The sequence below is a fragment of the Indicator indicator genome, chromosome 11 (genome assembly GCF_027791375.1).
Source record: "Indicator indicator isolate 239-I01 chromosome 11, UM_Iind_1.1, whole genome shotgun sequence".
Classification (NCBI taxonomy): Eukaryota; Metazoa; Chordata; class Aves; order Piciformes; family Indicatoridae; genus Indicator; species Indicator indicator.
In genome coordinates this window covers 4,495,862-4,566,674 of record NC_072020.1, presented here as the reverse complement: position 1 = coordinate 4,566,674, position 70,813 = coordinate 4,495,862, and the positions used below count along the sequence as shown (strand labels likewise).

The 70,813-nt window shown below is 43.4% G+C and overlaps 1 protein-coding gene across 6 annotated transcripts; it reads left to right on the top strand.

Moving 5' to 3' along the window:
• Positions 1 to 13,859: 13,859 nt before the first annotated feature.
• On the top strand, positions 13,860 to 69,909 carry TRAK1 (trafficking kinesin protein 1). Of its 6 annotated transcripts, none has more exons than XM_054385151.1 (15): positions 13,860 to 13,969; positions 36,885 to 36,961; positions 40,083 to 40,199; positions 41,795 to 41,895; positions 42,947 to 43,055; positions 44,787 to 44,865; positions 45,303 to 45,433; positions 46,412 to 46,486; positions 47,463 to 47,600; positions 49,271 to 49,347; positions 51,284 to 51,520; positions 52,461 to 52,777; positions 56,866 to 57,021; positions 64,588 to 64,690; positions 69,111 to 69,909. In XM_054385151.1, exons 2-15 carry the CDS (start codon positions 36,911 to 36,913, stop codon positions 69,907 to 69,909), a joined length of 2,490 nt encoding a protein of 829 aa, XP_054241126.1. In that variant the 5' UTR covers positions 13,860 to 13,969; positions 36,885 to 36,910. The 6 variants fall into 6 exon arrangements, with proteins under 6 accessions (XP_054241126.1, XP_054241125.1, XP_054241128.1 ...); XM_054385150.1 differs by having other exon boundaries at positions 56,866 to 57,081; XM_054385153.1 differs by lacking the exon at positions 69,111 to 69,909 and adding an exon at positions 66,170 to 66,242 and having other exon boundaries at positions 56,866 to 57,081.
• Positions 69,910 to 70,813: the final 904 nt, after the last annotated feature.

The following is a 70,813-nucleotide window of genomic DNA, read 5'->3' as shown; positions in this document are numbered from 1 at the left end:
GAGGGGAACTGATTCTGTGGTACCTTAGTGGGGTGAATGTTAAGCTGAGTGAAGGAGGGGAGGTGAGACTCCCTTCAAAACAACCTTCTGGTGCCACTGGCAATGTTAGGCTGTGGCCAAAAGTGCTTTTAATGAGGCCTTTGTGAGAGATGAAGTGATGAGTGAGTAAAGGTGGTCAGGTATGTCAGATGTGGAATGTCAGAGTGCCCAGAAAAGTGACAAGATCCTGGTCTCCCCAGAGCCACTTGACGTTCCACTCAAGCCCCACTTTGGTTATCAGCGTTACTTCATTTGTTTGTGCTGTTTCACTGCTGGCTTCCTGTAGTTGCTGAGGCAGGACACAGGGAGGAGGGGAGAGGGCTAGAGAAAAGCTGCAGGAAGCTGGTTTTGCTTTCAGGTACTTACTCCTAGATATGCCCTTGTTCATAACCGACTTATCTAACAGTTTCCCAAAACAAATGTGATTCACAGATGGGTGGGAGCCTTTTTATTCAGTTGGTCTGTGCATTTCCCGTCTGGTTGCTTGCTTATAGCTTAAACTCCTTTCTGTCTTCAGTGCAGAGGAGGAAAGAAAGATTTGCACTTGGATTCCAATTTCATCTGAACAACTGATTTCTAGTAGCAGTCATCTCCCTGTTGTTATTCCTTAAGAACCACTTCAAGGGCCCATATTAAGAGTAATCAGTAGAAGTGACCAGATGATTGGTTTTGGTATGTGCTGTGATAGCAGAGGGATGATGGATGCTCTGCAGGGGAACCCTAAGGTTTCCTCTTAAAGCACTTGAGCAGGGCTCTCTTGCTGCAGCTGCTCCAGTAGAGGGCCATTTGAATGAGAGTGGTGTGGTATCAGAAATCTGTCACTTGACTTAATCTGTCCCTGTAGCTGTTAGCATCATTACAGAATACAGTTTCTGAGCCTCTGAGTGTGTGAGTTGCTTCCAGGTGAAGTGATCTATGCAGAAATCCAAACCTGTAACTGAGGAAAACGTACTGGAATGTCATTTCCTGTATGAGCATTTTTTTTTTCTTTTTTTCCCAGAGTTCATGTTGCCCATCCATTTTCCAGCTGTGGATGTCTGATTTCAGTGTAAACACCAAGTTACAAAGTGGCATGGTGCATGCCACCAGTTACTGCAGTGCCTTTAGCCCCTTACCCAAAAGCTCTGCTGAAGTTTTTGGAGGAAGATGCTCTTCTTTATTCCTTCTCTAGCCAATTTAATCTTGCTGGGGGCATCTGGATCTGTCTTTGAGGGACTTTGTTGCCTTTTTGAGACTGAAGCACTTGGGAGCAGCAATAAGCGGACACCCCTTTAACTTGCTGCACCCTGAGTTTTGTTTCATGTCTGTTCCCTAAAGGGAGCCAAGGTGCTAGCTGGCAGTGAAGGGGTGAGCTGTGTGAAGTGGCCCAGTGCAGAAGGAAGCCTTGCAGGGTTATAGGATAAACTCCCAGCAATTTCTGAATTGTTTATCAGTCACTTTGAAATTATTATTAAATTACTTATTAAGTATCAGTAAATCGACCAGTGATGTGCACTCTGACATGAGAGGAAGCCAGCTGGTGAATGAGCCAAGGTGGATGGGCAGTGCTTACTTCAAGATGCATTAGGACAAAAATAATGGCTGTTTAATTAGCCATTGGTAAATAACAGTGTGCAAGGAATAGCACTCTCCTACTTGACATGGTGCAAGGTGCAGAGAGTGGCAGCTGCAATGTGAAAAGCGTTTGGATTTTAGTATTTGCTGAATTTGTCAGGTGAAGATGTTCAGGGAAGGTAGAATTATCTCTTCTGATTTATGATGTTTGGAATGGCTTGAATCAAACATTTGTTTCTTTTGGGTTTTGCAGACTTCTTGAAGCCAACTTTAACAAAGAGGAGGAGCTGTGTTTCTGCCAGCCAGCCCCAGTCTCCAGTGCTGGTCCCCCTGATGGCACTTTGTACAACCCTGTGAAACCTGCCAAGCTGGACGCCACAGCTTTGCACGACTGCACTTTGGCCGCCACTGTGCCTCCCTCGGAGCTGTCGAGCCATGCAGTCCTAACCTGTGAGACAGGCATTCACGAAGAGCACTATGTGAGTGAAGCAGTGGAAGATGATGTGCCAGACTACAGGGAGTACAGAGATGCCTGCACCATTACGGGTAAGCAGTCAAAGCTTTTGGCTTGGCAAAGCTGTGGGGATATGTGGTTCTGGTTCTGTTCTTCAGCTGTTGGTGAGGTGTCTGGTTTGTGGACAGTGCTGCTGCTTTTGGGCACATTTCTTTTTCTCTTGTTCAAGAAGCAGTTCACCTGAGTTTCAGTGGAAGCACTCTGTAAGGTCTAAGGATCTTGCAAATAGGCTCAACTGATGAGAGCTGTGAAACTAGGATACCTCTAATTATGTGCTTGGGAAGCTGAGCAGTTTTTAAGTCTGTTTGGAAAATAAACCATCAGAAAGTCTGGGATGAGGGGAAGGAAATACTGCAGCTTAAAATATGTAAGAGCTGTCATAATGTTCAACATAATTCAGATTTTTGTCTTAGGAATTGCTTTGTGTGAGAAGGGGACGGAAGAAATGGGATTTAACATCATCTTTTGCTTTTCAAAAAACCCTTCCGTTTTTTCCATAGTAGTTCTGGGACTACAGAAGTTAACCTGTAGGAGGAGCTTCTGCACACTTGTAGGAAATGTTAAATGCCTTTTAATCATAGGTTCATACAAATGAATATGTGTGGAAGTAGAGTGCTTTAAGTAGAATGAGCTTCTTAGTGATGTGGTCAGCTGATCCAGTTGTTTTTTGGTGGCTGAATAATCAGTGGAACTCCTTTTAGTCATGGATACAGCCATGAAGTGGCAGACAGTTTCCATTCCAAATGCATGGTTTGTTGCCTGAGCTGTGAGGCTTCTTTTAGCTTACAGTGACCTTGTCAGTTCCAAGGTCTTTTGGGAATGTTTGAAGAGTCAGCTGAGTTTTCTGAAGGGAGAAGTGAGAGGGCTGAGAAAAATAGAGTAGGGCCATTCTAATTGGCTGCCAGATACTTCCTTCTGAGTTACTTGCAACCATTTCTAGAATTGTCTGTAGGTCACAGAACACCAACAGGTAGCTCTGTAGTACACCTTAGCTTAGCCTGGCTGCAGTGTGGTTACTAAGGGTTGACATTCTGAAAAAAAAAAACAAACGCCGAAAACAGAAAGAAGGGGAGAGATCCTCTGCAAGTCCATCCCAAAGCCCTTGAGAAGACAAGCAGCAGGATTAGCACTGAAGTCTCTTCCAGACAGGTATGCTTTGCTGTGAAATGAATGCTCTGTGAACAGAAGCTTCCTCTCCATTCTCCTCTCTTGTGTTTATGGTCCTAGAGCTCTTTAGCTGGCTAGTTTATAAACAGGTCACTCTTTTGACTGCCAGGTAGGTACTGGCTTGGTAGGTAGAGTAGAAATTGTACTAGAGACTCACTAGAGTGGTGAACCACTGGAATAAGTCGTCCAGGGAAGTTGAGGATGTCTCATCCTTTTGGAGTGTTGTAGGCAAAGTTGGATGGGGTTTTGAGCAACCTTATCTCTTGGAAGATGTGTTTGTCCACGGTAGGGAGGTTGGGCTGATGATCTTTAAGATCTTTACCAAATGAAACCATTCTGTGGTTCCTCGATGTTCTATGAGGCACCTATCTCGTCCCACTTCTTTTCCCTTTGAGCTTTTTTCCTGTTGCTACCATTCATCTGCCAGTGTAAAGGTGGGAATATGCATGTAGCACCATCTAGTGTTCCTTGGGCAAGACCAGGAGCTGAAGTTCTTTCAAAAGTGTCTGTCTGTCTTTACTGTAATTGTGCTGCAGACCTGGGTACTTCCCTCCAAGTGCTGATGCAAAGAGCGGTTGGAGTTGGGAGCTTCCTTCTCTAACCTTCATCCCAACCTTTGTAAAGTAGGAAGGGCTGTAGTCTTGACATGATAAAACAGAGCATCACTAAGTCACTCAGTAGTCCCAATTTTGAGCATTAGAAAAGCCTCTTAGTCTGATTGCCTTTCTTCATTGTCTATCAGCTGCTGTCAGGCAAATCCTGCCCTTCTGGAAACGGAGAGTACATTGGGGATGGAAGTCTGGAATCCCACTGGAGTGTAGATTTACTCGTGACAGATGTTTGGCTGTCGGAAGGGTTGTGTTGTTTTTGTTTCGTTCTTCCTTTTTTCCCTGAAAATGTGCATAACAGTGTCATTAGCCACCTTCAGTAAGCTAACCTTCAGCCTGCTTTCTCATGGCTGAAGACTGGTTATTTGCAGTGGTTTTGGCATGATACAGTTTGTAAATCAAGAGCTGGCTGCTTAATGTGCTGTGGAGCTTTCCTTCATCCTGCTCTGAAACAGGAGAGAATGAGTGGACTATCATTTAAATTGCCTTCATTAGTTTGCATGATTCATTTGTTCATTATACTAATTACTGTTTCTCAATGCATGTGGATGAGTCCAACCACAAATCCCTTTTTCACTCAGCTGGGAGGTATCTCTGAGAAGAGATTGCTTGACCTTGCAGGTAGTGTAACTCCTGCCTTGCTGCACTGACTGCAGTAGTGGGGAGGCATAACATCAGGGAAACTGATTTTTCTTTTCCTCTCAACCCTTACACCCTTTGTCCTAGCAACAAAGACACTTGGGTGCAGAATGTTTTCTCTGGATTTTCATCCTACCTCTGCCCTAATTCAGGCTTTACAGACTCACAGATTGCATTGGGTTGGAAGGGACCCTCAGAGATCATCCTGTCCAGCCCCTCTGCAGTGAGCAGGGACACCTCCAATAAACATCAGTTAGTGAAATGGAGCTTCTGTTCTCTTCCACCAAATGTTGCTGTTCTTCATGGCAACCTCATCCAGTCTTGATGACTGCTCCTACCAGTAACCAAAGTGTTTCTGACCATTTTTTTCTCTAGACACTTCAACAGGCACAGCTGGGACCTACAGAATTTCCATTCCTGTGGTTTTTCCAGTAATCTCTTCTCAGCATTCTCTTCTCAGCATAAGCATCCTCCATCCTGGGGATATAGAAAGTGTGTCTCAGCCTAGTTCTGTTAGTGTCTATTTAGTGTTGGACCCTGCCCATGACTTTGTTTAACCTTTCTGAATCCTGTGGCTGTGTTACCATGGGAGTTGATGGGTTTTACTAGCTGTGTGCAGTGGTACTCCTACCAGACTCCACTGGTTTCTGTCTGTACTTGTTCTAGCTCTGCAGGATTTGGTGAATATCAATTCTTCTTACGGTTTCATCCTCCTGTTTTTTGAAAACCTCCATTTTCACTCTTCAGCCTGCTTCTCTCCTCACTTCCTTAATCTCTCTTTCAAATAGAACCTTGAGAATGTGGGCTCTTACCTGGCTCCATTTCTTGCTGTCATCAGTCCTGTCCTGTGAACTTGATCTAGTTTTGGTTTCTTTTCTGTCCTCTTTCCTTTCACATCCTATAAGCAGCTTTTCCTACATTCTGAGCACTCATTCTTTCTCTGCCAGAAGTGCTGGTCCCATTAACATGAGCTGTCTCCCTCAGCATGACTGGAGCTATTCTGCAAGGCTGACTTCACTTCTGTCTAGCATGCTTTACGAAAATGATCTGTTCTCTATGCCTGCTGCATCATTGCCTCTGTTTGAATTTTTTGCCTGGCTTTTGGATTCTCAGTCAACTCTGCACAGCTTCTCCCTTTCAGGCATATCCCTGCCCTGCCTCCCACCTTCCCCTGTTCTTCCCATGAGTTGTTTCCCAGCTCTTACCCTTAGCCAATGACTTAGTATTTTTCCTGATTCCTCCTCTGCGACATGTTGTTGTGCTACCTCCTTAGTCTGTAGTCCAGGATTGTCTTTCTGTGTTTTGGTGGGGTGGGTTGGTTGGTTTTTTAACCCTCAATCAGAACTATGCTGCTATTGCTATGCTCTTTATTCAGCCTTCTTACTTATACTTCTCTTCCCAGTATGATGTCTGTTTCTTAGTGCAAGCTGTCAATTCTGGGGTCACTGTAAAGCAGCTGCAGGGATTACTGCAGACTAGTGTGACATCCAAATATTTTTCCATTTTTGTGGGAAGCACTCATTGTTCCTAAATGCATGGGGATGCCTGACAGCAATAAGTATGCAGCAGTGTCTGGGTTTGTTCTTTGGAGAAGGAACTCCAAAGAGTTGAAGTGCCTGATGGAATTTTGGGGGTGGTTTTTATTTTTTTGGGTTTTGTTCTCTTGTTGCTGTGTATTTGACTAGTCCTGGAAGACTAAAAAGCTACATTTGATTATTGGTGTGTTTAAATATGTGAAAATACATGTTTGATTATGTTTGATTACTGGTTTGTTTAAATACAGGAAAATACTTTGATTCCATATTTATCTCCCTAACATGCTGAGTGCAGCTTTACCTTTCTCCCTCAATAGACATGTTTGTGTCCATCATGAAACAAATTTTCTCTTGGAGGTCAGCACCTGTAAAGAGTGAGCTTGATAGGCATTAGTTCTTATGTTCTGCTTGTGATTCTAAAGCTTCATTGCCAGCCATTGTTCAGGGGCTGGCACATTTTGTAGCCAGGCTGAACAACAAGCAAAAGCAGGACAATTGCTTTTCAGGGGGTTCTGTGCTTGGTGATGTATCAATGGGGTTTTGAGACATTCTCAGTCTGTCTTGGCAGCTGGAAGATCCTAATGGTTAATGAATGTGTTTGTTCTTACTGCTGCTGAACAGTGTGTTGCCGGCATGCATTTGATACATGAATGGCTGTTGTTATTGGCCTAGGAGAACAGCTAGGGTGGTGGAGTTTCCTTTTATTTTCTGTTTCATGCAAAAACAAAAGCATGAGTATGGCCGTGTTTATCTACAGAGAGAAACATTTTCAAAGCTCATTGAAATTGATAGCAGAGTGTACAGTAGGGACCTAAGAGTTTAATGGCCTCTTATCACCAAGCTCTGTCTCACCTTTCATACCCAGCAAAATGCTTGTGTAGGATGAGCCAGCAATGTGCCCTTGTGGCCAAGAAGGCCAATGCCATTCTGGGGTGGATTAGAAGGGCTGTGGTTAGTAGGTTAAGAGGGGTTATCCTTCCCCTTTACTCTGTGCTGGTGAGGCCACATCTGGAACGTTGTGTCTGGTTCTGAGCCCCTCAGTTCAAGTAGGACCTCAGGGAACTGCTTGAAAGAGTCCAGCACAGAGCCACAAAGATGCTGGAGGGAGTGGAACATCTTCCCTATGAGGAGAGCCTGAGGGAGCTGGGGCTCTTGAGCTTGGAGAAGAAGAGACTGAGAGGTGACCTCATTCAAGTTTATAAATATTTAAAGGGGGGAATGCTGAGATGATGCAGTCAGGCTCTTCTTGGTGATGCCCAATGACAGGACAAGGGGCAGTGGGTGGAAACTGAGGCATAGGAAGTTCCATGTAAACATGAGGTGAAATCTTTTCTCTATGAGGGTGACAGGGCTGTGGAACAGGTTACCCAAGGGCATTGTGGAGTCTCCCTCTCTGGAGACAGTCACACAGAAATACATCCAGATGGGTTTTGATCTGGTATAGGTGCCCATGGCAGGAGGGTTGGAATGGGTGATCTTTCAAGGTCCCTTCTAGCCCCTAACATTCTGTGATTCTGTGAAACCACAGCAAAGATACTTTAACCTACTAAAAAATGACATTTCTCACATGATAACTACACTTTCCAATGGCTTTCTGTGTCAGCTTTGGCATTCCCAACTTTATCCCAATCTTTATTTAGTGTGTTTGGCTAAGCCAAGATTTTTCCTAGCTTACATCTTCAGTATGCTTTCAATTTCCAGATAGAAATAGAATTTCCTACTGAGGATGAGTTGGTAGGACTTTATGCACCCAAAAATGCTGATAGAGATTTAGCCCAGTAGCTTATATGGGAGAACAGGTCCATGGCTTGTCCACCTTACAGACAGACTTGGCCAGTGTCTGCTGTGGCAGAACTGTGGCAGTTCTGTTTCAGCTGGCAGCCTGGTCAGTGTCATGGTTTTTCCTGCACAGTTGTATTCTTTTAAAAAATGCTGGGTGGTCTGATCCTTGATACTGATTCCCCTTGGTAGCAGAGGAAGAGTTGTGATTATGGTAGGTGCAGCTTCCCCACCCTTGCACAAATCCTTGAAGACCTTTAGGGAGAACAGACTTTTTCTTTCCCACTGATGATACTGGATTTGTTCAGGGGAAAGGGGGTGAGAAGTGGGATTGGGGAAGAAAAGCAAACTCTTGAAGTGTTTTTCCTTCCTATCCCTACCCTTGCATGTGTTTGTAGGAATTGAAATTTGAAATGGCAGAAAACTGAAGCGGCACATGCTGTTATCTAGTGAATGTGATGAGAATCCCTGTCTTCATGGGCTGGGCTTCTTGTTCAGAATCCCTTTGCCATGATTCCCTGTGTCCACTTGGCTACCATAAATTCTGCCTGCCTTTCCCACAAGGTGAGAAGTCTAATTGAGATCCATGCCTGCAAAAGAGGAAGTGCTGGGTTAAGATATCAGCTGAAGCCTTTCTGTGGCAGCCCAGAATGGGAATACCCAAGGCTGACAAGGAGTCTTTTCTTTTCCCATGGAAGACTGGATTGTGTGCAATATTTTCCAAATTCAGGTCAGAAAAGCCACTATTTAATCAGCTTGGGTTGGAAGTGTGGCAGGACTTGCAATTCCAAAATCATGTCCTGCCAGTCAAGTTACAGAAGCTGCAAAGGCTGTTTGAGGAGTCTGAATTTTAAAGGCATGAGGCAGCTTTCTTGTTGAAGAGCTTTTCTTCCAGCAGTTTGGCTTCACAGCCAGCCATGAGATTTCAGGATGCTGAGGCTGTTTTCCCTTTGGGTAAGTCAGTGATTTGGGACTATGGTATACTTTCTTTTTATTGGAAATAATCTTCTTTGCCTTAGAAGCTAATCACACACTTTACATGAAAACATGTCTTGTGTGCAGTCCTGAGTTCAGCATCAGTGTGTGTAAGACTTCAGTATAATCAGCTACATTCTGGGCATGCTAGAATTGCAATTGAATAGGAATATGCTGAGCTCTGGAGGCAGCGGTTTCTTCTTCAGTAGACTACCCAAGAGCACTCCTCTTTGTGGGGTTGACATTTCCTTTTGTAGATCTGTTCATAATGGTCTTGACCACTTCATCCCATGATTGTCTAAGTGAACAGAAAGCATTTGGAAAATGAGGCTATTGGGCTGCTTCAAGCAGCCAGGAAATATCTGCTGGGAAAGCATTTGGAGAGAGATGCAACTTTATTGCTTCCATCCCTGGAATATGATTAAGCTTTAGGATGTGGTCTGCTGAGAAAGAAGAATCCTGATCTAGTCATGGCCTCTTGGCTGATTGTTGAGCTAGATAAAGTGACTTTTCTCAGAAGGGTTTCCAGAGTATTCTCATCCCAATGGAATGGGACAACTTTTCACTTCAGAAGTGTGGGTATTTTAAGTAAAACACTTGCTGCTCAAACAGTAGAAAATGCAGTGCCCTTTTGTGGGATGGGACACGTGCTTGAGAGGTTTGTGTCACAACATCTGCCAAGTGCTTACTGATCCAGTTTGAGCTGGCTGTGCATATATGCATTGCGTGAAGCCAAATCAGCAGTCAGGATTCACTGCTGTTTAGCATGAAACAGCCTCAGCAATGAACTTTAATTTCTTGCAGTACATGTGGCTGGACTTCAGCCTCCATGTGGTAGCCTTGTTCTGCAGAGAGCCTTTTTTTCTTTATCTAGCAGGGAGCCAGCTCTGGTATTGACCGTTTCAGGTATTGTATGCTTTTCTCCACAAGTAACTTACTTACTAACCTGTCATCTTCAAAGACTTCTTTTTTATTTGTATTTTTCTTTTGTTAGAGTTTTTTTTTTTAACTTTCTAGAGCTATGTGTCGAGAAGTAGTGCAGCATGTGTGTGGGCAATGGGATGGGACTGCCAACTAGGGAGAGGAATAGGTGACTCCACAAGGTAAAGCAGTAGACTTCTCTGTTCTTCCTGCTTTCTAGAGTTGCCTTGTTTCTCTCCTATTTTTGTTAACTGTGCTCTTACTTAATTCTCTTTTCCTCAATGGCCTCAGAAGGTTGTGACAACTTAGGATGTTTTAATTCTGTTGTGAGAAATGAAAGAATTTGCCTGTGAGTGACTCCTGAGACCTTTTGGTTTGGATTTTAAGGACAGAGTATTTTGACTGCACCTTTCTGGCTGCGGGCTGAGTGCTGGCTGGTGGTGCAGTGGAGTCCCCTGGAAGATTCTCAGGGTGGGTGATACAACCTGCTGAGCAAAGCTTGAGTTTTAAAGTTACCAAGCAGCCCGAAGCTTCCCTGAGGTCACAGCCGGGTGTAGGTGTCCCACTGGACACATTGCTTCTCTGAAGCAGTTGTTTCCCTTTTCTCCAAGGAGGCACTTCAGGGCTGAACAGGTGATGGCCTCCAGCAGGACCACAGCTCTGATGTGCAGTGCTCCAGGAACAATACCATCTCCAGGTAGTCTCCTTGCGGTCCTCTGTGCCTCGGCTTTTGTGTTCTGGCCTGCCTGTTCTTGAGCACGACTCTGACCACAGCTCTGGAGAGAGTTGGGTTTGTGAGGAATTGTTTTGCTGCATTTGCAGCAGGGGGTTGTGAAGGATAAAGTGGCTGACAAGTGGTTTGTGGTGTAGGGTTGGGGTCATAAGGCATGTCCTACACCAGGTGGCACCCTCTACTGCTGCCAGCTTCCACAGTGACCTGGAAGCCCTTTCAGCCTCCAGAGAAGCCTCTGCTTGAAGCCAGACTAAAGAAACCAGCAAGACTGAGGATGGTTTGCACCAGAATTCAGGCAGACTGAGATGAGAAGTTTTATGTCCCGCAGATACCAGGTGTTGAGTTTTGTGGAGTTGCTTTTCTCATAGAGATTAATTGAATATTTTAGGTTGGAAGGGACCTTAAAGATCATCTAGTTCCAAACTCCCTGCCATGGGCAGGAACACCTTCCACTAGCAGAGGTTGCTCAAGGCCTCATCCAGCCTGGCCTTGAACACCTCCAGGGAGGGGGCAGCCACAAACTCGGTGGGCAACCTGTTCCATAGAGTTTTGTTTGTTTATTTTCCCTTTGTCATGTTTCCTCCTCATTCTCCCCACACCTCCAACTCTTGCCCATCTCTTTTTTTTTTTTTTTAAAGTTCTTTTCTCTGAATTTATCACTAATATTATGAATCCTTTTTTTATTAATGGTCAATTAATTGTCCTTAAGCTTGTAGTGTTTATATTTAATTCAATAAAATGAAGGTGCCACTTAGGACAAGAGGAAATACAACACTTGTCACAGAATGTTAGGGGTTGGAAGGGACCTCCAGAGATCATGCAGTCCAACCCCCCTGCCAGAGCAGGATCACCCAGGGCAGGTCACACAGGAACGCATCCAGGTGGGGTTTGAATGTCTTCAGAGAAGGAGACTCCACAACTTTTCTGGGCAGCCTGTTCTGGCTGGACATCAGTGTTACAGTGGAGAGCTGGAATCCTCCTCCCATACTGGCAATGACCAGGCTAGCTCTGTCTGGAAGCAAATGAAGCTATATTTACAGGCAAAACTACAATCTATGATGAAATGCAATGTATATGTACAAATGTACACTATTCACAATGTTTACAAATATGTACAAGCAACAGAAAAACACAACCAAGCCCCCCCAGCCTTTCCCAGAGCAGGCAAAAGGGAAGAAAGCCAAGAGGTTTGTTAAACTTAGCTTGTCAAGGTCAGAATGCCAGCATGTTATCCTCAGCCAGAAGAGGCAGAGCAGAGCAGACAGAGAGACGGACTGCCCATACCTTGTTTTGAGTACTGACTCTTAAACATTTCTATCTCTCCAATGGAAGTGTTCAAAATAGTCATCATTTTGCTTTCTTACACCCAATAGTGCTTTATTTACATTCTTTCACTTTTCTGCTTGAACTTTGTGAGGAAAAATTGAAGAGGCAGTCTTAAAACCGTCACAATCAGTTAACTTAATCATAAAACCCAAATTATGTGTTAAGTGTTCTTAGGGACTTTATTAACTTAGTTTATCTTTAAAATTTTAGTCACAACTATGAATAGAAAGGATCTGATGGTACAGTCAGGGTCTTCTGTAAAATGCAGCTGGCTGGTGTTAGTCTGCATACCTCCTAACAAGTACCTCCTAACAAGTGCCTCCATGTCAGAGAAGGGAGGGGAGGAGAAGTGGAGATTGCATGACTGCAGCCCTGAGAATATTGCTGTAATTTCAATGATGAATTACTGTGTAGTCTGAGACAAGTGCAATTAGGGTGTCCTGGTTTTCTACACAGGCAATTGCATCAGAGCCTGCTCCTGTTTCCTGCTGGCATATGAATCTTAAAACTGCAGAAGTTCATGACAATAGCATCGGCACCAGTGGCCTTTTCAGTTACTCAGTTATGTCTTTTCCAGTTGTTAAGCCTTTTGAATGCTCAGAAACGCTGAGGATTTATTGGTTTTGTAGTAATTTGTCTTGGTTGACTTGTATTCCGTGGTAATTCTTATTTCTTTGCTGTCTGTCCTTCGTGTTCTGGTGGATTTCTTTTCCACAATAAAACTGCATTTCTTTTGTGTGAGTGCATGTGGGACCTCTTGATTTTTTTGGTTTTTCTTTTTTATCCTCTAATTGTACTGATAGCTTCTTCAGCATTCCATTTTTCCTACTTTTTATGGTGCAGCAAAGCAGTTTACTTCTCTGCGCAACATTATTTGCCTGAAACTTTCTCTCATCAGCTGTGAAGTCAGACTGTTCCTTTTGAATTATTAATTAAAAACAGAAAGACACCCAAGGTTTGAATGTTTCAAACATTGCCTTGTTACCAAGAAAACCACTTCATTCAGGCTGACATTTTTCACAAGAGGGGAATGTATTTAAATTTTGTTGTGCTTCTTTTGGATATGAACACACACACAAAAAATAATTCTTCACTGTAGAATAATACAGATTGGAAGGTGCCTCTGGAGGCCATCTGAATTCTACTCAAAGGAGGTCTTTTAAAGTTGATTTCTCTTGGCCATCCAAAGGTAGCAGATTTTCTAGCCTCACTGCACTCCCAGGTTTGACCATCCTCATGGTAAAAAAGCTTTTATGTTGCATTGGGATTTTCTGTGTTAAAACTTCTTGGATACCTCTTGTCCTAAATTTACATCTCCCAACTTTAATTGCAACTTTTTTGTGGTTGTTGGTGGCTGCCAGGATCCATTTTTAAAGCTGTGTATAAGCTGGATATACTTGTGAATGTGAGGGACTGAGATCACAAAATGCAGGTCAAGATGGTGTCAAAAAGTGCCCCCAAAGTTGCTGCAGCCAGCTTCACCAGTGTATCTTAGCTGTGAACTGGGGCACTGTTTGCTATTTTACTGGATTGCTTGAGAAAAATCTGCCAGCAGCAATGGCAGAAAATACACTGGTACAAAGCTGTTGTCAAAGACAAGTGAAGGAGATATGTAGAGATTCCAAGCTAAGAAAAACCTGGCAAGTAGAACATCAAAAATACAAAGTACTCTATGCCCTAATCCTTTCTCCATCCTCAGGTTCTAACTGCCTGGTCTGGGCCAGTGCTCATGTGCTGTCCATGTCACATTTAGTAGAGGAGTCTGTGTTTCTAGAGGTTGGGCTTGATCATACTCTTGTATTTTTCTGGTAGTAAATGTGTTATTTTGTGATGATTTCTGCAAGTGATATCTTTTAAACTGTTCACCATGTTCTTTGCCTGCAGAACCTTGCTGATAACAAGGTGAAGGGCCATCTTTGATAGCTTGTATGTACAGTACTTGGTTTGAAGTAACTAACAGAGGTTGTCCTCTTTCTCTTCCCAGATGTGTGCAATAGTACCAATCTTCCTGAAGTTGAAATCATCAGTCTACTGGAGGAGCAGCTGCCTCATTATAAGCTAAGAGCAGATACAATCTATGGTTATGACCACGACGACTGGCTGCACACACCTCTCATTTCCCCCGACGCCAATATTGACTTAACAACTGAGCAGATAGAAGAGACCTTGAAATACTTCCGTAAGTCCCCAAATCCACAACTTCTGCTCTCCTTGCCTTCTCTGAAGTATCTCTGCAATTCTGTTACAGTTGTGGGAAGTGAGAGAGCTGTTTGGCATTCATTGCTTTGGGCTTCAAGTTTGTGGTAGATAGAACACAAAGGAAAGATTTAATCAAGGACAGCAGTGGTGTTTGGATTCATGTTACTCTGGGTGGTTCTGCTGTGGGCATTGACTTAGCTGTGCAATTTAGGGAAGGCTTCTGTGATTCATCCTCTAGTTGGTGATTTATTGAATAGTTTATGATTAAATGACTCTTCTTTTTTTCTTTTTCCTTCATAGTTTCATGCGAAGATGCAGTTTTGCTGCTCTACTGAATGTGGTGCATGTTAAAATGGCCTGCAGAGCAACAAGCCAATAGGTTCCATGCAAAAGCTATGGTAGTTAGACATCAATTTTGATTTTTTTTATACAAATGCAAATATAGTATCCTCCAGTAATAATTTGTGGGAAGGCAGAAATAGTCCTGTCATGTAGAAAACAGCCTTTTGTCCTTAAGTAAATTAATTTCATCTCACGTTAAACCATTTTGTTTCAGTGAGGGAATAGTTCAACTATTCTCTATGTCAGAAAAGTCTTATATCTGTACCAGGTGAGGTAGGTGTGCTCTTACAGTCTCCAGAAGAGACCAGCTGTGTCTCATCTGTAGGAAGTACCTGTACTGTTTTGGAGCCCTGAATAGTAAAATCTCATTTTGATGAAGTCAATCAAATCCAAAGCACCCAGTTTTCTAAATACCTATTCTTCAAGCTGCTGAGAGAGTACTTGCACTGGTCTGGTTCAACTCTTCCCAGGTTAAACAAGCCACAGTGATTTCTTACTACGCAAAGTGCTACACTGCAAGATCTCTGTTCCATGTTGCAGAGGTGTTTGCTCTTATTGAATGTGCAGTCACAGGATGACTCCTGTTTGGTCTTTTAGAAGACAAAGCAGCAGTAACTGTTCAGTAAATGAAATCCCAATTTAGAAATAAGAGTACGCCAGCCTGTCCTTGAGAATCAGGCAGGCTTTTCAAATGTCCCTATTTTCCTTGTTAATGCTCTTTAATAACTTTTTTCCAAAGTTTGCAAAGTCCTGTGGTAACACCTGAGTAACAAAACACATTGCCTCAGCTGATCCTCCAGGAGGAAGGACTCCAGATGATGGTCATGGGATGGGCAACTTTATCCTGAGTGGTGGCAACTGTAGAAAATAATGAAAGGATATGGGAGTTAATTCTCTGAACATCCTGATGTGCTACTGTAGCCAAAAGAGGAAATGTGTCCCAGAGTTAATGAAATAGGAGGTAATACACTGTTGCAGCTGCCATGGAAATGCTCTATCCAGCTCCCCTGCTCAGTGTCAAAGGATCTTCCCAGAACTGGAAAAGGTTTGGAGAAGAAAGCAGAGAATGACAAAGCATAGGAAGACATGATTGATAGTGACATCCCATGTGATGATGTGCTTTGACTGCTTTATTTGCCAGCACAGATGACTTGCTGTTGCTTTGCACCCTGGCACCGTGGTTGGCTGCATCCTTGAGCATACTGCTGCAACTTTCTTGAGAGGCCATGTTTGCCAGTGGGGTAGATGGAATAATCTTTGTCAAATTCCCTTCAGTCAAGGGAAAGGGCTGGTGTCATTCATAATGACTAATTCTATAATGGCTAATGCCTAGTTTAGGCAGATCAGTTTAGTGTTGGCCTATGGCATGGATTTAGTCCAGCAAAACGGGAGGAGGAGAGGGTTCCTGAATTTTTCAAGCCAACTTTTCTGTCTAATTAAAACCCCCTTTTTGACTGCAAGCTTCAGGAGTGTTCAGTCTAGCTACCACAGTTGGCTACCAGAATTCATTATCAGTATGCATATTTTGCTCTGTGGAGAACAAATAAAAGTAGGGGTTTTTGGTATACTTTAAACATACAGAAACAGAACAAAATGTAGCAGCTGGAAGGGGATGCCAAACGAATGTGAATAAGTTTAGGTTTGGAACAGGAGAAAAAAAGTCACTTTAGTTAGATCTATTACTTGAAATCTTCCTTAACCCAAGTTTCATATGAGCTTCAAGGCAAGTAGCACAGTATTACCTCAGCCAGGTCTAGTGGTGTAGTATGGAGATTTGAATACACAGATGTTCAGTGTTTGTAGCAGCAACCCACCTGAGAAATGTAGTTCTAGGGAATTTTACATAAAAGGAATTCCATGTACAGCTGTAGGAAGAAAAAGTGGGGCTGCAGAGATGGCAGGTGGGTTCTGCAAGCATGCAGCTGCTTTGTTGGGCTGGTCAGGATTTTGTAGAATGGCTTAGGCTGGAAGGGATCTCTGAGATCATCTACTCCAACCTCCCTGCCAAGGGGAAGAGGCATCCACTACCTCCCTGGGCAGCCTATTTCAGATTCCCATCACCCTGGTACTTCTTCCTAAGACCAGTCTAGACCTACCCTCCCTCAGCTTCAAACTATTTCCCCTTGCCCTGTTGCTAGACACCCTTATGAAAGGTCCCTCTGCAGCCTTCCTGTAGGATCCTTTCAGATACTGGGAGGCAGCTCTAAGGTCTCCCTGGAGTCTTTTCTTCTCCAGGCTGAACATCCCCAGCTTCCTCAAGCCTATCCCCATAGCAGAGGTGCTCCAGCCCTTGGATCACCTTTGTGGTCTCCTCTGGACTCACTCCAACAGCTCTGTGTCCTTCTTATGCTGGGCACACCACCTTTCTAGGTCCTGCTTTATAGACCTATGCTTTGTCAGGTATTTGGAGGAATACCTGTGTGTGGATACCTGTATCGTTCTCTGTCTAGAGTTTGTGTCTCCATGCTGGGAAGATCATACACTTATCCTATATTTCCAAGTCTCTTGAGGAGTTCTGGAATCATTTAAGCACACAAGTGATTTTTTCCACAGCAAAAGAACACCTTTCTGGATGACAGCAATATGCTTCCAATTAGACCTGTAGAGAAGTATCAGTAAAACAAACAAACACCTCAGGATGCCTACCTTGAGCTGTATTTATCCTGTCTCTTTGGAAAAAAAGTGTGTGGAGGGAGATGGTGAGAAGAAAATTCTAGTACATTGATGATTTCCTTTGTTTAAAATGTTGGGAAATAAAAAGGAAAGAGTCCCTGCAGCAGTTGCAGCTGTTGGCCAGTGTTCATTCTTTATATTCTAAATGCTTGGTTAATAGCATTACCAGACTGAAATTACCTTTTGGACACAAATAATACAAGTGGAACAAATAGCTCATATGCAGAGCAATCGAGTTCATGTTGCCATAGGAACCTGTATTTTTTTCTCTGGTAGTATTTTAAACAGTATAGCCTTAATTGCATTTAATAGCAAGTGCAGTTCTTGCCTTGTGATCATGTAGAATGGAAATTCTGCAGAACCAAGCTAGGGCTCCAGCGCCTCATTACATTCTTCTGTTTCCAGATGGCACAGTGTGAGGGCAGAGTGTTCACATTTGGTAAAAACCCTTGCACTATTCAAAATATTTTTTTTTTCTAATTGTACAAGATAATTGTATGACTTTTGCATGTCCAAAGATTTTTAGTGACTTCTGCATAAAATCTTTTGTGGGTTACTAACCTGAAGTTCCTGTACTTTTACTCTATTGCTTGCATATCAGGGTTGGGTGTAACAGAAATAGAAACAGTAAAATGAAGCCAAAAATAATGGTCTTGGCCTTGGCCCTAGGTGGTTGATGCTGGCTTGGGGAAGAGAATGGACAGGCATGTAAGAGTCAAGCTGAACAAAACCAGTGGTTTACACATGGGCTGCAGCTTGCTGCCCAGCCAAGTGCATCTCAGAGAGGCAAGGCAGAGCTGTGTTTGCAGAGAGCTCTAGCACTGTGAATCCTTGAAGGTCACAGCACTCTTAAGACCATGTTCCCTTGTTCCTGTTGTCTAGGAAGTGAAAAATAAGTATTTTTTTATAATGAAAGAAGTTCAAAGAATCTTAGTCTTTGGCAATTAAACATGTTAAGTAAATAGATGGAGGACCTTGAACTACAAAGGCAGAGAATGACAGAATGGTTAGGTTTGTGAGGGACCTCTGAAAGTCATCTGGCCCAAGCCTCCTGCACAAGCAGAGTCCCTTAAAGCAGGCTGGGTCAGTGCTCAGTCACCCTCACATTTAAATAAAATATCTCTTACGCTCAGGGTGAGCTTACTGCATTTCAGTTTGTGTCCATTGCCTCTGGTCCTTTCACTGGACACCATGGGGAGGAGCCTGGCTGTGTCTTCTTTGCACCCTCCCTTCAGGTATTGACATAAAGTGCATAAGATGCCCCCCAGCCTTATCTTCTCCAGACTGAACAGTCCCTGCTCTCACAACCTTTTCTTACAGGAGATGTGCTTTGGACCCTTCATCTTTGTGGCCCTTTGCAGGAGTCTTTCTAGTATGTTCATTTCACTCTTAATACCAAGGAACTCAGAACTGGACACAGTACCCTGGGTGCAGCTTCATCAGTGCCAAGCAGAGAGGGTTCTTGTGCATATTGCCAAAAAGGTTACTACACTGGAGGAGGAATGCAGCATATTATTATTATTTTTTATATATAATTTGAAATAATATATTTGCAGACAAATGTGTATTTGAGCTAGTCCCTGGTCTGAAATTTTGGAGCTGAGTGAATACCACAGACAATTGCCATGGACAGATATGTGGCTGATGTGTGAGCAGATCTGTTGATGTGTGCTTCAGCAGCCAATGTATAAAAGGGATGTGGCAATTCCCAACCTCAGTTACTGCAGTGATAACTGTTCATACCAGTAAAGCTAAAATATCAATGTGGTCGTGAAACTGATGTATTGTCCTTTCCATAGTTTGACTATTTCTTACCAGTTTCTGTGACAGTAAAACCAAGTGGTACCAGTAGAGTAGAGTAGAGTAAGTGGTAACAAGCTAGAGAAGATGAGCAAAAGTGAGCTTAACAAAAATCTGCAGAACCATGAGTGACTGAAGTTGAGGAATTTGAGTGTTCAGATTTCCAGAGCTGGAAGCATTGAATTAAGTTTATAAAAGTGAGTTGCAAAGCAAAAGATGAGAGTTCCTTAGGAATAGTAGATGTGAGGGACTCCTTGCAAGGGGACGTTAGAGTTGCAAAAAATGTACATGGGCTCAAGAACAGACAAGATAACTCCTTCAAGAATTGCTGAAAGTAGACATTTTATCCATCTGCAGCTGGAAAAAGTCAGAGATTGGGAAGGCAGCTGAGGGAAGTGTTGATCAGTTCTCCATTACCTGCTTGTGGCTATTTTGTAGATGTAGTCTTTGACTCAACAGACTCCTACTTAGTCAGACCCAGAATGGCTGCTCCAATCTTGTGTTATTGACATAAGTGACAACTTAGTCCATCCCAATGCTTCTGCTGCTGTTCACAAAGGAATATGGTTTGCTTGAAAGCAGGGACAAAGGAGTGAAGAATGTGGTGGTTATGAACAAAATGGATCTCAATGCTTTTGGTACCTACATAGGTTCAGACATGCTCTCTGAATTGCTGTGTTTGATGATGATGATTTAAGGCCATATATGCCTTGGAGAGATTCTCTTTTAATGGCTTAAACCCAGATTTATTGGGTGCTGGATAAAACAATCTTTCATTGCTATAACATCAACCACAAACATGAAGCTGTTCTGTGTGCCAACATGCAGCATTTTTAGGAACACATTAATAAAACTTTATCCTAATCCCTTGTGTTTTTTGGCTATGATGCTTAAAAAAAAACCCAACCAAACAAACAACAAAACAACAAACCCCAAGGGTCAATAGTTCAGTTTTATCCTAACTCCTTGTGGTTTGTTTTTTTTTTTTTTACTAGGATGCTTAAAAAAAACCCAAAACCCAGAGGGTCAATGGTTCATAGACAGGGCAAAAGCAGGTGAATTTTCTTGTGAGAGGAAACGTGTTGCTGGTCTGGTTCTTCTGATTCATTCATTTTTCTTTGTCACTTGTGCAGTGGCAGGACGCAGAAAAGATTCTATTCAGTCAGCCCAGGAGAGTGTCACAAAGCAGTAAGATAGTTTGATTTTCCATGGGGAAGGCAGGCTTTTATCAGACCGTGTGGAGGAGAGTAATAATGGACTGGATTTTCATTATTGATGCCCTGCATGTCCCCAGGGAACTGTGATGGCATGATGCTGCTGTCCCGTGAGCAGTCAGCTCCTCCTGAGCAGGGGTTTTTGTTTCCACCATGGAGGAGGACTTGAGCCTGTGAAGCCAGAAGCAGCAAAAGGCGTTTTCTTCATCTCTGCGTCGCTTCTGGAGCCAGCTGGTCGCCATGGCAACACGTTAGCCTGAAAGAGCTGAGGAGAGCGGGGAGGGAAGGAGCGAGTTGGGAACAGCCAGGCAGGCGGTGGTGTGTGTCCCCACGTCAGCGCATCAGCCTTGCCATAGGATGGTTCTCTGACACCCAGCCAAGGCTCCTGGGCAGAGCTGCTGTAGGAGAGGAGCCGCCCGGGCATCTGCTGCTGCTTGCTGCAGCCTTTTGCGATTTGGTTTCTTTTGTGGTGGTGGTGGTTGTTTGGGTTTTTTTAAATTGTATTTTTATTTTATTTTTCCAAATACATCCTCCTTTTATTTCAATTGCAGCCTTGCTGAAGATGTGCAGCTCCTTTCCAGCTTGCTGTGAGCTGCCCTGTGCTGTGGTATTTGGCAGAGGCAGGCAGGCATGGCTGCATTTCACTTGACCTTAGCGGCAAACTGAAAGCTCGTCGATGTTGCTGAAGGATACTGACTATGCAGAAATTCATTGAAGCAGATTATTATGAACTGGACTGGTATTATGAAGAATGCACAGATGGTAAATACTTCTTTCTAGCCTCTTGTTGCAGAATTTGGACCTTGTAAGACCAGAGCATTGTTATTCAGTGGGGTTTAGAAGTGAAATAGCTTGGGAAAGGCAGCAGCCTGGTGTGGCAGAGATGTCTGCATCTCTGTTGCGCCTCAGCATCTCTTCTGAGCATGCTACAGGAGCCTGCTCAAGCTGCTTGGCTTTCTCTTTTGCAAAGGGAGTGGCAGAGGGACATATATGTGTGATATGAGCAGGATTTGGGCAGGGGAAGAAAGCTTTGAAATGCCAACTGTGTATAATAATGAAGCTGAATTTAAATAGACTTACTGGAAGAATTTGTGTTAGTTTGTCTGGTTTTTCTGCCAGTACCCAGATGCTGTGATACATGTCTGTTTAGACAGGACATGCTTTCTTTCTGGTTTAGTTGTCTGTCTGTGACATTTAAAACTAGCTTGTTAAAAGTGAGCAGGCTAACTTTTTGAACTGGAAGAATTGCAAACTGGTGAGCACAATCTTCTGGGCCTTTAGCTTTTATTTTTGATGTTTGCTTGGGTAGTTGTTTTTCATCAGTCTTCTGATGAGGAAGCTTAAGGAATGGCTAAAAGTATACTCTGCTCAGAATGGAAAAATCAAGATTCCTCATTGGTGGCATTCAGTGATAACCTCTGAAAGAAGAAGCAGCCTTTGGGAAAGCAGTAGCTGTATGTGGATTTTATACTGCTTGGAGGGCTTGTCTTAAATGAAGCAAGCTGAAGTTTGTCCTAAGTGAAGCAAGAAACAGAAAGGAGTGAGGAATGTAGGCCCAGGGGATGTTTTATGTATGCAGTACGCAAAGGTGTTTCACAGTACTTTGCTAACGGCAGCAGGGACATGAAGAATTAAGATGTGACAGATGTAGATGGGTTTTTGTGGCCTGGCGTGGGGTTCTGCTTATTTCTCTGCACTACCTTTTAGAACCCGAGGCAAGTTCAGAAGGACATTAAGCTTCTCCTGGGTCCAACTGTCTGTTCCTGTCCAGGTGTTCAAAGAGCAAAGGTGCATATTTATTTGAAAGTCTTGGCCACTTGAAGTTGGATTGGATCCATTATGTAACCTTTATCCTCTAGGTTTAACCCTGGTAAATGCTGTAGCATCCGATTAGCCTGCGTGATGTAACTGGCCAAGCTGGCCTGGTTTTAGAAGCTGAAGAGCAATTGTACTGTCATGAAAAGCTGTGGCTGATTTCCCCAGGTTAAATGCAGTTAGCCTTCTTTTTATTGTGCTTTTCTTATTGGTCCTTTGTCTGGTCATGCAAAGTGTGGCATGCCTGAATGTTTGAGCCAAGAGCTGCCCTGCCCATCAGTTTTGTGTTAAGGTGTGTGCCACACTGGAGAAACTATGGGAGTTCCACAGTGAGGGAATAAACAACAGGTGTTGGGCAAGCATTTAAATACCTTATGGGATCAGGGCTCAGGAGCACTGAGGTGGTTGGTTTGATTTTTGTCTGGGCTTGCTGAGCCCCAGTCAGTCTTCCATGAGCTGAGATCTACAGAGAGTCAGCCAACGTATGTGCTGGCTGACTGCTTGGAGTGTTTGGGAAGTTCTCCACTAGGAAAAAGCAGGACTTGATATCTAATAGGGAAGAATCTCTCCAGGAGGTAAGGCATAATGCTTTAAGAAAGTGTTTAGTTTTTAAATAAAAACATTATTTTTGTATGGTGGAAGGGTGGTGCTGTCAGTCTTCTCTCAGCCTCAGGGGTGAGTGGTAGTCTCAGGGGTTTGTGGAACCCAATGGGGTTTAGTTTACTTTTGCTTTTCCCATTTGAAGGGCGTGAGAGAAGGATTTGGGAGGCATAGTCCTTGGCCTTCAATACTGACTTTAAAATAGCAGCAGCATATTTTTGTCGATGGAGAAAGGTATTTTAATTGTAGTGGGAAACAAAAGGCATCTTTATAGTAAAAAAAAAAATGGAGCTTTTGCAAGACCCTGGAGCAGATGGCATTCTGTAGGAGATGCCTGGCTCTTGATTGATGGCTGGTTTGTCTGCCATATATTTGCCAGTACCAGAGCCATTTGCCTGAGATGCTTTTTTTGTTCAGTTGAGAGCGATAGGTAGTTGCAGCTCAGCTGACCTGTTTTGAATATCTATTTTAGGGCAAGATGAAGCAGAGTTACAGAGCTTATTTCTCTGCTCTATATGGAGTCCCTGAAGCTCAGTTACATGCATGCATTTAACTGTGAATCCCACCCAGTTCACCCTTTTTGGTAAAACTAACATTGGACTGTGGTGAAACTAACAGAACCTCACAAGATGCTATGCCAGAATAATTTTTCTGATGAAATTGTTCAGACATTCTTTGCCAGAGCCACTGGGATGTGGATTTGATTTTGTGAATGTGGCTTCATTTTCTTTGTTTTTTTTTTTCCCCTTTGGTTTCTTTTTCCTGATTATTTTAGCAGTATATGGGTGGTTCTTCTTCAGAGGAAAAAAAAAAAACCTCTAAAATCACAGCAGGATGTAAGATGTTAATGCTATTATTTGACTCAGCAGTGGGAGTCACTTGTCATAGAATGGCTTAGGTTGGGAGGGTCCTCAGAGCTCATCCACTCCAACTTGCCCACCATGGGCAGGGACACCTCTCAACTAGACTCAGCTGCTCAAGGCCTCATCCAGCCTGGCCTTCAACACCCCCAGGGAAGAGGCAACCACAGCCTTCCTGGGCAGCCTATTCCAGAGTCTCACCACCCTCCTACTGAAGAACTTCTTCCTACAATCCAGTCTAAAGCTACTCTCCCTCAGCTTCAAACCATTCCCCCTTGTCCTGTCTCTAGACACCCTCATGAAAAGTCTCTCTGCAGCCTTCCTGTAGGATCCCTTCAGGTATTGGAAGGCAGCTCTAAGGTCCTTCTGGAGTCTTTTCTTCTCTAGGGTGAACAAGTCCAGCTCCCTCAGCCTATCCTCACAGCAGGGTCAAGGGCTAGAATCCCCTCTCTTGCCCTGCTGGCCACACTACTCTTGATGCAGCTCAGCACACAATTTGCCTTCTGTGCTGCATGAGGCACTGCCAGCTCATGATGAGCTTCTCAGCAATTGCTCCTAAGTCTCTTTCTTCGGAACTGCTCTCAACCCACTCTGTCCCCAGCCTGTTACCTCAGATTTAGTGAATTTATGGACCAAAATAGTAACAATGTCCTCAGCTTGCACTTGGTAGGAATAATGTTTTGGGTTTTCTTTTAATCCCTTGCAAAGCAAATGAACAAATGCTTGAAAGATCTTCACAAAATCTTGGTAGTGTTGGAATAATTAATTAATCTCTTTATGCAAGGTCCTCTACAAAGTTTATTTTTAGTAGGATTAGATGAAATTAGACAATAAAATGTCAGACTCTCTTTGGATCACTGGTGTTAACTAACATTACAGCAGATTTAAAGTTCTATAAATACACTGTGCTTTTAGATACATTTTCAGCTGTAGTACTTTGTAATAACAGTGACAGTTGTCACCTTACTTGGCATTAACAAAATGCATTGTGTAGGTGGAACAGGGAGAGAGCTGGGTGTGCACTTGAGTAGGAACATGGCTATTGTCATAGCAGTCTTGAGACTGACAGAGCCAATGGTTAAAAAGGAAAAGGTGAAATATTCCACAGAACCATAGAATGCCTCAGGTTGGAAGGAAACTCAGAGCTCATCTCCTCCAACCTCCTCACTATGGGCAGGGACACCTCTCAACTAGACTCAGCTGCTCAAGGCCTCATCCAGCCTGGCCTTGAACAATCCTGGAGAGGGGGCAGCCACAATCTCCCTGGGCAGCCTATTCCAGAGTCTCACCACCCTCCTGCTGAAGAACTTCTTTCTAAGCTCCAATTAAACCCTGCACTCCCTCAGCTTCAAACCATTCCCCCTTGTCCTGTCTCTAGACACCCTCATAAAAAGTCTCTCTGCAGCCTTCCTGTAGGATCCCTTCAGCTATTAGAAGGCAGCTCTAAGGTCCCCTGGAGTCTTCTCTTTTCCAGGCTGAACACCCCCAGCTCCCTCAGCCTATCCCCACAGCAGAGGTGCTCCAGCCCGTGGATCATCTTTGTGACCCTCCTCTGGACTCACTCCAACAGCTCTGTGTCCTACTTAGGCTGGGGACAACAGAACTGGGTGCAGTATTCTAGGTGGAGTATATTTTTGTGTACCTTTATCATGAAAGATAACAGTGTAAAGGTCTAGGTTCACCTGGGTGTTTTTTTTAGAGGGAAAACAAATAGATTCTTTAAAAAAAAATGCACACAACAGAACTTGGGTGAAAAAAGAAAATGCAAACCCCTTCACAAGCTGCCAACCAACTAAGCACACAGCTAAGCAGATACCCACAGAAACGTGTGTGGATAGCTTTGTCCTCCTGCCACTTTCATGGGCCAGCAGCTTTCATCCTCACAGTGAGCAGTGCTTTCTGGAGAAATCCAGGTTGACTTTGGGTCCAATGACCTTTGTGGTGATTCCTTCCATTACTTGCTTATATCTAGCTGAAGAACTCCTTGGTAATGCCTGGGGGTTCATTGCCTACAATTCTAGATGACTCGGTGTGTGTGCAGTTGGCTCTCCTCTCCTCCTTTGCTGGCCCTGAGTTCAGCAGTTCTAGTGGGGAGAATCCTGTCTTTTTCCAGCTTTACCCTGCCAGTCACAGCCTGCCAAAGCCTCTAACCCCTTTTTTGTTTGCCTGAAAAAATTAATCTCGCTCTTCCTGGTCATTCTGGTATCCTTTAGACTCTTCTCTGTAACTCTTAACCTCTACCTGGATTTTCTTCCTCTTCACATTGAAATGTTTTCATTGCTTGTTCTGTTTGCAGTTGCTGCTTGGAGCTTCTCTCCTCCGTTTTCCTCCCCACTGGGATGTTACCAGCAAGGTCACCAACTTTCTTTTTAGCTGAACAATAATTATCAATGTTAATGCTTATTCTCCTTGACCTCTCAACCCCTTAAAGCGTGAAAACTTGTCCTTGCCTGTCTTACATGAGTGTCCTTCTACAGACGTGAGGCTCTGTGATGGTTCTTTTTCTTCTTCTGTTTTTTCTTTTTTTTTTCCTTCCTCTATTTTTTTTTTTTTACTCCTTCAAGGTAGAATCATAGAATGTTTTGGTTTGAAAGAGACTGTTAAAGGTCTAATATTTCATATTTGCTGTTGCAGCTTTTCTGGCGTTTGGGTTGTCCCATGTATCTTCTCTGTAAGCTCATGTCTGCCAGTTATGTGGGTGGCACGGTTAACCCTTTTGCTTAAAATGTGATTTCTTTGACTCCTTCTCCCTTAGAGTAGGAGCTTGGCTGATGGTTGTGCATTTATGAGTCATTGTCTCCCTCAAACATTACTCCCTTTTGTCTCCATCCCTGTGGACAGAGTAGCCTCTGGGTTTTGAGGGTTGTTGTCTGTGCTGTGAGCCTCTAACCATTACCTGTAGCATATAGTCTTTGAAGCAGCCCTTGCTCTGTAGGTATGCAGCTAGAAGTCTCATTCAGGTTCTTCTTTTGCTCCTGTTCCTTTTTCTGATTACTGGATAAACAGGGTTGAACCTTGCTTGTATTCATGTAGTCATTGACATAATTTTCCTAGTTCTTTGCTTTTTCCGTTTTTTTTTTTTTTGTTTTTGCTTTATTTCTCCATTGACTTTTTGTTTTTTATCCAGTCAGACCTAAGCTACTTCTGCTTGCATGCTGACTTTGTGCTCATAGTTCAGTCCTTTTCCTCAGTGTTCTGCTCAAATGTTGAATATCCAGAGAAGTGTTTTCCCACTTCATCCCATTTTATTCCCTTTTCCGGAAGTAATTTAAAGACCCTCTGGTTGATAGACAGAAGGTAATTTGCGTGGGATTTTGAAAGAGAGGGAAACATGCAAAACTTGTAAAAATGTGAAGCAGCTAAGTTTGCTTGACTCTACATTTTAATAAAGCACATGTTCAGTGACCAATTTATACCCCCTGCCCTGAAAAGTCCACCCCAAAACACCCACATTTCTTCATCAATGTATTTTAAACCTGAGTTTAAAATACATTGATTTATTTATTTAAACCTGGGTGCTGCTGTTTCAGCTGCTGTTTTTGGAACTTGTTTGCTTGCAGAGAATCTTTGTTCTGAATGCAGCATTGTTATTAGTTAAATGTGGTAAAAGTCACCATGGTTAATTGTGCACACGTCTAGATACTTTTGTTGATAATGGAAAGTTAAAAATTATTTGAATGCGTTTGATTTCCTTGGAAATTGTGAGTCAGGATATGAGGGCTTGTTTGTATTGTGTCCAGCCTCACCCTCTGCAAACCAGCTCCCAGTTTGTTTCCTGATGGCAGAGCTACTGAATTGCATGAGGGGTGTGCAGCTGTGGGCTTCCAGTCTTGCAGCTCCCTTAGCAAGCTTCCTGAAAAGACTTCAGTGTCTTTAGCCACTAATTCAGAGCAGTGATTGCAGCAAATATCCCAAACATACTTTGCAGTGGCAACCCATAAAAACAAATGTTGAGTGAGTCTCTGATGATGTGTTTACAGGAAATAAAAATCTCTTGAATCTTTCTTGATTAGAAGATCTCTTTTTCAGAAGTGGAGACAATTCAGCTTCTCTGCCAGCTGCTCATTGTTTGGTATGTGTTGGAATCCTGTCTGCTATTAAATTCTCCTGCAGTATGCAGAATGCCACTAAAAAGGAGTTGATAATGTCAGGGTGGGGTACACATTCCTTCTCCACCCATTTTGAATTTGAATCAGCATGTGCTGATATCAAGAGGCCTTGCACCATGTACCTTTCAGCTTTTGAAAGTCAAAGTTCATCTCTGCAGCCTGACTCGACACGAGTCTGTTCAGATGTCCACGTGTGGCAGCATTTGATCCCTCCCCTTTTATTGTTGTGTCTTAGGCAGTTTGCACTTGCCCACTGACTTCCTCTCCTTTGCAAGCTAGTTGGATACCTGCAGCTCAACACTTGGTAGCAATCTTAAACCCATAGTATACCAACAGAGTTGGCTGCGTGGGCTTTTTTTCCTTAGCCTTTAGAAAGTGCTTCTTCCATTCTTTTAAGATGACTTAGTCATTTTTATCTTCTACATTTCTGTTCTGTAGCTGTTACTAAAATGTGGTGAATTGCCACTAGATTGCAAGTAGGTACTTAAGATTCTTACTCTCTGATCATAGAGTGGCTTAGGTTAGAAGGAACCTTAGAGCTCATCCACTCCAACCTCCCCTCCATGGGCAGGGACACCTCTCAACTAGACTCAGCTGCTCAAGGCCTCATCCAACCTGGCCTTCAACACCCCCAGGGAGGAGGCAGCCACAGTCTTCCTGGGCAGCTTGTTCCAGAGTCCCACCATCTTTGCACCGAAGAACTTCTTCCTCAGATCCAGTCTAACCCTGCTCTCTCCCTCAGCTTCAAACCATTCCTCCTTGTTCAATCTCTAGACATCCTTTTGGAAAGTCCCTCTGCAGCCTTCCTGTAGGATCCCTTCAGGTACTGAAGGCAGCTCTAAGGTCCCCTTCAAGTCTTCTCTTCTCCAGGCTGAACAACTCTTTATAGAATAGTTTTGGTTAAGTGTTACAAGGGGAATACGTAGACACAGAAAAGCTTGAAGGAATCAGAAACCAGTAGTAATCCTCATTGCATTATTACTAAAATGACATCCTTCCCATCCCCTACTTCCACACCACTAGAGAAGTGGTTCCTATGTGACTGTTATGTTCTGCTGGTGTGTGGCATTTCTGCTGGTGTTTGGCATTGAAAGTAAGGGAGGCAACTTGGCAAACATGAAATATCCATAGCAGCAAAAGGCCACGTTGAGAAGGTTAATCTGTCCTGTGTGCCTAGTCAAGTTAGGCAAACACAGCCCCTGGGAAATGGAGAGATCTGAGCACGAGGAGCGTTGATGTTGTTAAACAGGGAGGAGATGTATACACCCTTGAAAATGCACGTATGTGGGCAGGAGGGATTTCATTCCCCACAGCAGACAAGAGTAAAGATGACTGGAAACCATGGTGTTTGACAGCTGATGTTACAGGTTTCCAACAGGCATCATCCTTTTCTAAAAGCAGTCAAAAATCTGCCTTCCCCTCAGGCTGGCTCTTAAGGCAGTGGTGGATGCTGCAGTCAGACCGTGCTGTACAGCTCCCAGGCTCTCCTTGCCAGGTGGGACTGGTGCGTGCGTGTGGACAGGCTTAGGCTGGGCACTGCTCCTCTGAAATCTGTTCCTTGCAGCATTAGGCAACCCAGAGGTGATTTCAGTCTGTGAAGGTGCACACCCTTCACCGGGTGTGACAGTGGGAGGCTGGGTTGGACTGCCACCAGCAGTGGCAGAGATGCTTGTGGGAAGCTACCACTTCACTTGGAAGAGCAGGGGCAGAGGATAGAGAATGTTGTTGACATGTGAGGAGTGGTGGGGAGGGGTCTTTGAGCCTTTGTAGCATGAAATATGCTAATGAAGCTGTTGAGCAAAAGCTGGTTACCCTCAGAGCTGGTATAAGAAGTAACATAAATCTTCTAGTAATTATTAGACAGATGGTCTCTTCCTTCCTCCACCCCGTCTGTATAACACAAAGCTGGTCTGATAAGGACAAATACTCAGTTGCTCAGGAGTTACCCAGCAGAGCATGTGAGTGAGGAAAGATGGTATCCTGCTCTGTGGAGACCCTGCTTTGCTCTCCCCTAAAATACAACTTCCCATCTCCTGTGAGACTAAGGCATTGTTTCGTGTCTGTCTGGGATAACTTGGGCAATGGCAGTAAATGAAGAGGGAAGCTTCAGTTATGACTATGAGAAGGAAAACAAGAGAGACCTCAGGTTCATCAGGCAGAGCCTGGATATCTTGGAAGAAGGTACTTCTCACTTTTTCATTTTAAACTTCTGTTGTAGTAGCACATGGCAAGAAATAGGTGATTTAAGTAATACTTGTGCATTAAATCTACTGCATTTTACATTATTGGTTTTTTTTTTCATTATGTAGCCAGTATATCTGCATTCTATACTAAGAAATTACTCAGGTGAATACCTTTCAGAAAAGGTAAAATACACTTATCCTTTCTTACAAAGACAGATTGCAGGCTGTCCAGGGCTCTGGAATGTTGAAACATGAAAGCAAAGAAAATGGAGACTGGTAATTCTTAAAAGCTTTGGGAAATCCCTTCCCAAGAGCTGGGTTCCATGTTTAAGGAAGAGAGACAGCTGACAACATTTGGCTTGTAAGAAGGGCTTGTAACTTAAAGAGTTTTGAAAGACTTACAGTCCAGATCCCAATTTAAGTCTTACACCCATTTATGTTAGTTCAAGGACTGTAGTCCAGACATTTCTTGACAAAACATAGATGGGGAAGAACAGCAAGTCAGTAAATCAGTGGCTAGGAATCATAACTCTTCCAAGAAACAGTTCTACTTTCAACAGGAGAGCTCTGCTGAGCTGTGCCAGTAAATGCATTAATCTTAATGCATGCAGGATGAGTTCTCTGCAGGTGCTTTTCCTGATTTCCTCAGTTTCACTCTGTGGCTGTGTTTATGCTGATAGAAGGGACAAGTGTGTGATGCTCTTGCTGAAATTCCCTGAACTTACTTCTTCATGCATCACAAGAAAATTGGATTCAGTTCATGCCCTTGGAGGAACTACACTGAGATGGCTGTCTGCATGAGTGTTCAGGTATAAGATTTAGGAAACAAATAGCAGCAAAGTTTGTTTGTTTGTTTGTTTGCTTTTCCCAATCCTGAGATGAAGTTAATAACCAGAGTGTCGAGCGTGAGGCTCTAGTGTTTGGTTTACTGAACTATTTCAATATTGTACGAGAGAAACAGTAGTAAACAAACACCCTTCGACCACAGCTTAAATGGCAAGATAAAAATCTCTTCCTCTAGAAGAATCAGTAACTGCACCTTTATATTAAAGGATTAATTTGCAAGCTACACCGTGGAAATCACAGCAAGCTAGGCTCTAACATTGTGGGGAAAAACCCAACAACCCACAACTAAAGAAAAAAATACAGATTAGTGTTGTGAGTTGAACTCCCGGTGGTTATTTTTCACTGTGCTAAAGCGCCCTGGCTGACTGAGAGTGCATCACTCACACCATTCTCTTCTGCCAGACTCCTCCATGAAGCCCACCCACAGTGTGACGTGAGACTGAGGAAGCAGCTGACATATTGTGACTGCTCTTTATTCCTCCAACCAGGGTCACATCCACCCACTGAGCTCCCTGTCTGCCATGGTGGGGCACTGGCCTGCTGCTGGGCTTGGGGAGCAGTGGGGGAGGCTGGAGGAGCTACTGTTAGAGTGCCTTGGAAGTACATTGTTCAAGCTCCAATGATAAGTGTCTCTTAAAATGTTTAAGCTCTTCAGATGAACATGTTCTCTTAGGGCTGTCTCAGACTTGACAGGCAGCAGCAGACCTGAAGCCTCTGCCCCAGTTTAGCTAAGAATGCCAAACACTTCTCTGTAGTGGAGGAGAAGCTACCATGTTATGCTGTAAAGGTGTCAGATCTTTCTAGTCTTTCCGTTGCTGGTCTTCCAGTAACAAAGCTGGTGACACATTTTGGGTATCATTTTGCTGACTTTATTGGAAAGGCAATATCCATAATGTGGCCCAGTCTTGGCATTCCTCATGTGCTTGTCTCAAGTCACTGTAGTGCTTCAGTAACCAGTGCCAGAGCATAACTATGAGGGGCTATAGAATGAAATTGTAATTTTTATTAAGTACTTTATCCTTCAAATGCAAAAATACCCTTTCAGAAATTAAACCAACATGAGTTTAGGAGTCCCAGTCTCCCAGAACCTCCAGTTGCTGACGTTTGCCAAGTGGTAGCTGGCAGTAAGGAGCACAGCTGATCAGCCAGTGTTAGTGTGCTCTCTACATCTGAACATGCAACTTCTAGGGTGTGATGACTTTGCCTTTGTATCTTCAGAGCCTGGAGAGAGCTCTAAGCAGAGGGGAGGTGCATACTCTGTGAGGCAGGGCTTCTCCTGACTTAGCAAGAATTCTGTAGACCTTGCCATAGGTTTTGGATAGGAAGCAAAGCAATGTCCCCTGCTGCCACCTTGCCAATAAGGAGCATCAGTATTAAAATTACCAGTGTTCTGTTATCCATGAACAGCATTCCCTTATCCTGCTCTAGTTTCTGAGGAAATAAATGTTGGTAGCAGGGAAATGCCCATGCACAAGGGTCTTCCCTCTTTGACCCCATAATTATACAGGTCTGTATTATGTGCCCCCAAAAAGAAACTTTACCACAGCATTTTACCCCTGTCTGTTTCCTAGTACCTGAAAATAGATGGGAAGAGCAGCAGTGGGAATTGGGCTTTCAGCCATGGCCATTCTCTTTGTGGTTTAGCTTGTTCCTGATTATAGGGATGGATGAGAAGAGGGATGCAAGGAGCAGGGGCTGAGGACAGCTGTGACTGCTGGTTTCTGTGTTGTTGGTGGGTTTTTTTTTTTATTTTTTTTTTCTTCTACCTGAATCCCCTGTTTGGTGAGTGGTGGCTCATTGAAACAGCTCTCAATAGTGGTGTTCCTCCTCCACTTCCCATCTATGGCTGTTTCCTGTTCCTGGAATCAGACTTTTCCTCTAAGCAGCACACTGAGCGGTTATGTGACTTTAGGGGAGCAATCCAGGAGGGAACATACTTTCCCCCCTTCTTCCTGGACATCTTCAGGTTGGGAGTCAGTGCTTTAGGCAGTGCAGAGCTCAGAGCCTGGAAGAAGCTTCCAGTCAGGTGCTTCATTAAATAAATGTTGAAAAACAAGCAGAAACATGGGTACTGTACATTTGTAAGCTTTAAGAGGGTGTGAAGATGATGCTGGGTACTTTGAGGCAGAGGAAATACTTGATCTGTTTGGCTCTTAAAAGAACCCAAATATTTTGAACTGCAGATATGTTCCTGGTATCATGTATTTAATCCTGTCATGAATATCATGTGAGGGAAGCTTTCTCTGTTCTTTTTCTGCAATATTAGTTTCAAAGCAGTTACCAGAAGACATTTTCTAACTCTTGTTTCTGGACTTCTGTGGTCCCTCCACTTGCTGTAGACTTAATTATTGTTCTTTCTTACTTTTATATTAGCCTTCTGCATAAGCTGAGAGCTGCAAAGTTTATTTGAGTATTTGTTTGCATCTATGCACTTTAGACACCCTGCTTCCCATCACCCTCAAGCAAAACCACTACTGATTTGCAAGTGAACAAAAAGAGGTCAGTAAATTGGCACTGTAGGTTTTGTGTTACAGAGCATTGCCCTTCATTTGCTCTTGTTTTATCTTTACAGTAGTGGCACAAGGCTCCTGTACTACTCCTCAGAAACTCCAGGCTAGGAACCTACTATGCAGAATCCATTAGAGATGTGGAGTTTGTGTGTTTGCCTCTCCATGCCTCACTGATCAGAGCTGTGAAATAATTTTGAGAATAGTATGTTTTTTTTCACTAGGAGATTATTTTTTAATGCTGAGGAAATAAAAGTCACTGCACTAGCAATTGGCCAAATATGTCTTGTAGTCTGTGGGGGCTGAGTAACCACATGCTTGGGCACTGCTTTGAGAGTTCTGTAAATGCTGCTTTTGAATTGCTTTCTCTCCCCTTACTTTTCACCTTCACTTCCTTGCAAGCCTTGATTTCTGAGAGATGGAGGCGATAGCCTGTCTTTGAAAGTTTACTTTTCTTCCCAAAAGAAAAAGCCTGCTTTCAAGTGCATAGCTCTGTGCTTCTGCTCTGTTGTGTGTGGTTGACTAGCGGAACCATGTTATTATATGCAGTTTCTTCCACTTGGACATTGAAGAGGACATGTGAGGCTTTAAAATCCTTCCACATTGGCAAAACAGTGTATGAAGCCTTCTGTTTAAACAGTGACCAACAGAAGTTTCATAGATTGGCTCAGGTTGGAAGGAACCTCAGAGGTCATCCACTCCAACCTCCCCTCTATGGGCAGGGACACCTCTCAACTAGACTCAGCTGCTCAAGGCCTCATCCAACCTGGCCTTCAACACCCCCAGGGAGGAGGCAGCCACAACCTCCCTGGGCAATCCATTCCAGAGTCTCACCACCCTCCTAGTGAAGAGCTTCTTCCTCAGATCCAGTCTAACCAAGTTGGTGAGCAGGTCAGCACTGCTGTGGCTGTAATCAGCCTGTTGTGATCAGGCCATGCGGTACAGATCAAACGGCAGGTTCTGAAGGAGCAGCCAGGTGAGCAGCCACATGGATCAACCTTTATCAGCCCTTCCCCAGCTGAGTGCCATTATTGTGTCTGGGAGTGCCACCCTTGTACCAGCCTGGATGTTAGGAGTGTTATTTATTCCCTTGAACTAGGTAGTTGTAATCAGTGAGGACGCTTAGTGCTAGGTACAGAGTTAAAAGGACCTGGTGTGCTGCTTTAACACAGCCTGAGCCTTGGCGGCTTGCTGATGACCATCTCACAGGATCCTCTGAAAACTGAGTCCAACCCCCTGCCAGAGCAGGACCATAGAATCTAGCACAAGTCACACAGGAATGCAACCAGATGGGTCTTGAAAGTGTGCAGAGAAGGAGGCTCTACAGCCTCTCTGGCTGTAGAATCAAGAATCAAGAAGATTGGAAGAGACCTCAAGGATCATCGAGTCCAACCTGTCACCCTACACCTCATGCCTATCTAAACCATGGCACCAAGTGCCACGTCCAATCCCCTCTTGAACACCTCCAGGGATGGTGACTCCACCACCTCCCTGGGCAGCACATTCCAATGGCCAACCACTCTCTCTGTGAAGAACTTTCTCCTCACCTCCAGCCTAAACCTCCCCTGGTGCAGCTTGAGACTGTGTCCTCTTGTTCTGGTGCTGGTTGCCTGGGAGAAGAGACCAAACCCCTCCTGGCTACAACCTCCCTTCAGGTAGTTGTAGACAGCAATGAGGTCTCCCCTGAGCCTCCTCTTCTCCAGGCTAAACACCCCCAGCTCCCTCAGCCTCTCCTCATAGGGCTTGTGCTCAAGGCCTCTCACCAGCCTCGTTGCCCTTCTCTGGACATGCTCCAGCAATTCAACATCTTTCCTAAACTGAGGGGCCCAGAACTGGACACAGTACTCAAGGTGTGGCCTAACCAGTGCTGTGTACAGGGGTACAATGACCTCCCTGCGCCTGTAGGAACAGGGGAGCCTGTTCCAGTGCTCTGGGAGCCTCGCAGTGAAGAAGTTCCTCCTCATGTTGAGGTGGAACCTCCTGTGCTGTAGTTTATATCCATTGCCCCTTGTCCTATCACAGGGTGCAAGTGAGCAGAGCCTGTCCCCTCCCTCTTGACCCCCAGCCCTCACATGTTTATAAACATTTATTAAATCCCCTCTCAGTCTTCTCCAGACTAAAGAGCCCCAGGGCTCTCAGCCCGTTGTCATAGGGCAGTGCTCCAGTCCCTCTGTCAGCCTGGTGTAGCTCTCCTCCCAAGCGTTACTTGATAGTAGTGAGGGAATGTTAGAGCCAAGGGAACTACTGAAGGCACAGTTGTTTCGGAGAACAGCCTGCTGGTGTCAGGGTTTCTGAGAGGTGGTTTATGGCATGACTCATGAACTTAATATTAACAAAAAAAAAAAAAAAAAAAAGGGGTGGGACAGGGGAAAGTTTGTGTTTTTTACTGTGCATGGTCTCCTGGACGTGGCATCATCTGTCTTTACGTGAAGGTTTAATGGAAAGCTTCCATTTAACCCCTTTTTTATTATAGTTTATGTTCTCTGCAGGTCACTTCACTTTTTTCTTTTTTTTTTGCTGTGGAATGCTGCTTTTCACTACTACAGCTTGTAGTTTACAGCCACACTGCATTGTTGCTAGTGCAGTGGTGTAGTTATTTCTTATACTGCTGTGTCATGGTTGTCAAATTACTACTTTGAAACCTAAAGGTTTTACTGTTACCATGTTCAGACTTCATTATTTGACTGAGTGTAATTATCTTTAGAGTGGCATCCTTTAGAGTTCCCTGGCACTGCTGGTGGCACTAAATAATGTAATTGTTTTCAGGACTTGAGCCTCAGAAACAGGTTTTGAGAAATGAGAATAGCGATGGATGTAGATTGTGTATTTATAAATTGAGTAGTGTTGGTTCCTTGCAGTGACAAACTGTCCCCTGGTAATGTTACCATACTCAATGCTCTTTTTCTTTGTCACTGAAATCTTATTAGGCCTTTACCTGTCTATCCATCTATCCATCTCCTTCTGCCTTAATGGGTGTTAGGGCAGCATTAGTTAATCCATCAGCCTGAGCTTTAACTGACATTAAGGGTAAATCCCCAAAGGACAATTTGTGCTACAGCAGCCTGATAACCCATGGTTCATCTGATCAGTGGAGCTTCATTAACAGTACATGAACAGGAATAGCTGTAGCTGAAAATAAGGAGAATATGCAGGTACAGCAGAAAGAGCTATTGTTTATTGTGATGATTGGTGGATTTTTAGAAACCTTGCAGACTTCTAGCTTAAGGCATTGTAGCTTCTTAAAGGATCAGCTGTGGTGGTAGACTAAACTATTACATACTTCCTGGTTCCTTTTCCATACCTCCTGGTTCCACCACAGTGGTTAATCCTCTCATCCAGAGTGATACTGTGGTGGCTGTGATGTGGTCTGGGTGGTATAGGAACCATTTCCCATTTTTGTGTGCATCTTGTGATTACTTTCTGTCTCATACCCCAGAACCCACCATATGCTACCAACATATGACATAAAATCTTTACCTTCATCAGTCTTTACCTTCCTAGTAAATCAGCATCTTTACGTTCCTAGCAGTATTTGAGTTGCTTATTCATGGAGTAACTCTACTGCATGTAATATGATGTCTAGGTGGCATGCTGGAGTCCTAGTTACATAGCTAAGAATAGGTTTTCACTTTTTCCTTATTTTTTTAAAATGAATTCACTAAGTTCTTCTACAGAGGAGAAAGTTCTAACACTGTAATGGTTTGTTCTGCCACTAACAAATGGAAACACTTATTACCGAAGTGAAACATTTTGAACACTAATTTGAACTTGAAGCTTTGATGATTATTATTTTGAGATGGTGATAATGATGGTGATGATTATTATCTTCTGATATACATAACCTAAAGTTGATATCAAGATGAAACACAGACCAAAGCTCTTAAAAGGATATTTTTCCCTAACAGTACTGCCAACATGATTAATGTTCTGTTTTATTTCCTCACAGTTTTATGTGCTGAAAGAGTGGGCCAGATGACTAAAACATACAATGACATAGATGCTGTTACACGTCTTCTGGAAGAGGCAAGTATGACATCTCTCTGAAGACCCCTACCCAGTATGAGAAAGGAGGGCAGAAATTACATGGCACAGACCTGGTGGTGGACTGTCCTCCAGTCAGGAGGAATAAGTGCTCTCCTTATCTCATTGCTGAATACGCTTCATAAGATCGTTTGTGTACCTCAGTCATATGGGTCACAGAATGTTAGGAGTTGGAAGGGACTCCAAAGATCAAGTCCAACACCCCTGCCAGAGCAGGATCACCGAGGGCAGGTCATGCAGGAACACATCCAGGTGGCTTTGGAAAGACTCTAGAGAAGGAGACTCCTCTCTGGGCAGCCTGCTCCAGTGCTCTAATACCCTCACCATAAAGAAGTGTCTGCTCCTGTTAAGGTGGAACCTCCTGTGTTCCAGCTTGCACCCATCATTCTTTGTCCTGTCATTGGGCACCACCAAAAAGAGCCTGGCACCTTCATCCTGACACCCACCCTCACCCCTGGAGCCTTCTCTTCTCTAGGGTGACAAACCCCAGCTCCCTCAGTTATCAGCTAACACTTGTGCTTTATCCAAAGACTTGTCCTGGTGTAATCCAGTGACTTCTAGTAACAGCCTGTGAGCTGTTTGTATTTCGTTTCCTTTCTCTTGTTTGGCTGAGATTTCCTTGTGGTTGTTTCCATGACTCCTTTTAGTGATGATGCATCATTCTGCCAAACAGTTTCCTCTCCTGAGTCATGTAGCCAAATGTCTGTAGATCCAGCAATCACACCTGTGGGAGGAATACTGGAAGGACTTGCTGAGCCAGTGTTTAGAACTTGTGGTGTGCTTCCTTACCTGGGTGACAGCAGAGGCAAAACAGGCGAGTGGGAAATAGGTGAACCTTTAATAAAATGAATATTTTCATTGAGCTTTTTTGTTTTACATTGCTATAATTTCTGGTTGGATCCCACTTTTCCTAGGCATGCACTTACAACCACTTTCTCTGCTCTCCAAATTAAGGTTATCACAAGAGATTGCATCCATTTGCAGGTTTTGAGGTGTAACTCCTGCTACATTCATACACACAAATGAAAAAAATACAAGACAGAAGCAGCCCCTTGTCTGTCTTTCCTGATGGCAAGCTTCAAGTGATTGTAGCACAAAAGCTGGCAGGGTGAAATGTGCAGCATCTTGGGGGGAGATCAGGAAGGGAAGATCTCAAAACCACATCTGTGCATATGTTTTGGAAGTCCATGCCAGTTGCACTGAAACTAGACAAAGGGACTGACACCAGATCTAAGAACAGGAGCAGATTCCTCCACAAGCCTGTTTTCTCATCCCTGTCTAATAAGAGTGTGAACGTGCCCAGCTTCAGTAGGGACACATTGCTCTAATAAATCAGTTTCTTATCAGTGTGAGTAAGAGGCCTGACCCCAATACAATGTTTACAACTGAATTGCTAAAAATCCTGTGGGAAGTCTAGGGAGGTTCAGCAAAGAGCCTGGAGATACCCATACATTGCTCAAATTTGAGGCTAGAAACCTTGCTGCTGTGTAGCTCTTCCTCTGCAGAGTTGAGCCTGCAACAATATGTGGTTTTTCCACTTCATATTTACAAAGTGAGCCAAGTTACTGAACAATAAGCTGGCTTGATAAGTAAACCAGACACTTTTTTGGGTAACTTTGTGGGACCTATTGTTCTGAGAGATTGTACATGAGATTAATAGAAATATGCCATGGCTAGATAATGCCACTATCTTTCAGTGCAAATAGAAGCCTGACCTTCAGAAAGCATTGGTAAAGTGCAGCTTGGAGGTACAGCAGCAACCCATAACCTCTCTTTTTATTCACTGATTATTGCATAACTTCTTTTTTAATTAATTGACTTCAGATCCGTGTGGCTGGTAGCTGTAGGTTTTGCAGGCTTTGTCATTGATGTCTACATGACATAAGGAAGCTTTTAGTCATAAAATCTGGATGGCTGTCAGGATAGTAAATAAGCCCCAAAGAGTATTTGCAGTGACAGGGAGAAAACTCTTCCTGAAATGGTGTTGAACTGAAGCCAAGTGAGGAGTTAATTTTAGCACCATTTCCCCACTCTTTTAAAGATCTACTAGCTCAAGAAGAAAATGATGAACAGAAATGCTTAGTGAATGGTGTGAAGTTTCATGCAGTTTATCATCCTCTGCCAGATGGCTAATAAGCCCATGTCTCAACTCTTCAGAAGTCCCCAACAGGATGAGCCCCAGGTTTCTGTTGACCCATGTGGTAGACTGTCTACATGGGTTATTTGCAATGCTGTGCTGACAGAAGAGAGGGAAGAAGGGGCTAAGCATGGCTTAAGAGTAAAACCATTTCATGTAGATTTGGATGTCTTCAAAAAGAAAGTGAAGGATTTGGTTTTATATGAAAGCAGTCTTGGATGTGTATAGACAAAGAAGGTAGGAGCTGAGCATTTGTCATGGTGGAGTCAATTCTGCTCCTGCCCTGCTTACTGCTTTTTGTTTCAAGGTGGAGCAAGTGGAAACTGAAGAATGCTTAGAAATACCTGCATTCTTTGGTATTTTTACTGTGCCTCTGAACTCTTTAAAATGTAACCTCTGAAGCTCTGATTGCATTCTGCAAATGGTGTAGCAAGGTCATGTAATCCTTTCCTTCAGTAGCTTCTCAAACAAAGCTGTAATAAATCAGATCTGGTTTCACTTAAGTAGTTTCAGTGCAGCCCTTGAGGCTGGGCTGTCATGGGTATGGTTCAGTGGCTCTCTATGGCTCAGGCTTTTCTGAATAATGGGGGAGAAATATAGAATGTTCCATCAGGCTCATGTCCTTCCTGTGTTGAGGGCTCCAGAGCCAGATGCAGTACTGCAGGTGAGGTCTCACCAGAGCAGAGGGGCAGAATCCTCTCTCTCCATCTGCTGGCCACACTGCTTTTGATGCAGCCTGGGCTGCCATTGGCCTTTTGGGTTGCAGATGCACACTGTTAGCTCACAAGTCAACATAAGCAGGAATGGAAAAAGAAAATCAGCAAGAACCAACTAACCAAACCCAGAAAAAGATCTTTTCGTTGCTCAAGTGATTGTGTCTGGCCTTTCAGGATAATTTTACCCTCCCTGAGATCCTTTGGTGAATAAAACAGCTGAAAGAAGCTTTCTTTTGTTACTGCTTCACAGAAAGAACGGGACTTGGAATTAGCTGCTCGCATTGGCCAGTCACTATTGAAGAAGAACAAGTCACTGACAGAGAGAAATGAGTTCCTGGAGGAGCAAGTAGACCACATCAGGGAAGAGGTGAGATTTTTATGCCAGCGTGCTCTTTCTGCAGCAATGGGGAGAATTTTTTTCCTTCTTAGCTTCACCTTGTTCATAGTTAATTTGTCAGGTGTCCTCCTGTCCCTAGCAGCATTGTTCAGACATTTTTACAGCCTGTGCACTTTGAAAACTGTGATCAGAAAGGTGGCTCAAATCAGGTGAGTTGAGAGGAACAAAAGAACAACACTTCAAGCCATTGTATTTTTCTCTGCTCAGACTGAAATTTTCTCTGAAACCAGCTGCTTCTTTTGTTTTAAGCCACCATACCCACTGCTTTCTTCTCCTTGTTTTGTCCTTGTTCTCCTGCTTTCTGCATGCTTCCCCTGTCCCAATGATCTCACCAGTCAGTTCACCTCTCCTACCTCCCTTCATGTGCAGCTGCTCTTTTTTTTACCCTGAATCTTTCTCAGTCCTGACTTATTTCTTCCTCACTAACTGATGCTTACTTGTTCTGTCCCAAATGAACCACAGTGAATTAAAAATGAAAAAAAAATACTCCTAAGAAAACTTCTCAGGGATGCGAGGTGTTGATTGATATCTGAGATTAGCTGATAAATGAAGTGTGATACATAGTGATGGAGCAAACCCATAGAAGTAATTATCTTTTGATGTGACCTACCCTTTTTGGACAGGAGAGCCAATTGTCTCCTGTCCCAGAGGACAGCTGTTGCCTACTGCCCAAGTCTCATCATGCAGCAAACCAGTTTGTGTGTGGGTCAGTACAGCAATTGCTGGGATGTGTGCATGCACTGACTGGGCAGGCCAGTGCATCCCTGCCATACAAATGGAGCATTTGATTGAGGAAGGTGGAGGACAGGCATGGGCTGCCTCTGCCCACATCTATTTTTGTTTAGAGGGACTCAAGATCAGCATTAGGACAAGTGCCACCAGAAATAAGCTGCTTACCAGGTGGCTTGATATGTCAGGCCATATGTTCTGTCAACACCCATCTTTCACACTGGCATTAGGACTCCTCCAGCTATGGATGTGTTTGAGGCAGAGCTCATCAGGCTTCAAAGCCATGAAAATGAAATTTTTTTATGTTGAAAATCTTTTCAGTAAGTTTCAAGTTTTCCATTAATGCTGAATTTTTAGTATAGGGGCAGAATGGTAACTAAGAGAAATGTCTGTAAGGGTAAGAGACAAGAGAATTTATTTGATACTTCAATTCTATATATTACAAAACCTATAGGTTCCTGAGACAAATCATTCTTGTTGTATAAAGTTAAGGTTTTATTGGTGTATGTATCGTGGCATAAATAGTTTAGCTTTACATCTCTTTAACCTTCCAAACTTCTCCTGACAAAACCTTCTGGCCAGGCCATGAAGCAGGTGAAATTGTGCCACATTCATAGGTAGGTGTCAAAGTAACATAGATCTGTGCATTTAATTAATAATTTTAAAGGGATCATTTTCTCTCTGAAAAAATAAGGAAGCTGCTGGTTCTGGCCTATTCCAGTCTTGGCCTCATGGTTTAGTCTGAGGATGGTGCTTGGAGGATGAATGACTGGCTGGTTTGTACTGGGCTCACCTCAGCACGTGCCTAGACAATCCATGTACTGATCTCTGTGCAGGTTTCCCAGCTGCGCCATGAGCTCTCCATGAAAGATGAACTCCTCCAGTTCTACACCAGTGCTGCTGAGGAAAGTGAGCCAGAGTCTGTCTGCTCCACCCCGTAAGTCGATCCATCTACAGCACTGACCCTTTCTCTGGTACTAAGCATGGGGAGTTTGGACAATTTAATAGCTTTGAAAAGCAGTGAAGTGTTCTCTCTGTTGGCTGGAACTATACCTGGCACTCTGAACTTAGTGCCCAGCACCAGCTGGAAGGGTTTGTGCTGGACCAGCTGGCTATCCAGGTGCCAACGAGGCAGGAGGGGACAGTATGTAAGGAGGCTGCTGACACAGTGCTGCAACTTCCACAGGAGCTAGGTCACCATGGTGGTGAGACAGATGTAGGTCCCAGTTACAGCACCCCACTGCACCATGTACCTTTCCATGCTGTGATAGAACATACCACACCTGTGACCCTTGCATCAAAGGACTGCACTCAGGGTGCTGAGGAGAAATTCCAAGCAGAGGAAAATAAATAAATGATGGCTTCTAGCCTGGTTTCCCAGCAGCTACCTGGGTGAAGAGCATAGCAGGCTCCAAGTTATTGCTGTGTTTTTGCACTGGGAAGCATTCACAGTGTTCATCAGGAAGCTACTGGGTTGCTCCCTGTAGTAAGTTGGTTTAATTTCTCATAGCCTTGGTTGTGTAACTTTTCTGTAGGAAACAAATGGCATAATGCATACATTTAAAAAAAATGTTCTCTTTGAAAAATCACTGCAGATATAGTGCTGCCCAAACATCCTGGCATGAACAAGCTGTATTTCACATCAGAGAAGAGCAGATCTGGTCTGGATGTTAGAAACAAGTTCTGCACCATGAGGGGGGTGGCACACTGAAATAGGTTGCCCTGGCAGGTGGTTGGGGCCCCATTCCTGGAGGCATTCCAAGTAAGGCTCAACAGTGCTCTGTGCAACCTGATGTAGTTGAGGATGCCCCTGCTGACTGCAGAGCGGGGGTTGGACTAGGTGACCTGTGGAAGTCCCTTCCAACCCAGACCATTCTGTGATTCTATGTGGCTTCATCTGATTCTGAGACCTCTGCTTGGACTGTACTTCTGTGAGCCTGGCCATAATACAGGTGAAAATGTGTTCAAACTCTTTTTTTCATTACAAGGCTGAAGAGAAATGAATCTTCCTCCTCTGTCCAGAACTACTTTCACTTGGATTCTCTTCAAAAGAAACTCAAGGACCTTGAAGAGGAGAATGTTGTGCTTAGATCTGAGGTGAAATTGCTTCCCTTGTGTTTTGCTTAATAAGGTTTTTCATTTAAACACACAAGTGTGGAGAAGTGTGTATTGGAAGTTGAGACTGTCTAGCTGAGAGGATATCATTGCACCTGTGACACAGATCTCTTGGTAGTTTTTATCACTGTTATTTGTCCCTCTAACTGAGGGAAAGGCTACACAAAGCAGTTTTCTTGCCAGTAGAATATGCATGATTGTGGACATGTTTTGGAGCCCAGGACTGCACCCCTAAATGGATCTTAAGGATCTGACCTGGTAGATGTGTGACATCATCATGAAGCTTGTAGGCTGGCATGGTGTCTCTGTTACAAATTCAGTGTTTGTCAAAATAAAGATTGCCAGCCTAAACTTGCATGAAATCCCTTCAACTGTCAGTTGAATGTGGTTTTTCTGACCTTTTTTCTTTCTGATAATGTTCCATTTGTTTCCCAGATGGCACAGTCTTTAAAAGTTTGTATACTGTTCCCTCTCTGTCAGAAAAAACGCTTCTGCCTAAAAAATGAGACAACAAAGCTCTTGAGGGGTCTAGAACATGAGGAGCTGCTGAGGGAACTGGGGTTGTTTAGCCTGGAGAGAAGGCGGCTCAGAGGAGACCTCTCACTCTCTCTGCCTGAAGGGAGGATCTAGGACGTGGGGTTGGTCTCTTCTTCCAAGTAACAAGTGACAGGGCAAGAGGAAACAACCTGGAGTTGTGCTGGAGAGGTTGGACATTAGGAACAATTTATTCACAGAAGGGGTTGTCAAGCCCTGGAACGGGCTGCCTAGGGAGGTGGTGGAGTCATCAAAGATGTGTAGATGTTTTGCTGAGGGACGAGGTTTACTGGTGACTTGGCAGTGCTGGGTTAATGGTTGAACATGATGATCTTAAAGATCTCTTCCAACTTAAATGTTTCTATGAATCATTAAGAAGTTGTGCAAGGCAGGTGAGTAATAGGTGGCTTGAGGATAATGAAGGCAGGATTAGAACTGAGAGCCACTACATCAGGAGCAGCAGGAGAACCCCATGCAGTGCTGGCTTCCAGGGAGATGCAGTTTGTGATAGCAAGGCACAGGACAGAGCCAAATCCAAACCCCTTTGAGCAACAGAGTTCTCTACAGATGCAGGCTGTGCCTTTTCAGGCCCCAAGTGTTTGGCAGAGATTACAGACCCACCAAGGGGGTGCCAGATGGAGCCAGCTGGGTGTAGCCACACTCCTCTTGGCACCCCTGGAAGCAGGGCAGAAAAGGCAGCACAGGGAGGGAGGTAGCACTGAGGTTTTCTGTGGGATGCACAGTTGGAATGCCAGAGCTTTCATCTGAATGGGTTTTAAATGCATGAGTGGTAAACTCAGCCAATTAAACCAAGCACTTCATTAGTTTGTGATGATACCTAGCTTTGTCCAGGTGGGCAGCTCAAGCCCTGCATACTGCTCTTTTGTATGCTCAGGGCTTTTCATTTTGTTTTTAGTGCAAAATCCACAAGTGACATCTAGTGGAATATGGTGATAGTGGTGCCAGCTTTTCTGTACAGTCATGTCTCTGCTGAATGTTCACCTGGCCCCTTTTTCCAGAACACAAAGGAGGGCAGGCAGTGACTGTAGCTTCTCTCTCTGTCTTGTTGGAGGAGTGATTAGAGAAGCTTGTCTTTCTGAAGCAGATGGGGATGCAGCAACAGACTGGCAAAGAACAAACCTGCTAACATGCCATATTTGATGTGGATTTCTTGACTAGGCCTGTCAGCTGAAGACTGAAACAATTACTTATGAAGAGAAGGAACAACAGCTTGTCAATGACTGTGTCAAAGAGCTAAGTATGTCCCAATTGCTTTTCATTTCCCACTCAAGATAGCTCTGTTAAAAAAAAAAAAAAACCCACAGAACAAACCTGAGTCAGATCAGTCAGTCTTGTTTTTTTCTGTGGTACTTACTTTCCTTACTTAAATGGTTGTGAGGAGAACATTTCTGGCTGAAATTTCACAGCAGAAAATTCTGACTGGAAACTAAATAATTCTCAGCTGCAAAACAGTTTTGCACTGAAAAAGTGTTAGAGGAAAGTGCAGTCTCCTTTGAAGCACCAGGACCTGGTGTCTTTCTGGTTTTGTGTCCTGCTGTTGATCTTCAAAAACACCTTGCTGTGTACTGGGGCAGGGTTCTGCTGAATGAAGCAGTATTATTCTGAAAGAACATCTTGCTGTTAGCTTTTCTGCTCTGGGGTTTGTGGTGTTAACTGTAATCACTTGTCTTAAAGGGGATGCAAACATCCAGATTGCCAACATCTCTGAAGAGTTAGCGAAGAAAACCGAAGATGCTGCCCGGCAGCAGGAAGAAATCACCCACCTGCTCTCTCAGATAGTCGACCTGCAGAAAAAGGCAAAAGCTGTAAGGAATCACTTGCAAGAATCCTGTTGTGATTTCCTGCTCTTGTAGCTGGAAGACAAGTTACAGTCCTCTGTAAACTATGAGCCTAAAGGGAATTTTCCACCCTTCTTATCTGGGTGACCTCATTTGATGTTTAAGATCTAGCCTACATGACTAGAAAGCATCGATTTATTAAAGGATGCATCTGGAATATTGTGTCACTTCTGGGGTCCTCAGCTCAAGAAAGACCTCAGGGAACTGCTTGAAAGAGTACAGCATAGAGCCAGAAAAGTGCTGAAGGCAGTGGAACATCTCCCTGCTGAGGAAAGGCTAAGGGAGCTGGGGCTCTCTAGCTTGGAGTAGAGGAGCCTGAGGGGTGTTGATAAAGATGTGCAGGGCAGTGTTGGGAGGACAGAGCCAGGCTCTGCTCAGGGATGCCCAGTGATAGGACAAGGGGCAGTGGGTGCAAGCTGGAGCAGAGGAGGCTCCATGTGAACATAAGGAGAAACTTCCTTACTGTGAGGGTGCTGGAGTCCTGGAGCAGGCTGCCCAGAGAGGTTGTGGAGTCTCCTTCTCTGGAGACTTTTAAAACCCTCCTGGATGTGTTCCTGTGTGACCTGCTCTGGCAGGGGGACTGGACTGGATGATCTTTGGAGGTCCCTTCCAACCCTTAACATTCTGTAATTCTGGGATTTCAAATATTAGACATGAAATTCTTCAGTGAACTGAATGGCTTTGGTAAGACAAGAATGTCAATGCAAGTGTTTCAGTGGGCGTTTACTGATTTGTTTTAGAGTCTTTTAGGTTCATTTAGGAAGGCACAGACTAATACTGAGCTTTTTCATGTTAACATTTAAAATGTTTTTAAATTAATGAGCAGACTAACATTGCTGCAGAGAGGATCTGTGGAAAAGTTGGCTTTCTTACTTACCTTACTTACAAACATCAGCAGAGGACAAACATGACAGTATTTCTAATGGGTTTTTTGCCATATTTTAGTGTGCAGTTGAAAATGAGGAACTTGTGCAGCATTTGGGAGCAGCTAAAGATGCCCAGAGACAGCTCACAGCAGAGGTGAGTACCTTACTTAAGATTACAATAATGTAGTAGTAGGGCAACAGCTGTTCTTTTTACCAAAAGAGTTTTGGTCTGAGCTGGATCAGAAGTATTCAATAATTTTGCCTGGCATGTAAGGAATGAAGGAGCTTTACTGTTCTGCTAGAGATCAAAACCTTTCCTTCCTGTTCTCTTCTCCTTCAACTAACGCAGGTTTTGAAAAACTGAGGCTTCTGGGTTTCGTAGGAACTTGTTCAGAGCTTGCTTTTTCTATGCTAGTAGTTTAAGACTATTCTGAATAGTGCCATAGCACGGAAGAGCTCATTCAGACTGGATTTGTTTAGTGAGCAAACTGAAGGCAGCCCAGGGCTGGTGAGTGTCTGCTGGGTGCTGCACTCACATGATCAAAATGTATGAAACGCAATGAATGAAGCCTGATCCCCACAGGATGTGTCTTGTACTTGGTCTGTGTGCTGCTGAAGGTGGGGATGGCCATGGAAGCTTTCATACTGATTGGCCTTTTTTATCTGTGGTGCTTCACAAAGATTGAGCTCATGCTTTGTCTCTAAATGTCTGAGGAGTGGGTGTCAAGATGAAGATGCCAGGCTCTTTTCAGTTGTGCCCAGGTACAAGGACCAAGAGTACAAGCTGGAACACAGGAGGTTCCACCTCGACATGAGGAGACACTTCTTTGTGATGAAGGTGACAGAGCACTGGAACAGGCTGCCCAGAGGGGTTGTAGAGTCTCCTCCTCTGGAGACTTTCAGAACCCACCTGGATGTATTTCTATGTGACCTGCCCTCTGTGATCCTGCTCTAGCAGAGGAGTTGGACTGGATGATCTCTGGAGAGCCCTTCCAATCCTAACATTCTGTGATTCTGTTATTCTTTTTCAGGAAAGACATCAATCGGGTCTCTTCCTGTTATCCTTTTCTAGGCTCTTTGTGTTGATAGTACAGCCCATAACATCTTGGACTGTCTTTTCTGTGTTACAGTTACGAGAGCTGGAAGACAAGTATGCAGAGTGCATGGAAATGCTTCATGAGGCTCAAGAAGAGCTCAAGAACCTTAGGAACAAGACAATGCCCAACGCCATATCACGTCGGTACCACTCTCTTGGTCTCTTCCCTATGGTAAGCTGATTGAAGAAAAACACCTGCACAGACCAGAAAACAACCAACCAAAGGAAATCTCTTTGCAGCTGTCCTACAACTTCAGGGGTAGGATGCTAGGCCAACATATGGGTGAAAAGTAGTGTTAAAGGGCACTTGGTTGATCCATTTGTCATACCTGGTTCTGAAACAGTGGTGCTGTGCAGTTCCTTGTGTTTTGCTGCAGAACTACACAGACTCTGCTTGCACTGTGAATCATGGGTGGCATTAATAGGTTGTCATACAGTTCTTACACATCTTCTGTGCTGTGGTGGCTGATTTCAAGTAGGAACCTTCTACTTTTCTTCAGTATCATTAGAGATGTAACATGACAAACGTTTTCCAAAATTACATCCTTCTTGTCACTCAAACAGCTTAAACATGTTCTTGGGTTAGGGCCAGAGAAAATGCAATGGTTCATTTAAAGAAGATTTGTTGCTGATTTATAATATGGTAGCATCAGTTAGGGCAGTGTCACTAGAATTGCCAGCTTTGCTCCCCTGGTTTCACTTGATTATGATGTGGTACATTTAAATCATGGGGAATGTGCAGTCCCCTCACTCAGATGAGGAAAAAAGAGTGGATAGAATGTCTAAGTAAGCTCAGTGCCTGGCTCTGCTTGCTTGTGTATCTCTAGAGTGATTCCATTAGTTCTGAGGGCAACGATACCAGTAAAGTTTGTTTTGTATTACATGAATGTAATCAAGGAGCAGAATCTAGCCCTCTTTGTCTTTAGCCATGTCTCATCTTGGCTGTTGAAGGAGAGCACAGATCATATTTGTGCTCACAAGAAAATTGTCAACATAGTCTTTGTGTTCCCTCCTGAGACTGAAGATGGGCCAGTTTGAAGTGCAGACGTCTAATAACACATAATTTGTACTTGCACAAATTCAGTCAAAAGCTAAAAAAGTGCTTTCTGGAACCTTTTTGTATTGAGAAGTTTTTATGTTTCATATGAAAATGGTTTTTGAAGTGATGAATCATTTAATGATTATTTAGATTTTTTTGTGTTTGATGCTGCACTCAGCCACATTGAGGCAGTAAAACCTCCTGAGCAGCAGTGGGAAATGGATAACCTGTCACCCTGTGGGTGAAGAATGTAATGCTTTTGGTGTCTTTTTTTTGGTTGGTAATGCTGTGAAAGGGAAGAGTATTTCCTGTTTCTTTTAAATTAAAACAGATCAAGTAAAACTTCACACATTAAAGGGTTGGGTAGGGAGGAGGTGTTTTACTGGAATTTAATCAGGAAAGTTGAGGCAGCTGAATTCTGTTGTTATCTGTAATGGTCTTTTAGGGTCTTGGGCAGATGTTCTCTATCTTTAGGTGGTAAGTACTGTAGCAGTGTGAAGCTAAGCCATCGTTTGGCAGTGATGTAGATATGTTCATAAATCTTCCAGTTTTCCAGTTAATTTTAATTTTTAATCATAGAATGGCTTAGGTTGGAAGGAACCTCAGAGATCATCTACTCCAACCTTCCTGCCATGGGCAGGGATGCCCCTCAACTAGACTTGAGGCCTTGAGCAGCCTTTAAACCCTTCTTTTTTTCTGGAGTGACACGTTTTGAGTTATTCTTGTATAAGAGTAACTATTTCCTGGAGCGACAGCCTGTTAATATTGTGGTATTTGTTTTCCTCTGTGCTTGTTTTTACCAGGATTCATTGGCAGCAGAGATAGAAGGGTCAATGAGGAAAGAACTGCACTTAGATGAACCTGACTCTCCGGACTTCGCGTACGACTGAAAAGCTTTGGTTCCTACTTGACTGATCATATCTGGAGTTAATTAGAGTTTGATGAGAAAGGAAAAGAGCTCGGGATTTAGAAATAAATCTTCCTGTCAGAGTGTGAATGATAGAGAGGAAGAGAAATTGTTGGTTATTGGCACAATTGTATTTCCTCCTAAAACTACCAAAAGAAAGCACCTTTAGATAGGTTTTGCCTTGTCTCAGGAACTTTTTGTCCTCATTCTTGAGGGCTGAGGATGAGAAAAGTTTGGGGTTTTGTATTTTACCATGCTAGGTTTCTTCCATTAATGACAGGGGATGAGTTCAATTTTGACAGATTCTCTCTTCTGGTTTTATAATAGAATTTACCAGGTAATTACCATCTAATCCAGTTTTTACAGAGGGAACAGCAATGCAGGAAGGGATTTTGAGTGGTGATGCCCATTATGCATGTGCTGAAGTTCTCCTGAATTAAACAATAGAGAGGTTTGAAACAAGTTAAGTACTTGTGACAGTCCCAAAGCTATAGATAGATACATCCTGGCAGAAATGGCCTCACTGATGCCAATTGCATGCGTACTCCAATAGGTTTATCTCACCTATTTGTCCAAAACGTGGGCTGGCTAATTTGAAACAAGATAATCTCATTTAAAGGGCTTCTTAGAGAAGCAGAGTTTAGAAAGAAAGCACAGTCAAAGAAGGTACAGTAGCCACTTTGCAGAAACCTTCAAGTATATTTACAAAAAGCTTGACAGATACTTAAACCCTCTGTGAGCACGAGCCGAGAGTTATAAATGAGGCTTTGGCAGAGTGAAATGCTGACTAGAAAATGTAAGATCAGAAAGAGAAGAACATGCTCAAACCCCATGGGATCTGTTTGCCCTTCCAGAGTGATTCAACTTACAGATAGTTCAACATAGCTCACACTGACACAACATCTTTAGAATGTCTTTTATATTGCTATGCATGCACCAAAGAAGGGTACCTTCTTTTTTGTTGCTGTTTCATGGCTTGTCTGGATCTTTATTTGCTTAGCAGTAGTAATTGTAACTTCTGTGGGACTGTTGATTGATAGATGCTCTTAGATTCAGCCTCTTAAATAGAACTATAGACTAGGAGCCTACACACAGAGATTGCAACTGTTCAGCACTTTTGGACAGAAGGAAAGAAATGGCATAAGGCCTGCTGTCATTTTTATCCCTTAGCAACGCTGCCTTTGAGGGATGGAAGTGCCTGCAAGGGATGTGCTGTTCTCATCTTCAGCCTTTGCTGAACCACAAAACAAAGCAGCAATGGCACTTCTGTAGCATGATGCCGGGCAAGGTTTATTTTGTCAGGAAATTTCTGCTGAAGTGTCATCTGATCTTTATCTTGAAGTAGATGAACAATGTTTGCTATGGACAATCAGGATAAAGAATCAGCTGCAGAAGTAGGTAAAAAATTCGGTTTCCAGCTTTGATAACCTTTCCCTTGGTCCTTTATGTTTCTGAATTGTTTTTAAAAGGCTATTAAGGGGGTTGGAAATTGGTTTCAAAAAGAAAAGATATCAGACTTCCTTGTATAGAGATACTCAACAGAATAAATTTGAATTCTCTTTTAAAAAGCATTAACCAGTTCATAATTGAGAACTGAGTGGAGATCCATGTTGTGTGGAAATGAGTTTGTAACAAGCAATGGCTATAAGCATAGCTGATGTACTGAAGTGCTCTTTATTTTGGTTAGTATTTGAGCAGGTCCATGCACATAATGCTCAAATGTTCTGTCTGAAGTATTGCAGGATGATGGAATTACTAGATTGATGGAGTATGGGACCTCAGGTATAGCACTGTACAGAAACTAAAGACAAAGTGGTTGGTAGAGCTGTAACTAGGGGGCCTCATCAAGAAGTTGTTAGCTGTTTGTCTGTGCAGTGGGTGCTGATGGACTGTGTGTGTGTCTCACCAGCCATCAGAAGCGGGTCTTCGAGACAGTGAGAAACGTGAATCAGGTCGTCAAGCAGCGCTCCATGACTCCGTCACCAATGAATATCCCAGGCTCCAACCAGTCCTCTGCTATGAACTCCCTCATTTCCAGCTGTGTCAGCACTCCACGCTCCAGTTTCTATGGAGGAGACCTCTCTAACATTATGATAGACAACAAGACCAACAGCATCATCCTAGAGACAGAGCCCTCTGACAATGGGTTGGTACTAAAGTTTGCTTTTTCTTTCTTGCTGACATAAAGGCAAAGTCTTTCCCTTGTCTTCTTTTTGTCTTGCACTGTGCAGTTAACACAGTGATAAACACCTTGAAAAGTTACTTCAGTTTGTCCTTACAGTTCCTGAACACTCAAATTTATTAGAAAATAGAAAGTTTTTTTTGAAGGTACTGTGCTTAACCTGTGCCTAGTCTAAGATGCAGCATCACCAGATGATGTAAAGCAGCTCTTTGTTTTTGTAGCTGTGGGTCAACACTTGATTAATTAAATTTCCACCAGTTTCCATTAACACCAGGGAATTCTGATCTAAGTTACAGCTACAGCTAACTCTTTTGATTCTAAAAATAAGTAAAGTGTGTGTAGGTTACCTGATAGGAAAACTTGTGAATGAAACCCATCAGAACTTTGCATTTCTTGGTATTTGTCCCTTGTCTCAGTACAGTTCCACTCTCTGCTGTGTATAATTTCCAGTTCAAATGACTTAATATGTCAAAACAAAGAGTATTTGTCAGCATGATACACTCCTGTGACTCATTATGGTGCTCCAGCAGCATTGGCCCTGTGGCATGTGGTCTGCTTACTTGAGCTTGTGTAACTGAGAGACACAAAACAAGTAGACCTCTGTCATCTCTTTGTAGGAGGAAGCTCTTAAGTGAAGCACAGCTTTTCCAGCCAGCAGTTTCCAGGCAGGAAGTAGGATGCAAGACCATTTTAGTGTGAAAGAGACAGATTAGATTGATGTTTGCCTTTGAGCTCTCCAGAGAAGTAGCAAGTTGTTCCCAGACACAGAAGTTTAAAGGGCTTGTTGAAGGTCTCTAAACTGTCATGTGGAAATTTTCAGCATCTCTAAGAATTCCATTTTTCTATCTTCCTCCCTCCCCTCCTTTGTTTTGTTTTTGTGTGTATGTACCCTGTTACATTTCAGAAATGAAGACAGGATGAAGAAGCCTGGAACTCCAGGGACTCCAGGCTCCAGTGACCTAGAGACTGCCCTTCGTAGGCTGTCCCTGCGGCGGGAGAATTACCTCTCGGAGCGGAAGTTCTTCGAGGAAGAGCAGGAAAGGAAGTTGCGGGAGCTGGCAGAAAAGGGTGAACTCCACAGCGGCTCCGTTACCCCCACAGAGAGCATCATGTCACTGGGAACTCACTCCAGGTTTTCAGAATTCACTGGATATTCAGGAATGTCTATCAGCAGTCGCTCCTACCTGCCAGAAAAGCTTCAGATTGTGAAACCGCTAGAAGGTGATAACAAAGGGCCTCGGCCTTTATCTGTTGTTCTTAGTGACTCTTTGTGGTCTCTTATCCATCACCAGAAAGCAGGAAATCTTTGCAATACCTACTCTTTTTACTTTAGAGATAGTAACCCACGCTGTTGGTTTGAAATCTTCTAACTACTACTTTATTTCCACAAGCCTTAAAAGTATTAGGAAACAGTTCCAGCCAAGGTAGTAAAATAAATGTTACAGAGGCTGCACATGAATTAGGACCTGACCTAAACCTCAGTGTGGCCATTTCTTATTTAGACAGGGAAGGTGAATGAGTAACTGAAATCTAAGCAGCTCTAGAGTATGAATTACTTTCTCAAATCTCAGTTTTGCAAATAGTCCAGTTGGTCTAGTAAGACTCTTTGTGATGAATTGACTCTGGACTTTACTTGTCTGTGTAAATGGCCACATGTGAGTCCGTATTGCTTTGGGTTCTGTGTGTGAAGTACATGGGGATTTTTGTAAGGTCAAATTTCCTTCAGAAATGTCTCAGAAAAAGGCAAGATATATGCAGATGGTAGTCAGGACTGGAGCTCTGTTTCCAAGTGCATTTCTCTGCTCTAACGAAGCTGACAATAGGCTGCCTCATTTGATTTAGTCCTTTCAGGTTGTTGCTGGAAGCCATCTGAGTAAATCCGTTCAAGTTTGAACCAAAAGGAAGCTGTTCTCCTATAGCACTTGGCAGATACTCTAGTTACATCATTTAGTTTTACTTTCTGTCTTTTCCTTTAACAGAACTCCTGTGTTACATTACATTGTCTGTGTGTGTTTTAATTGCAAAAGTTCCAATTATTTTCATCTTGTTAGAACAAATTTACTTCATCTGCAAGGAGCATTTAGCATGGCACCATATTCAGAAGCAAAAATAACCCTTCTTGTGAAGAAAGTGATGTGCTGTATCTACCTGTTCAGCTGAAGCTAGAGCTATAGCACACCAGTCCATTCTGTTGGCAGATTTGAGTAGTTTGTTTTCATGACTGCATTTAAATGGTCATAAAAATCCTTGTACCACATGAGGGAAGGGATGATGTAGTTATGTTTCAGTTACTGCTTGCTACTGCTGTAACAGATTACTGTCACCGTCCCATTATATCTGCTTTTTTCTTCCAATAAACTCTTCAAGTCTTTATCATCTTTCTATCTGTCTGGGTTTTGTTTGTTTTCATTTTTTTTTCTTCTCCTGGTTTTGTTAATTGTTCTCATTGAGTCATTTTTTTTCCTTAAAATTATTGCACCTTTTGAAGTACTTCTCAAGTTTGCTTTCAGCTCACATTTGTAGTATTGTGTCTACCTGCTTCCTAAGTTGTAGTGTTTGTCATCTTTTCTTAAATACATATTTTTAATTCTGGTCCTCATTTCAGCTTAGTTTCCTTCCTGATTATTTTAATGAGATTTATTATTGATGGGTTTTTTTCAACTTCATGGATACTTTCAGCCTATTGGGGCAAACTGCTCTGCTGTACCTGCAGGCTGTTAGCAGCAGTTGTGCCCTTTGTTTATATTACTGTTTTCCTCGGGGTGCTCATGCCATAAAATGGAAGCAAAATGAAAATCAGTTCTGTGAGGAATTTCAGACTAATGACTGCTGCAATCCTTTAAATCCCACGGTGAAATAAATAGGGGGACAGAAGCACAAAGAATGGAATCTTTTTCTTTTGCACCTTTAGAAAAGGCAAACCAAGCAATGCTTTCTTTAAGCCAAATAGAATGCTTGCTTGATGTGTCTTGCTTTAGTTACAGTCTACTGGGTTTTTTGGTTGGATTATTTTTTTAACTATGCATCTGCAGCTGGTCATGCCACAAGCACAAAGCAGCACTTCCTGCTGTGTCCTGTAGAAAAACTGCAACCTTGGGCTGATGATGTCTTCATCCACTTGGTTGCAATTGTGACAGCAACACATCATGAATGTGTAAGCATGCAGGTATCAGGAGCAGAAAGCCAAATTCCATTGACTCTTTATAAGCTTGTGTTGCTCTCAGATCTCTTCCTGCTTCACCTTGGCAGTCCCTCTGCTGTGTGCTAATTCTCTCCTCATAACTTTTTCTGGCAACATGGTTTACAAAGCTGTCCAGGAGGAGCCTGGACTGAATGACTGAATATAGGCTGAGGTGTTGTCTTCATTTGACTTTTTTTTTTTTTTTCTGCTGCTCCTTGTTGTTTATATAATGAAAGCTTTGCAATGCTTTCTGCACTGGTGCTAATTTTCTGGAGGGCCAATTAAAGATCCTTTATACACAGTGTGTTGAGATGAAGACTCAACTGGGATAGCTTCCTGTTTGTGGTGGAGCCTAGGCCACTTTGATTTCCACTTTCCAAAAGAAATTAATAATGTTGTGTCAATAGGAGTGGTACAGTTCAAAATGCAGATGTTCTGGGGAAAGATTCCGGACTGAGAAGCTTGCATGCAGAAGTTAACCAGCCCCAGGATTTTAGACTTCCATGTAGCACCGAAAGAAATTTTGGTTTCTGCTCTTTAAGTTTTGAGTTTATTGTCATGGAGCAAAGCTCTACTCCTTGCTAAAGACTTGACAGTGTCTAGCACTTCTCCACATTCTGGAATATTTCTTTTCTGTGGAAGCAAAAAAACTTGACGTTTGTGACAATTCAGAAGTAAATACCAGTTACAGAGATGTCTCTTCCCTATAATTATTTATTCTCAGGCTTTTTTCTTGAGCTTCAAGGATGCCAATGCTCTTTAGTCCTTCAAAACTCACTTTAAATAAAAGTAGTAGTAGGGCAATTATCCAAACTAATCTAGTAGTAATCTTAGCTGAAAATTACAGATTCTAAAAAATGAGGTAGGCTTCATGCTACTCACTAACTGTAGTCATTTGAAAAGCTTTTTCCCCTGTTTACTTCATGTTTGCAGTTAGTTTCCTGTGATGCAATATCCTCATTATTAATTGAGGATTTTTTCCCATTCCATGGGATTTTTCTCAGATGCAGAATAAGATATATAAGGGCCATCCCTTCCCAAGTTATTACAGTAGCCTAGATTTTTACACACACCATGCAAAGAATTTGAACACTCTTGGGCTTTGAATGCTGGTGAAATGTTTGTAGACCAGCTTGTTAAATGAGTCAGTATTCTGCTTTGGGGAGATGGGACAGGAGCAAGACAAGTAAAATTGCTCAGAGCTGGTAGAGCTGAAAATACTGATGTCCTGTTTGTGTCATAGGACCTGGAACATGGAGTTATAACACAGTAGTGATTGGTAGGCACACAGGAGAACACAGGTCCCTGGAGGGGAGTTCAGTCACTACTTCAGGAATGAGATCAAGTCTCCCCTACTGACAGTGGGTGTATTTATTGAACCTGATGCCTTGCTGTTCCTGACTCATTGTGTCCTGATGAATGCTGATGATTGAATGTTTTTCTCTGTAAAATGCACCTCTTACTCAAAACATTTCCCTACCAAGGATGAAGCTACAGGTACAGTAGCATTTTGTTCGGCAGTAGCTGAGTTCCTGTAGCCTGGGGGCTCAGATGAAGGCCATCCAAGTACTTAGAGCTGATGTGTAGGTCAGAGGTGGTATCTGCTTTCATGTGCCTGGAGATGATGTGGTTTGCTGACACGTGGTAGAAAGTTGAAATTGCTGTGCAATCTACTGTGCTGTTAGCCAGCAGTAGCCAAGTGTGCCAGGTTCTCAGCACCTTTCTTAGAGTGAGCTTAATGTGTGGTAAATGTTTCTCTTGGAGCTTTCTGTGGTGGTGCTCAGATGAACTGTTCAAATTCTTGATCCTGGGCATTCAAGGGGATGGGAATGGTAATGGGGAGGAGATGTTCCTGTACACAAGTAAATGCCACATCTTACTGCCAGACTTTGCCTATCCAAGTGCTGATGTCCTCAGTTTATTTCACCTCAATGTGGAAATGCAGAAGAGGAGGTGAAGCAGTTTTTGATTCTTAGCTTATCTTCCTAGAAGTATTAAACCCAGAAACATTAAAGGCTTGGAGCTCCCAAGCCTTTGGTCATCTGGAGAAGTGAAGTGGGATTTTCTACATTTTAGGTCCTGAATTGATTTCTGATCTGTTTTGGTTATGTCTCTGTTCCCTTTCAAGGTTCTGCCACTTTGCACCACTGGCAGCAGCTGGCCCAGCCTCACCTGGGGGGAATCCTGGACCCGAGGCCCGGGGTTGTCACGAAGGGCTTCAGGACCCTGGACCTGGACCTGGATGAAGTGTACTGCCTTAATGACTATGAGGAAGATGAGACAGGTGACATTTCTTACAAGGGCCTAACTACCTCGACGCCAGTTCAGCACACAGAGACCTCAGGTGAGAGGTCACAAGCACAAGTGACTGTTTCAGACAACAAGAATAACCCCCGCCCATCTCAGGCTTTCACAGAGGAGATGCAGGAGCCCGCGACTGACGATGATGAGGGGTCTGGTGAGGGAAACTCATTAAGTCCAGTAAAACTGACATCTTTGCAGGAGTTTGATTACTGGGCCATTCTCACATCTCTCCAGAACAGCATCCATGATGTTGCTTTGTGTGTGGCATCTGCACGTTAATGCGTGCAGCAGTTAGAACATAACCATTCTAACATGGGCTCCAAAATCCTTTCTTTAACAAGCTTTTAATTTGACTGGTTTTGTTTTGGTGGTTTTGGTTTGTTTTGTTTTTTTTTTTTGTGTTTTTTTTTTTTTGTTTTGGTTTGGGTTTTGTTTGTTTTGTTTTGTTTTGTGGGTTGTTGTGTTTTTTTTTTTTCCTCCCCCAGTAACAGCATCTGTGGTCAATATTTTACTCTATTTTGATAAGAGAAGGCTGCTAAAAGGAAGTGGTTGATTCACAAACCTTTGTGTGGCACGTGTGCAGCTTGTATGTGTACTTAGTGCATGCTCCTCAGTGTATGTAATATATAGATGATACATGTTTTGTAAGCCTGGAGTGCAGGTATTCTTCTGACTGTTCATAAGAGCTGATGCCATGCTTCAGATTTTTGTAATTTGGGAGAAAACCAAAGCCTAAATGATGACAAAAGGTGCATCTGAGTCGCCTCTGCTGAAACAAATGGAAGTGCCTTGAGAATCAAGCCAAGAAATTCTTCAAGTTCCATGCAGTTACCTCAGACAGTTACCTGTTTTTAAATTGCCTTTGAGATAAAGAATTAAGAGGATGGTTTTATGCAGACAATAATGACATTCCCTCCAGACTTCTCCAAAACACTATTAAATTCTATCCTTCATATTTAGACCATCTTAAGCATTTTTAAGGGATGAAGTACTGCATGAGTTGTTTGAGCTAACATTTGTGATCTATTACTGCACAGGGTTACAGGTTCTCAGGCCCTGGATCTGTTCTGAGTTTGTGTGGTTTCTTTTTTGTTGTTGTTTTTTTTTTCTTTATTAGCTTTGTTTTCATAAGCTATGTAGGAGACTTAGTCTTTAAGATTTGCCACTGGCAAAGAATTATATTTAGTCCAGAATCAGACAACTGGCAGAAGTCCTTTTTCTTCAGGCTTCTTGTTTTTACAGAACTACTTCAAATTAAGATTGAATCAATCAGAATTTTTTTCTGTGGCTGGTTTTTGGAAGATTAAGTTGTCTCAGGACTAGACAATAGTATTTCTACTGTTTTCATGAAGTGGAGAGTATCCTCAGCTCCCACTGAAATGGCAGTTGAGTGCTTTCAGCTGTTCAACATAAGCTACTTTTTGCAGTCAGTTGTAATAAGATTAAACCTAGAATCATGAAATCGTGTTGGTTGGAAAAGACTTCTAGGATCATTGAGTCCAAGCATTAACCCAGCACTGCCAGGTCACCACTAAACCATGTCCCTCAGCACCACATCTACACTGCTTTTAATTTCCTTCAGGGATGGTGACTCCACCACTTCCCTGGGCAGCCTGTTCCAGGGCTTGAACATTCAAACCCTTCAACTTCCCTTTCCGTTTGCAAAATTTGTCTTTATTTGACAAGATCTGCTTCCCAGGAGTAATGGTCATATTAATGGTTTTAATATTAATTTGGAAGCAAATAATGCCCTTGCAGGAGTTGTGAAGAGTTTTGGATGTTGTCCAGGCTTTTAGTTGTTTTGAAGATTCTGAATAGGCAGGCAATAGAGTGTTCCAGTCTAGAGCTACAGGCCGTCTAACCTGAGAACAAAACATCTTTGGAAGTACAGTGCCAACAAGGACCATGCCCAGCAGTGGGAGCCATCTTAGCCTTTCGGGTAGGTGTCTGCTCCATTTGATGTGTGCTTTGAGGCTAACATCTGACCATTATTTCTGGAGATGTCCTCTGGCAGAGTACCACAGTAGGTGTCTTCCTCTACTGCAGTTTTGTAGGTGTGCAGTGCTGCTCAAGATGAGCCCAAGAGAAATTGTTCCAACATCCATGCTCAGAGAACAACCATTGCTGGTAGTGCCAAAGGTGTCTTGTAGCCAAAATTCAGAAGAGAGTATCAGTTGTTTCTTGTGAAATGATGGATAGAGTCAGAAATAATTCTGACTAAATAAGAAAAAGTTTGTATCCTTGGATTTTATGTCTCTGTGTTGATACATTGATATATAGAATAACTTCCTCACCATCCATGCTGATTATATCCCAATGATGGCACTGAATGTTTCAGAAGAGTTTTACACACACCTGGTTAATGACCTGCAGTTGGTGTGTGAGAGCTACATGCTGTGTGTGTGCTCAGGAACTTTATGGAAGATCAGGAATTTTATGGAAGATAGCAAATTCCAGCATCTAGTTCTAGCCTCCTACCCAGGAATAGGTTGAAATTTGTGTATCACTGGTGTAGTCTCTCAGCATAATTGGAATGATAAAGAAGTCAGGACACAGCAGTGCTTTTGTCATCTAGGACAAAAGTTTTGCAGGACAAAGTTTTAGTCTTCTCAATATATTTTGGTGTTTTATTATTATTCTTGGGAAGTGCCAGTAGCATATTCTAAACCTGTCCAGAGACTCTTTCAGGGGAAGAGGTAGTTGGCCAGTTGGAGTTTTTTTTTGTTTCATTGTTTGGGATTTTTGTAATTCATTGCCTTTCAGGTTTCTCTTAAACAACCCCCCCAAGCTAATCAAAACACTTAATGTTGTGAATGTTCTCATTGTGAAGATGGAAGGGCTACACTTGATTTTTGACTTGCATGCTGGTATTGGGTGCATGAACTGGTCTGTCAGCGCTTTTGTTTGGTAGCTCCACTGGTTAGAACAGCTGTGCACAGCATTATAGGGTCAGCCCTCTTGTACTTGGTGTTTAGACCTTAACCATGACATGCAGCTCTTTCCATACAGATGCTTAAACACACAAAACCATCTCAAAGATGTCTGATGTTTGAGTTGGTTTTATCAGGGTTGCTGTGCATGCTTGTTGTACAGAAAAGCAATAAGTGTTGTAACCTTTCTTAGGAAGGTAATGCTGCATATTTGAATATATCCTTTTCAAATGGCATGGATATCTCACAGCAATTACTTCTTTGGAAAAACTCTTTCTCTGGAGACATTCAAAACCCACCTGGACACATTCCTGTGTGACCTGCCCTAGGTGATCCTGCTCTGGCAGGGGGCTTGGACTCGGTGATCTTTTGAGGTCCCTTCCAACCCCCAATGTTCTGTGATTCTGGGGATCCTAGCCTGCATAAACCTATGATGAAGCCACATCAAATGCTCTGAAGTTATTTTATATCTGTGCTGCATGGTTGTAATACACAAGAGAAGGAGACCTCAGCCAAAAGAAGGCTAGGCAAATCTTGCCCAAAGAACACCTGCCTTTATTCAGGTTTTCATCTCTTGCTGTTTTCAAAGGCAAAATAAATCACAAGTTTGGAAGTGCAGATATTCAGAAGAAAATGTTATTGTTGATTCTTGAAGACACTTAACAGAAGTGATGCTCCTGGCATGGATGTGCTGATTCTTGGAGGCTTTGAGCATTCAGAGTTACCCCTGAAAGCGGTGTGTTTCTGAAGAACATCTAAAGGCAGCTAAACACCTTTAGGAGGGCACTGTGCTCGTGTGTCACAGCTGTTAGTTACCATCCATCTGCATTTTGTTGTTGGGTTTAACCCAGATGTCAGCTTCAGCACACTCTGTATTCTCCCTGTGCTGTCTGCAGTGCAGCAGCACTGGGTGTCAAAGCTCTCACCTTCAGTCACCTGGAGGGGATGAACTTGGCTAAAGTTAGAGAGGACATGAAGCATCTGTCTCGTCCTGCGGATCCTGATTGGATTTTATGACCAAGGGAATTTCCTCTTGTCCAAGAATGGAGGGGGTGTCATAGACTGGCAGCGGTGAAAGCCATAACTTGTGTTCTGGGTGACCACTCTGGAGTAAAAAAGTGCCTCTTGATGGGCCTTTGTTATCCTCTTCCAAAGCAGGCAGAGCTGAGCTTTTCTATTCAGCAGTAAAATGAACTCTGAGTGCTTTAAATACCATCTGTGGCTCCAAGGACTCCCCAAATCAATTGTCTCACCAGCCTGTGCTAAGGAGATGCTCAAACTCCACTGCTCTGCACTGAAAAAGCAGGGAACCAGGTTTCCTCCTTTGCTTAAAACATGCCAAAGAAGCAACGAGCACAGTGATTTGCTTCAGAGCTGGACTAAAATGTTACCTTAGTGCCAGTCTGGATCAGGTCACCCTCTGAGGATTTCTGATTTTATATATATAATTTTTGAAGTTCATTTGTGCATCACACCAGAATAGATGTTTACATAGAGTGAAAAGATTCACTGGCCACTGTGAGCTCCCTGCCTCCTCCCTGTTCATCTGGCATGACAGTGAATTTGAGTTTGAAAGCAGTGGTACAAAAGTGAATGATGTTTCAGGATAGCTCTAAATAGTCTCCTACAAATCTGTCTCAAAATCCATTTGTCTTGACACTTTTCTGTGGCTAGGGCAGGCCACTTTTTACCTACTGTAATTTTGTGCCTTTCTCTGCACCAGCTGGTTGAAAATGCAGATTGAATGACTTTTTTGATGGTTCCCTGAGCAGAATGTGGTGTCCTGAATGCATCTGGTTTGCTGTTTGCACCCAGCAGAATGGCCCAGACGCTCTCAATGCTGAAGCTGGATCTGAAAGAGCTCTGAGCTAGGTAAAATCAGCTTCATGTTTTCAGTGGAGAAAGCTGTTTTACCAGAAGATGGAACTCTCTGCACTCAGACTAGTACCTGCACTTTTTTTTTTTTCTTCATCTTCAGTCATTTAAAAGAAGTTTTAGATGTGTTTAGAAGAGGCTGTCAGCTATGCTTTGCTTTTTTCTCCATTGAGAGAGCTCAAGGTAAAGAATCATTAATGGCTGAGAAACAGAACACGATCCAGCAGCAGTCTAAGGTTTAGCTTGACATGGAATGTAGGGGAAAATGCACACAGATGCACACTGATGGATAAAGTTCATGATGTTTCTGTAAATCTTTTTAACCACTTGAGTAATGTACAGATTCTTTTCCCTACAGATATGAAGCCTCATTGTTAATCATTACTACTTTGAAAAGCAAGGTTTAAATAAAACATTTGGTTGCAGACCAAGTCACAAGGAGCAGATGTTTCTATGGAAAATACTACTTTGGTGTATATATATATATGTGAAGATACAAACATGGTATCAACTCCTTCTGCGTCACAGATGTTGTACCAGCTCAGGCTATGCCCATTCTTGTGTAAAATGACTAGCTTGGGGATGAATCCTTTTGTGTCCATTTTACAAACTGTGTTCATTTCCAGCAACAGGTTCTCACTCTCTTTGTGTTGTGTCCAAAGGATGGAAAGTGCTACAGCAGTATGATACAGCCCATTGTTGACTGATGGAAGATGAAGCTGGTACAGGACTTTCTTAGTGGTATTTGAGGGTGGAATACAGCCTTGGAAATTGGTTAATTGATTTTTTTAAAATAATTTCAATTTGTTTCCTCTTATTAGAATCAGTGATTTCTCTACTTTTAGCAGCCTTCTCCTATCTCTGACTCATTGATAGAGATGAGTCCTGCTTTTGCTAACACAGCTGTGTATCATCCATGTGCCTGTTTCCAATCTAAGGGGATGACCAGTGGATAATAGGGATGGGGGAAATGCACTTAACTGTGTTGCAGCTATGTGCTTTGGATTCAGCTTGCAATCTTAAACCAGCATCACTTTATTCTGTTCTCTGTTCATCATCCAGGGATAATTACTTTCTTTCTACTCGATTTGTATTGAAGTCCTTTGCTTTCTCTAAATAACCATTTTTTTCCTGTCCAGTTATCTGAGATCTTTCTCCAGATTTTCTTTTAACTCTCTGCAGTGTGGAGAGAATCATGATTGCTAGGCTATGCTCCCTTCTAGTAGCTTTTAATAGTGCTCACACTAATCTCTAAAGCAGCTGGAGTCCTGAAGCATCCTAATTGCCATCTCTGGAGGTGAAGTAGAGCTTGTTGTTCCTTTATGCTGTGTGGGAACCCACTCCAGTGGGGGCTTTGGAAATAGCCTTCTTTAATATCTGGCAGCAGATTCCAGTGCTGAGAGGTGACCTCACATTGTGTGCTTCACCACTTCCGCTTCCACTTTTCTACACTCCCCATGCTCTGGCCTTCACACACTGCTTATATGTGTCCTGAAAGGGCTATCTGACTGCACACACTGGTTTGGAGCTGTGATACTTCATATCATGAAAAAGGGAACACAGCCACAACTAAGGCTTGCCTTGCTTCTGCTCAGCATCTCTGGAAGTTCAGAATGGTGTCTGGTCTAGTTGGTCTGTCTATCCTTTGCACTGTGTTGAATCATTGTGTACTGTGATATATTAAAATGTGGCTTAATCAGGGAATGGCTCAGAGGGTTGGGCAGGACTGGGAGGGAGGGAACTGCACACAGGTTTTACTGTGCATGTCTTTTGACCACTGCTAAGTTTGATTACTAAGTCGGAGAACCTATGCAATCATGATACCTTTGATGTAATGTTTAACTCTAGGGTGGTTTTCAACCAGCTTTTCAGATGCATGGCTCTTAAATTTTGTAGTTATTTTGCACTGGCCACAGCTGCATTATCCAGCAGGTTAATATAGCCATAGGAAATGCTCTACTAAGAAGAAAGAAATTGGCCCAAGTGCATTTTTTTTTTTCAAACTGAGTTGCACTGATTCTTCGGATTATTGCTAAACTGTGAGAGTGGCACTTTTTATAGCCACATTTCTGCACAAATACTCAAGAACTGCTGTGTTGTGCAGCTGAGGGCAGACATTCTGAAAGAATCTAAACACACGCACAAGAGAAACATCACAGATGTACAGTAGTGGATCCAAACCTCACTGCTCCCTCACTGTAGCTGTGAAAAATCAGAGACAAACAGTGATGTGTGTCTCTCCCCTCCCCACCCCAACAACCTGTCTTCTTGTAGCATTAGCACACTGGATCCATTACTGAGAAGTAATGGGGATACCTTTTTGTGGATCAATCTAAAAGCTGAAATGCAGGAGCATCGCAACAGCCTTGGTGCTCCTGAGCTGGTACTAGAAAATGCTGATCATGATTTCCCACCCAGGAAAGCTGCTAGCTCAGATGAGGGCCAGCTTTTCAAGCACTGCCTTGCCTAAATTTGGCTCCAGCAAGACTTCCCTGCAGTGCTAGTGATCATGGGGAAGTTTCAGAAGACCCTTTTAGCACTGGCTTTGAAGTTGTAGATGTGTTTGTTCTGGAGAGCAAGCATCCATTAGAACACAATAGCACTTCTGTATTTCACTTTTTTTGCATTGATCCTTCCTGAAGTACCTCATCACTTTTTGCATCTGTCTTACCAGCACACAGAAGTTTGGTTTTCCCCTTTTTCTGTGTAAAATGCAAAGAATTTGCTTTTTTTTAATTTAGTACCTCATCCTGGGAAGTGCATGTCACAAACCAACTCCACCTTCACCTTCACCACCTGCCGCATTCTGCACCCTTCCGATGAGCTCACACGAGTCACACCAAGGTAAGGGTTTCCCACGGTGGCAAAGCATTCAGCTCTCAGTGTTCCCTGTGAGGAGATGCAAATTAATGGCATTAGCAAAAACATTAGCCCCACTGGTGAATTACAGCACCCACTCCAATTAGTCCTCCCATTTTGATTTTTATTTGAGAGGCACATTTTAGAGAGCCAGTGAAAATAGTTTTGTTCTTCCTAGTTAAAATCTTACAGGGTATCAGATATAACTGGGCTGGCTTCCAATATCCAAATGTGATAACCCTTGATCCCAAACTAGTTGTAGTCCTCATGTGTGAATGCACAGCATATGGTCTCCCTCAAAAAAAAGGAGGAGGTATTTCTGGGCAGCAAAAAATCTGAGTCTTTGGCAGAGAAGAAAAAGAGGATGCACAGGTAACAAAATCCAGGAAGTACATGAGTAATGGAGGAGGAAATATGCCTTAATGAGAAACAGGAAGCCATCTACTTCATGCCTTGGTTTAATTGTTGGAAATGAGTTTAGTGTGGCCAGGCTGAAACTAATGAACTGGCTAATGAGCAGTTGGCATGTGCAGGCATTACATGCCGATGCAAGGCAGTTCTGGAGCCTTGTAGAAGGTGGACACCTGACAGCCACAGAGGGGGTGACTGAATTTCATAGAATCTTAGAATGCTTTGGGTTGGAAGGGACCTTTTAAGGGTCATCTTGTCGAACCATGCTGCAATTGGCAGGGACATCTTCAACTAGATCAGGTTGCTCAGAGCCTTATCCAGCCTGATCTTGAATGTTTCCAGGGATGAAGCATCTACCCACCTCTCTGGGCAACCTGTGCGGTGTCTCACCACCCTCACTGTAAAAAGATGTTCTTCATTCTTCCCTCTTGTCCTGTTGCACCAGGCCTTAGTAAAAATACTGTGCCATACCTGAAGAGGGAACTTCCCTTCCATAAATCAGCATTTAAAGAATGCTTTTTCTGTTTAGAATCACTCATTCTGCCCCTTGCAGCACCCCTGTGGAAGTGTTACGCAGGTCCCCATTCAGGGATGATGTCTAGCCTGGAGTAGGCATGAACTGGGCATTGTCTGCCTAAGGAGTGCTTGGAAAGTGAGGATATTCAATGTGAAAACCTGTGGGGTGCAAAAGAAATGAATGATGATTTAAGTGGAACTTTTCTACTTCCCTTTCTGAACTTACTTTAGTCATGGCTGGTTTTTCTTTACCCTCCTCTGTCTTCCTCTCCCCTCAACACTGTCACTGGAGCAATCCTTTTATGTGGCTGCAGTTCTTTTAAAATTTGCTCTTAATTGTGGTCATCATAAACTCTGGGTGTTAAATTGAACAATCAGCCATAAACTGACAGCTGGATTCAGTACAATTTCAGGTGCCTTAGGTGCAGCAGAGTTCATCTTCATTCAGTAGGAAAAAGAGCAAACTGAACAATGTGGTTTTTTCAGCAGACATGTTGAAGGAGCTCGTCCTTACCAGCTGTGAATGATTCTTCACAGGTCATATGAGGAGGATGAGGAGACTGCACTATGTCTGCTTGTGCTGAGAGAAGGCATAGGGCAGACACTCTGAGCCAGCGTGGCAGGGGGTGAGCAATGCTGCCAGCAGCCTCTGCCTCGGCAGGGTCACCTACAAGGAATGTCAGTGTGTGGCACCAGCTAACCCAGAGAGCTCTGGTATTTACTACCTGGTTGTGTTTAACCTTGCCTCTAACCCAGGTGATGCTCTAACCTGACTGAATTCCATCTAGCTCAATGAAGTGCTCATTTATTTTTTTTTTTTCTTTTCTCAGTCTAACCCTGTAACTGTCACTAGGCTGAGGCCAGTTGGAGTCTGTGCCTGTGTTCAGGACGTTCAGCAGTGTTGATCAGTTTGATGGGGAGAATATTTCCTGGTGAAAGCAATACAGAAGTGATACAAAAAACCACCCCCAAAGCAACACCTACATAAACCTCACTTTTTGCAGGGATGTCTGATGGGTTTTATTGTACTTTATTGTGTAGCTGTGCTGACAGATCAGTAAAAATACTAATTAAGTATCTGTGCAACTGAAATCTGGAGCTGGAGAGAATGAAGCTGTTGGAGGTAATGAGCTAATTGGAGGGCTGTAGTTTTCATCTCGTGACTAGAGCATACTAGAAGCCTGATCATTAACACCCCACGTATGGCTTTCCATGATGTGCTTGATCCTACCCTGTAGGGAGTCATTTCACACAGTAAGGTCTCTGTTTTCCCTCCCTCGTGGTTTTAACAACTTCTGTGTTTCGTCAGTGTGGGAGGTGCATCACAGTGGCTGTCACTGGTCTTTAGTTCCACTATGAACTAGAAGCAGAGCTGTGAAAATGCAGCTTTGATCAGTGCTGAAGGGAAGAACGGTCATCTAACTTCTCTCTGCTCTGAGCCTTGCTCCCTTAGCTCTGCTCTGAGGAGTCTTCCTCCCCTGCCCCTAATTGAGTCCAGAGAGAAGGAAGGGGGAGTGCTTGCCTGCAAGCAGTGCTTGCTGCTATCTGCAGCTCTGACAGCCATAGCACATGGGAGGGTGCAAGAAGACCAATTCAGAACATGCTGGAATGTCAAAGCTGATATTCACAGCAGTCTTGGCTTCGCAGGTTTCACTAATGCAAGGTGAAATGAGACTGCATATTGTAGTCAAGACATCATCCAGGCCCTTTTGTCCACGTGGACTTGCAATTCCTTCATTGAGCAGAGGCTTCTCTACACCTGGAAATCCAACCAGATTGTCTCAGGGTGGCTGTTTGAGGCATTTCTTGGTACAGAGAATCCAGCATGAGTTGAAGTTGCATGTTGTGGCTGAGCTCCAGCAGTGTGGCTGAGCTCCAGCAGTGTGGCTGAGCTCCAGCAGTGTGGCTCTGCTGAAAAGATCCTGCTCTTTGCCCTGTTTTCCCCTCTCCCAGCTGCTTAGTTTTCCTACTCTTTTCCATTGGCTTTGGTTTTCATCTGACTCTTTTAGTGTCTTCTACTTGCTAACCTGGCATGATGAAGGGGAAGATTTCCTTCTTCAAATATTGGTGAGCTCTCAGGGCAGTGAATTATCAGTTAGCATCAAGTTAGTTCAAGACCCTTTAAATGCCATTAGAGGAGATGAATCCATGCCTAGAAAATACCACTGTGGAGTTCACTTTTTAAAATGTGTGAATATGTGGCAAAATTCACAATTTTAGCATGATTTAGAAATAGTTGGAAAACTTTTTCTGTTCAAGGCATATGGAACCCTTGGGATACTGCCAAATAGACATGAATTTGGAGGGTCAGGGATGCCCCATGTACCTTGTTTCTGGAATGACTGAGTGCACCATGACTTAATGAATGGTGTGCCTGGACTGCCTTAAATGTGGAGTGAGGATTACCCATAGGGAAACAGGCTGTCACTGAGCTAAGCTGCAAGGAATAAGTGATGTAAGGATGGCACTGTAGTAGCAGAAACACTCAAATCTCAATGTCAGTGAGGTACAGGTAAAGAAATCTGCCTCTTGTTCTAAGTGTGCGCTTTACTGACCATTTAATATGTTCTTGTCAGCTCTACATAGTTTTGAGAAGGAAGAACTGGAACTGGGGTGCAGTTTAGCCATGTTTCAACCTCTAAAAATCAGTGTTTTGCCAAGTTAACAGTAGCAGGGCTCTTTGGTATGCATGGGTTGCTGCTGGGTTATCGCTTACCAAGTGACAACCAAGAGCCTGACTCTATTGTCTCTTCTCTTTTGATAGAATTATGGAATGCTTTGGGTTGGGAGGGACCTCTAAAGGTTATCTAGTCCACCCTGCCATGAGCAGGGATGTGTTCAACCACATCAGGTTGCTCACACCAATGTGCATCTCCATCAAAAGTCAGATCCCGTTCCCCATATTTGAAAGCAAATGCAGCAGAAGGGTTTGAATTCACCCAAGTGCATGTTGGTGATAATGCCAAGTTCCAGCAGCTTTGCTACGAATGCTTCTGTAACAAATAACGTCCCCTTCTGCCCTTGCTGCTCTCTGCTATGACCCAGCAGTACTGGAAGGGGAAGGGGCAGCAGTTCTGTGTGCTCAGACGTGATACTGAAAAGAAATCAGTCTTGCTTCTCCCATTGGGTGAGTCCTCCAGTTTCCATGTCTCATGGAAGCAACTGGGAGTTGTGACAGGAAGGATAACTGCAGGTGTTGCTCCCAGACCTTGTCAGTTTAGCAGTGCAGCAGCAGAAGTGTGGTGGTGTCAGGGAATAGATTCATTGCAGGGGAGGTGAAGGATGCAGAGTGGAGAGCAGTGTTTTGGAAGAGCATGGCCTGTCCTTGGCATCATGCTTGTGGGGAGCTGGGAACTGTCAGTTTCTCCTGCACTCTCCAAGTGGGTAAAAGCCCCTGCCCAGTGTTCAGGGTCTTGCTTTTGCAGTAAGTTGTGATTCACTACTGGTGAGAATAACTTGCCTGCTCCTTTGCTTGCAGCCTTAACGCAGCACCTACTCCAGCTTGTGGCAGCATTAGCAACCTGAAGGGCACCCCGGTGGGCACTCCCTGTACTCCTCGGCGTCTGAGCTTGGCTGAATCCTTCACTAACCTGCGGGAATCCACCACCACGATGAGCACGTCCCTGGGCCTGGTGTGGCTGCTGAAGGAAAGGGGCATCTCAGCAGCAGTGTACAACCCGCAGAGCTGGGACAGAGCTGGCAGAGGCACTCTCCTGAGCACCTACCCCCCGAAGATGGCCATCATTCCTTCCACGCCCCCCAACTCCCCTATGCAGACTCCTTCTTCATCCCCTCCATCCTTTGAGTTCAAATGCACCAGCCCACCTTACGACAACTTCTTGGCTTCGAAGCCTGCTAGCTCAATCTTGAAGGAGGTGAGGAATAAAAAGAACATCAGGAACAGTGAGAGTCAGACTGACGTCTCTGTTTCCAACCTTAACCTTGTGGACAAAGTCAAGAGGTTTGGTATCGCCAAAGTTGTGAGTGCAGGGCAGACGTCAGCTCCTCCTTTAACTGATGACCAAGGACCTCTTCTCTGCGGAGCACAAGGACCGGTCAGGGCCCTTGTTCCCGGAGGCCTGGCACCAGACGGTCTCCCATTGGGCTGCCCTGCTGTGACCAGTGCCATTGGGGGCATCCAGCTGAACACTGGCATCCGAAGGAATCGCAGCTTCCCCACCATGGTGGGTTCCAGTATGCAGATGAAGGGCCCCGCATCTCTCCCTTCGGGGATCCTCATGGGAACCAAGCTCCCGAAGCAAACTAGCTTACGATGAAGGACTTGATTTTTACAGCTAGTCTTTTTAAATAAGAACACTCCCAGCTGCTTCTGCCTTCCCCGGCCACCCCTCCATTGCCTCTTGAGTTTGACAAATCAACTTCGTGCCTAATGGGAGAAACGTGTAAACTTTGTGTAAAATGTGTAAATAGGAAGCAGATCTATTGTAACTCATTGGAGTATTTTACTGTTCATGGAGTGCAAAAAGGCTCTAGGTTATGATGTGTTAAGGTTAACTTGCTAAAGCCTTTTCAAAAGAGTTGCTCATTTGTTGGTTTTTTTTAATTAAGATGCACTGAAAAAAAAGACAAAAAACAAAAACCACAAAAAAACCCAACCAAGAAACCACCACACAACAAAACCAACAAAAAATAACTTGACTAGGAGAAGATGAATTCTGTAGCTTAGCCTGACTTGAGTCCAAGGTACATGGGAAGCTCTTGAATGTGTCCTGTGAGCCCTCGTGTTCCATCACTTGAAGCATTGAAAGCGTTTGTGCTTTGATGCTGAGGAAAGCTCTCAGCTTCACTTTAGCTCTAGGTAGCTCTAATTTTGCTTCTGTAGATGAGTTCAGCTGAGTTATTGGAGTGCCTGAATGGATGAAACTTTGTCCTATCTTTTTTTTTCTGCTGTGTTCTCCTCCACAAGAGTCTAAACTTGAACTAATACCCTGCTGAGGTCAGCAGGCCTGCTGGGTACCTATTCCTGCGCTGCCGTTCCGTTGGCACCCTCATGCTCTCTGCTACTTGTTTTGGTGTTTGTTTCATTTTGTTTTTCAATGCTGCACTGGATTGTGGAAGGGAAAATGCTTTACTATGTGCTGCTGACACTGGAACGTGCTTTCTCGGTGCCCCCAACGAAAACAGTTTTCACAACTGGTGAGGTAAAGGTGGCGGTGACTT

What these genes read in the sequence shown, in the direction of transcription:
- TRAK1 (XM_054385148.1), top strand. Translation starts at nt 20,717, where the DNA reads ATGCAGAAATTCATTGAAGCAGATTATTATGAACTGGACTGGTATTAT. An exon ending in AGAGACAGCTCACAGCAGAG is followed by an intron (nt 46,487 to 47,462) that starts GTGAGTACCTTA and finishes TCTGTGTTACAG; the next exon opens with TTACGAGAGCTGGAAGACAA. An exon ending in ACAGAGCCCTCTGACAATGG is followed by an intron (nt 51,521 to 52,460) that starts GTTGGTACTAAA and finishes GTTACATTTCAG; the next exon opens with AAATGAAGACAGGATGAAGA.